Genomic DNA, 68,046 nt, shown 5'->3' with positions numbered 1-68,046 from the left:
GGGTGGGGGCGGGGAAGTCGAGGTGGCACTGGGCTGGGCGGAAGGGTCACCCGACGGCTCCGGCGCGGGGTCCCCGCAGATCCCGCCGCCCAGTGCGCCCCCGCGCCCGGGTTGGGGAAGGGGCAGCTGTCAGAAGATGCACCGGTGACCCCGGGCCGCCGCCGCCGCGGCACCTTTATTTTTAAACTTCCAGCGGTCGGAGGGCGCGGAGGGGGAGGGGTCCCCGCCCAGCGGGCCAGCCTCGTCCTCGGCTTCCCCGAGGCCCCTCCATCGCCCCCCACGTCGCCTCGGCGTGGCCCCCGGCTTACCTGGAGGCGCGCCGGCACCCGGCTCCGCATGGGGGCCGCTCTCCATGGCTGCAGCGTCACTGGGGTGTCTGGCGGGGTCTCAGCGGCGGCGGCGGCGGCGGCCGGCGGCCAGGACGGGGGTCCCGCGGCACATCACGCCCAGCCCGCCCAGGCGGCAACGGTCGGAGTCGGGGGGCGCTCCGGGCCAGGCGGAGGCTGGGTCGGCTGGGACCTGCGAGGCTCAGAGTCGCCGGCCGCCCCGAGTCTGATGGCCCGGCCGCGATCCTGCTCCCTGCCCCGCGCCGGCCCAGTCCCGGCCCCGGCCCAACCCTATTGTACCGCCCGGGCTGGGCCTGGCCTCGCCTCGCCGCTGGCGCGTACCAAGTGCGACGCGGGGAGACTCACCCCCGCAGTGCCCGGGGAGCGGGCCGCCGCGCGCCCATCCCGCCCGCCTCGTCCCCACGCCTGCACCGCCGGGCCTCCAGCTTCCGGACGCCTCTCCTGTGGTCGCGGCTGCCGGGCCACTAGGGCTCCGGGAGGACCCCCATGCGCCGCCTCCCCCTGCGGCCGCGCCTTGGTACGCGCCGCGGCGCGAGAGGACTATGTAGGGAGCGCTCTGTGACTCACCGCCGCTCCGAGTGGGGGGAGCGGGGATGGGAGCCCCCAATCCCTCCTCGGAGCCCGGGAGCTCTGGCTCCGGGGCCCTGGCGGTAGCTTCAAGTCTAAATTCTCTCCCAAACCCACCTCAACTAAAATCCACCCGGGGGACGTCGGGAGACCTGAAGTAAGGGCTCAGGGCGACCCCTAAAAGAGCTAGGCTTTCTCTCCCCGGGTCCTGGCTGGGATGGGGGAGGCCGGGAGCGCCGCCGCCCTTCCTCCAGCATCCTATGTCCTCCCGGCTCCTCTCGGGTAATTACAGGCCTGCACCGCTGCTTACCCAGGTCTCTAATCCGCTGGGTCCCTCCCAGCTCCAAACTGGGTGGTCCTGGCCCAGAACCTCCCCACCCCCATCAGACCCCTGAATCTCCTCGGATTTTTCCCCCTGTGGCCTGTTGAAGGAAGGACTGGACCCCTTCTGACTCCCCTCCACCAAGGAACCCTGCTTCCTAGCCCTCCGAAGTGGGTCCCCCAATTCCTGTTAGTGCCAGCTGAGGTGGGGCCTCCAGCCAAGTCGGGCTGCAGCCTGGGCAGACGGGGAGCTTGCTGGGAAGGTGGATCGATGAGGTGGTGCTGCAGAGATTGACAGAGGAAGGAGGAGGTGCAACGGGGCCTGCCCACCCAGCCCTGCCCTTTGTCCTGACCTCTAGAAGGTCAGTTCTCCAGTTCTCCATTGTCCAGAGATTAGGCCCCGTGAGTTGTTGTCCTCCTGTCCCTCTTTCTCGCCAGTGTCTCCTTCCTTTGAGCATCTCCAGAGAGCAGCCATTTCAAGGGGGAGCGGGAGAACAAAGGGGTCTGGGTCCCGGGCAACCTAAGAGTGGTAGTTGGGGACCTGAACCCTTTGGGGGAGGGGATGGGGAAGGAATAGTCCCCCCTCCAGCCCCAAATCATTAGGAGATGATAGAAGGCCTGCGGATGAAGCTGGTAACCTTAAGCTAGTGTCTTAACGTTTCTGAAACCCCAATGATTTGGGGCTGGAGGGGGAACTATTCCTTCCTCATCCCCTCCCCCAGAGGGTTCAGGTCCCCAACTACCACTCTTAGGTTTCCCCACCCACACCTCTGATCTTGAGCTGACTGCAAGGATAAAGACATATACTAGCTGAAACCGGTTTGGCTCAGTGGATAGAGCGTCGGCCTGCGGACTGAAGGGTCCCGGGTACGATTCCGGTCAAGGGCATGTACCTGGGTTGCCGGCACACCCCCAGTGGGAGATGTGCAGGAGGCAGTTGATCGATGTTTCTCTCCCATCGATATTTCTAACTATCTATCTCTCTCCCTTCCTCTCTGTAAAAAGTCAATAAAATATATTTTTTAAAAAAAAGACATATACTAGTAGGTCCCTCTTTCTCGCCAGTGTCTCCTCATTGAGATATCCATTGGCTATGCTCAAGAATAGTGAAGGGGAAATGGTAGCTAAAAATGAAAAGATAGGCCAGGGATGGATTTGAATGTACAGAAAAAGGCACGAATGAGCTTGAGATTACAATCTACATTATTAAGCATGTCAAACTCGCGTCCCAAAACGAATATTTTTGCAGCCCAGCCAATATAACGGTATGTAAGAAACATTTTAATAAAAATTTTATAACTTAATTTTTACAATATTCTGTTATACATAATACATAATAATTAATAATGAACTACAACGTTTGCTAATGACTGATTATTATAATCGTGTTGCATTCATTTCCTTTACGGGCCTTACACGCAGGCGCACCATTTCTCTCCACTAATACTAGCAGTGAATATTTTAGCAGCCGATTGCCACGTCATTAGTCTTGGACTGACTTGTTTGGTGTGTGCAACAGGAAATATTTCGCTTTCGGAGATCAAGAAAAATAAGTTTACTTGCATTACGCTTATTAATTTGTGCAGTTATTCAGTGTCTGGTAAGTTAATGTTCAAGAAAAAATATTAATTTTTATTAAAATGTTCTATTATTTTATGTTAACGATTACTCATTTATTTCAGCCCTTTATATTCAGCATGTCTCTATCGAAATAAACCTACTTTTCTATGAAAATTGAAGCTTTTGTTTTTTCGGCCCACATAAACTTAAACCTTGTTTATTCGGCCCGTGTTAGCCTTTGAGTTTGACATGCTTGGTCTACATGATGTGGATCATGGAGATTCTTCAGAAGGAGAAGGGTGAGCAGTGCTATAGAGCTGGAAATCCTCTGTTGTGTCTAATGATCTGAGATTGACTTTGCAGAGCTCACTGCAAAGAGACAGTGTATGGTATTAGACTCCATCAGTGAGTCTCAGTCAGAGGCAATTCATCCCCGTAGGGCAGTGGTCGGCAAACTGCGGCTCGAGAGCCACATGCGGCTCTTTGGCCCCTTGAGTGTGGCTCTTCCACAAAATACCACGTGTGGGCTCGCACGTACAGTGCGATTGAAACTTTGTGGCCCATGCGCAGAAGTCGGTATTTTGTGCAAGAGCCACACTCAAGGGCCAAAGAACCGCATGTGGCTCGAGAGCCACAGTTTGCCGATCACTGCCCTAGGGGATACTTGGCAATGTTCAGGGGTTCTCAACCCGTGGGTCGCGACCCCTTTGGGGGTCGAACAACCCCTTCACAGGGGTCACCTAAGACCATTGGAAAACACATATATAATTACATATTGCTTTTGCGATTAATCACTATGCTTTAATCATGTTCAATTTGTAACAGTGAAATTGGGGGTCACCACAACATGAGGAACTGTATTAAAGGGTCTCGGCATTAGGAAGGTTGAGAACTACTGGTTTAGATGCACTTTTGGTTGTCACACGGTGGGGGAGGGGGTGTTACTGAAATCCCTTGCTTAGATGCTAGGGATGCCACTTAACATCATACAATGCATAGGACTTCCCCAGAACAAAGAATCATCAGGCCTTAAAACATCAATGGTGCCAAGGAGAAGGAACCCTTCCCTAGATTGAGGGTGTGGGCACCTGCACCCCCTCACAAGATGCTAGTGGTACAGCTTCCTGCATGCTGAGGGGTCCACAGTGAGTACTGGGAGGATGGAGCCTGGAAAGTACGTGTCCTGAGATTGCTGCCGTCAGAAAACGTAGATGGAGTGGACTTCTCTTCATTCTACCCCTAACTGACCAGGATCCCTGGCAGATCCCAGGTCTTGGCCACTGAGAAGGTTTAGAGTGGGTGTCTCTCTCTGAGTTTGGGGCTGAGTGACAGTGCCTGAGGGCCCCCATTTGCCCCCCAAATATTAAACATCCTGGAGATGGGGGGGGCACTTGCAACATCCAGAGCTAAAGCTCGAACAGGCTGCCCTGACCTCTTAGATGAGGGCAGGGAACTGTGTGGCCTCTCCAGTGCCTGCCCTACCGCCCAGGGCTTGCCCCCTGTATAGAAACAGGCATGAATGAGCTATTAGCCTCACCACAGCCTGGGCTCCGGGACAGGTCCTTGAATGGGGATCAGAAATATGTGCCCTTTCTGATCCTTTTACAGGAGGGCAGGAGTTTATACAACCTCTTAGGTTTGGTGGGGCAGGGTCCAGGATGAGCCTGATGGAGCGGAGCGGGGAAGGAAGTCACTGGGAGATGTGACACCGAGCTATGAATCAGGACCAAGGCCCTGGAGGCTGCCTTCACACCCACGAAGTAGGAAGTGGGAGGGGCCTCATGCTGGGGTGGGGACAGCAGGGAAGAACAGTCACCAGATTCCCCCCCCCCCCCCCCCCCCCCGCCCCACCCCAGGTACTACTGCACGAGGGGGTCTAACCCAGACTGCTTTCCTGGGGAGCCATAGCCTTGAGGGCCCACTCCCTGGCGCTGGGGGTGGAGAATGTCCTCAAGAATGTTGGTGATATCAGCTGCAATAGGCCTCCCTCTCTCCAGCTCTTGGGCTGCAGAAGAACAGAGAGGGATGCGAGGGGCAGGAACTCAAATCCAAGACTAAAAAGGTTCAACCCTTTGGGTTCCTGGGAAGAGGTCTTTGCCTAAAGCCCTTGCTAGTTATGGGAAGTTGTCCTTGCTGTGTTCTGTTCTAGGGAGAAGGAGATGAGGGTGGGGAGGGGTGGCCAGTGTTCCTAAATCCTGGCCCTGAGGGGTGGTGGGGAGGAATTGGGATTCGGGAAAATGATGGAAGCGGCACTGAGAGCCCTTGGAGTGGCTAAGGAGCCTTTATTTATTAAGTTTTAATTTTTAAAATCGATTTTAGAGAGAGAAAGAGGAAGGAGGAGAGAGAAAAACATCAGTTTGTTGTTCCACTCATTTATGCATTCATTGGTTGATTCTTGTATGTGCCCTGACTGTGGTGGGGAGGGTGGGATGGTGGGGGTGGTGTCAAACTGCAACCATAGTGTATGGGGACGATGCTCTAACCAGCTGAGCTACCCGGTCAGAGCTTATAAGGAGCCTTTAAATTCTCATGTAAGCCAGGAGGAGACCATATAGATCAGCCTGAGATGGACCCTGCCCCACCCTTAATTTAAGATTGATGACACTTTTGAAGAGTCCCCCCCCCCAAAAAAAAAGACGGCGAAAGAGGAGGAATCACACACACAATAAATAAAATAAAAGGTTTCACAGGCAGAGAGGAAGAATCTCAGAGGTTGAAAGATAGGCAAGGAGAGAGGCTCCACCTCCAGTCTCTCCAGAACCTCCCTGCTTGACAGCAGGCTGGGTGGGGTGGGGCGGGTGGCTGTCCGTGACTGTGACTCAGGTTTCTGTGGGCAGCCAAAGGCAGCCGGCAGGGAGGAGCCCAGACCAACAGGCAGGCCAGCCAACTGCAGCTTTCACCTCAGCTGTCCTCTCTCCTGGGAATTCGGGATGCTCTTCTCTGGCTGTGCTGGCCTCTGGGGATCGCTGACCCTTGCTTTCCCTACCTCCTACCCCCATGTTCCTTCCCAGAACCCTCAGCCTTTGGCCCTCTCCCCTAGGCACTGACACAGGAGGGAGAGTCGAGGGGCACTGCCTCTCGGGAGGCCCCAGAATGTCTGTGCCACAGGGAGCAGGGTATCATAATAATCTGGCCTGCACCCTGAGGAGAGACAGGGGAGTCCTAGACACTAGCTTTCAGCCTGAGCAGCTGAGCCCACCAGTCTTCCCCAGCCTGGGTGGCTCAAGTCTGGACAGGCTGGTTGTGATGATGAAGGTTAGGGGCTAGAATGCTGCTTCTGCAGCGTCAGGCCGACGTGAGGAGAGGGTGCTCAGCTACTCCAGCCCTGCCCCTCAGAAATGACCAGCCAGGGAGGAATTGTTGGAGCTCAAACCAAAGAGCTCTGGTCAGGGACAGCAGGACTTCCCCTTGGTGATGGATGTGGGTGTGGCCAACACATTCCCCTGGTGTTTCTGGGACCTGTTTCTTGGGCCGTTTATTTATTTTTGATAGTGGCGAGAAGAAAGGGAATACACACTTTGTGTCCCAGTGCTCTGTATACGCCGCTCACCAGTCTTCATAACAACTGAGAGAGATCCAGTAACTTGCCTAAAATGGCAAAACTGGAATCATAACCCAGAGTGGCTTGCCACCAACACTGGTGATCTTTTCTGGAAGCCAGGCAGTTGTTCTAGGGAGGGAGCCAGAAGAATGTGACCTGAACTTTATGGAATACACTGGATAGTCCATCACAGGGTACAGGTGGTAGGATGCAGATGCTGGCTGCGTTTGGAGTTTGGGGACCGATGGCAGTTTGAAGAGAAAGCCACTAGCAGAATGTTTGACACATAGTAGGTGGTCATTAAATATTTTTGTAGTGAAGGAGAGAGATTTGCATGTGAGCCATTGCTAGTTTTTTGGGACATCCTGGGATCTTCTAGCTCTGAATTGCAGCAACAGCCTAAGAAGCTAGTTGAAAAAAGGGACTTTCCGTACCAGAGACCAAACCCGGCGAGAGAGGAATTTGCGGAGCATTTCTAAGTGGGGGCGGGGGTGTGGGGAGGAGGGGGGAAGTATGTGGTTGATACAGAATTACCGTAAGGTGCGGACGCCACCCCGTGGCCTGTATGCAGTCTAGGGGAAGACAGGCTCTGCAAATTAACCGCGCGCGGAGTACTCTGGGAGTTGTAGTCCAGCTGAACTAAGGGGCGGTGCTGCCAGCGGGGCTGTTGGGTGCTGTAGTCCGACGTTTATGGGAGGGAGGGGGCAGTTACCCTCGACGGCCGGACCACGAGTCCCGTGGTGCCTCGCGGCAGGCCGCGCAGGCGCAATGAGTCGGTGCGTTTCAGTCCGGAAGGCTGAGGGGCCGCGGCTGGGTTGAACGTTGTTAGCAGAGGTCGCTGAGTGGGCCTGTGGCGAGGTGGGTTGGGGCTTCCGGCACCATGTCGAGGCAGGCGAACCGTGGCACTGAGAGCAAGAAAATGGTAACTTGGAGCGTGTGACTTCGGCGGGCGGGGCAGAATGGAGGCGTTCTGGGGAAGGGGTCCGGCGTGGAGCGCAGTTGGGAAAGGGTCCTCCTTTGAGCTCCGGGAGGAGGTGGTTCCGCTGGAGGCAGGAGGCGCAGGTTGGTGGGCTGAGAGGGGAGCGTCCCTCCGGGGGCGGCCCGGGCCCGGGGCCGGTTGGAGGGCCGCTGGAGTGGCTCAGAGACTCCTCCCCCCCGCCTGCGAGCAGCAGAGCAACTGTGTGCTTAGAGCAACTGTGCGCTAGGCCAACAGCAGCGACGGTAAGAACAGTCGTGGGCACCTATTACCCCGTGTGTTAGGCCCTGGGCCAGCCACTTTCCGTATATCATCTCACTTAATCCGCGAAGTAATCCTCTCAGATGGAAGCAGTTCTGTTACTTTACTGTTTTTCTTTACTTTGTGTTAAATATTTCGTTATAAATTATATATTTAGTTGTATATTTTCAGTCTCCCCCATGAATATATAACCTCCGTGAGAGTAGGAATTTTTGTTCACTGCTCCATTCTCGGTAACTGAAGGATGCCTGGCACTAGGCCGTCTGCATTTATTGAATGAATGGCAGGAGGGTTTGGTGTGTCCTCTCATTCAGTTCCTACTGGTACCTACTTGGGGCTTGTCACATGATCCTCTTTGTAGCCACCTGGTTTTCACATGCTCCTTTCCTCTCTGCTTGGGGCGTCCCCACCTCCAGCAGAGGTCTTCCCTGTCAGCCCAATCTGCTGCAATCACCAGTCTTCTAATTGCTGTGTTCCCACTTAAACCTTTCAAGACTTCATGGTTTAATTTGCCCAAGTAACTAGAGCTCTGCTTTTCGTTTGTGCAAACAGTAACAGCCATTTGTCCAGCAAACTTTTCTTGAGTCCCAGCTTTATGGAAAGCTCTGTGCTAGGTGTTGGGGGAAATGCAGAGATGCAGTCCTAGTCCTTAATTCGAGAGGCACATAATCTATGAGAGAGTCAGAAAAATACCAACATAGGAGTATAGTACTGTCTAGGATTGAGTCCTGACTTCCCTGCTTACTTGTGTGACCTTGGGCAAGTTTATTCATTGTCCTAAATAACAGTTTCACCGGCTTTAAAATAAATTTTAAAAGGTAATATTAGTATCTATATCATAAGGATGTTCTGAGAATTAATTGAGGTAGATAATGCATGCAAAGCGATGTCCCAGGATGGTTCAATTCCGAGTCAGGGCACATGCCCAGGTTGCAGGCTTGATCCCTGGTGGGGGGCATGCAAGAGGCAGCTGACCCATGTTTCACTCTCACATCAATGTTTCTCTATCTTCCGCTCCCTCCTTTTCTCTCTCTCTCTAAAAAAAAAAAAAAAAAAAAGTATTTTTTTAAAAAGAAGAAAATAGTTGACACTCAGTAAATGTCAGCTAGCATTTTATTAGTAAAGATATTAGCCTTTATGTGTCTGCATAGTGTTTGGTTCTTGAATCTCGTGGACAATCAGGCCTGCCCTTCTTTTGTGTTGTGTTGCTAGTAACCCAACCCCAGCTGCTCAGGTGAATTACTACTTAACAGCAGCACTCAGAACCTCCATGACAGGAGTCTGGAGAGGAAGAGAGGTGGACTCTGTCCTGTTACTGACCTTCCTTCTCCAGCTGCTGGGGGCAGTCACACTAGATTACTTCTCTTGACAAAAATAGTAAGTGTGACCCTTTTAGCATTAGCTCCAAAAATCAGCCCCCTTTAAGGAGATTTGGTGTTTTTTGGGGGGTGCTAAGTAAAAACCTTCTGAAAACTATCAAGTGCACGAGCTCACCTGAGTGTAGGGCTTGACTTAGCTTACTCTGCTCAGGTTTTACCTGAAGTACTTGGAGATCACACTGGCTCTGAAACCACTCCTATGGTTTGTTGGTCTGCAAAGAAAGCATCTTCAAGTCCATTATCTCATTAGATCCTCCTAACAATCCTGTGACTAGCATGACACATTCTCCTGTTACTGTTTCTGTGTGAGAAGATTGAGGTTTCGTGAAGTGACTGACTTAAAGTCTCACATCTAGTAAGTGGCAAGCTCAGACCCAGAAGGAGGTCTTCTGACTACAACCCAGTATTCTTTCTACTCGCCTTATTGATTGCTATAAAGTTCTTTTTTAAAAAAAAAAATTTTATTGATTTTTTTACAGAGAGGAAGGGAGAGGGATAGAGAGTTAGAAGCATCCATGAGAGAGAAACATCGATCAGCTGCCTCCTGCACACCTCCTACTGGGGATGTGCCCGCAACCAAGGCACATGCCCTTGACCGGAATCGAACCCAGGACCCTTCAGTCCGCAGGCTGACACTCTCCACTGAGCCAAACCTGTCAGGGCACTACAAAGTTCTTTATGTGGATCAAGATCTCCTTTTTGAGCCTAATTCAGGGTGCTCTCTGACACCACACCACAGAGAACCAGTTTAAGAATAAAACTATCTACTATCTAAAAATATCTAATATCTACTTGAGTTCATACTATGCCCCGGGCGCTATGCAAGCATTTTATTGGAATCTCACAGTAACCTTGAAGGGCAGACAGTATTGTCATCATTGTACAGATGGGAAAACCTGAAATTCAGAGATATTAAGGAGTGGATTAGGGTCACATAAGTTGTAATGAGACAGTGCTCAACTATAAGAAGACTGCATCTCAGCCCTGGCCAGTGTGGCTCGGTTGGTTGGAGCGTGGTCTTGTGCACCAAAGGGTCGTGGGTTCAATTCCCAGTCAAGGGCACGTACCTGGGTTGCAGGTTCATCCCTGGCCCTGGTCGGGGTACCTGCAGGACATGACTGATCAATGTCTCTTTCTCTCTCCCCCTCTCCCTCCGTCACTTCCACGCTCTGAAATTCTGAGTCCTGCCATTAAAAAATTAATGGGAAAAATATCCTCGGGTGAGGATTAACAAAACAAAACAAAAAAAAGAAGAAGAAAACTGAGTCTTAGTTACTTAACCTGTTACCTGTAAAATGGGGATAAGTAAAGTTTTATAAATGTTAATGACCATTATTATTGAATATAAAGCAATTGTAAAGTAGAAGTGTTGCAGAAGAGATTCATATTTCTGTTGGGAGGGAGAATGTGGTGCTTATGATCAGGGAAGAAATTGAACTGGTTGAATAGCTGACCTTTAAGGTCCTGTGGAATCTTTTGTTACAAGGGTCACAGGACTGAAAACCCAGGTCTTCAGACTCTGCAAACTCCTCTATATTTCTCTTACTTCCTCCACAGTTCTCTTTGTTCACTTTTTTCTTAAAAAAAAAAAAAAAGTACTGGTTTTCAGAGAGAGGAAGGGAGAGGGAGAGAGACATTGATATGGTAGTGCAACATCGATTGGCTGCCTCCTGCATGCCCCCTACTAGAGTCTGCAACCTGGGCATATGCCCTGACTGGGAATCAAACTGGCAACCCTAAAGTGCACAGGACAGCCAGTGCCCAACCAACTGAACCACACCGGCCAGGGCTGTTCACTCTCTCATCACACTAGTCTCCTACCTGTTTCTCAGACATGGCAAGCATGCTCTCACCTGAGGGCCTTTACACTTTCCCAGGACTTTTCACCAGGATATTATCTTTATGGCTTATCCTTACTTCCTCCTGTTCTTTTATGTCATTTTAATGAGGCCTTCTCTGTCTACCCTATTTAAAATTGACATGAACAAAAAATAAATAAAATAAAATTGGCAGGAACATAAATACCCACTAATCTCCTTTTTGCTCGGTTTCCTCCACAGTACTTATCACTATCTGGCAAACCATATATTTTATTTATTCGGTTCATTATCTGTCTCTCTCCAATTACATAGTGCCTGGTACATAGTAAACATTGAATGACTCTTCTATACCACAGTCCCATTCCTATTTTTAAAGTATGAAGACCTTTAAGTTACATATTTATGTTGCAAATAGGCTTGGTTCACAATGGGAGGTGGAGACAGACCTGCAAATCAGAGGGTGCAGAGAGCTTGGGTCAGGGATCCCATTCCCACATCCCAGGAACGTTGATTCTGTGACCGCGCACTGATCTGTCTAGGACCTTGATTTTTCTCATCAGTAAATTGGGGGCTGTTGAATCTGTAAGGAGCTTGATAACATCATGATATGCTTGTTACTTGGCATCCTGGTGGGCTGAGGCTCTTGGAGTTTCTGTCCAAGGGCTCATTAATAATGGAAGGAAAGCTCTCTTGACTTAATGCAGCGATGCCAATTCTGTGGACTGGTTACTGCTGGATTGTCTCCATCCATTCATGCCCAAGTCATTCTAGTGCCAAACCTTAACCTGCCTAAAAAAATCATTCTCCTCAATAGCTTCTCTTGAATTGCCATAGTTGGTAAAAGGTCTCTTGGAGATACCCTGATCTGGCTGTTTTAGTTGAGTTCAAAGAACTTCCTAGTTCTGAAACTGATGCTCTTTGACTTCCTAGTGCAGCTAAATGTTTTGTTTTGTTTTAGGGGGGTTATTAATATTGCAGTTTTGGGGGACAGTGTATAGAATGAACAGTGGTTTAGAAGCTCTTGGTTTTTGTCCTCCAAAATTACTTTTGTCAATAATGAATGTTTGTCCTTAACCATTCTGAGTCTCAGTTTTCTCATCTCTAAAATGAGATTAATTCCTGCCCTCTCTGCTTTACAGAGTTATTGTGGAGTGGAAAATGAGGTGATGAAAAATAGAATACAGTATGTAAGCAAAAGGCGTTCATATATTATTCTTGCCATGGGGACGAGGTGAGGAGCACTGGGTCCTGAGAGCCTGGGTCTTAACTTGAGTTGGACTTTATTCCCCAGAATACTTAAAGACAAAACGATGCTCTGCTCCCAGTTTGACAAGCCTCCCTTCAGAAGGGAGTGGTTGAGTGGCAGTCTTATTTTTTTAGCCTCGTATCTATGTGAATCTATTGGTCCAAATATACTGTTAACATGTATCTCACTTTGTTTAATTCTGATAATGCCTTTCCCCCAACTTGCTGCTTTCATTCTATCTTTTATTAGTCTTTGGTTTTGTACTTCTTTTATTTATTTATTTATTTATTTATTTATTTTTAAATTTATCTTTATTGTTGAAAGTGTTACAGATGTCCCCCTCTCTCCCCCCATTGGCCCCTCCCCTGTTGCACTTCTTTTTACCTTCCACATCTCTCTATTTTTTGGTAGGAAGGTGACAGGATTCTTTATCTGAGAAAGAGTTTCTGTGATTTTTAACTGTGATTATAATAGGATCCAGTCCAGATACACAACAGAATGTGTTCCTTTCAGAATTATCCCCTTTCCTGGAAGCATTCTAGCTGTGTGTGACAGGGGACATTATTTTCCCAAGCCTTAGAAGAGGGCTATCGTCATGCGATGGACTTCATCTTAGACTTCCTTCTTCCCCATGGAGAGGGCTCCTTGGGTCCTCTGCTGTTCCTGGGTGGGGCCTTGGGAGTGGGGAGTCCCTCGGTCACATTTGCCAACCCACAGAGGGTAATTTGTAAATGTCTGCTTGGGTTTGCCTTTCACAGGAGCTAGGGAATGACTACTGCCCGCACACCGGATTCCGGTGACTGGAGCTTAGGCCTGGTAGCTGTAGTGGGGTTCTGGATGTGCAGAAGCCGACCTCGGTGTGTTGGAAAGTGCCTCTTACAGCCTGTTTTATAGTGGGTCTGGCTGCAGCCCTGCCACGTTGACCATGGCCAGCCAGATCCCTTGGCCCCTCCACAGGGGAGGATGTTCCCTCCCACCAGACACAATGACCTTCCTTTGAATCCTGACAGTTGCATTGAGGCCCATCCAGACTCTCACCAAACTTTCTCTTTTGTATGTCCTGACTGTGTTTTGAATCTCTTTTAGAGCTCTGAGCTCTTCACCCTGACCTATGGGGCTCTGGTCACCCAGCTATGCAAGGACTATGAAAATGACGAAGATGTGAATAAGCAGCTGGACAAAATGTGAGTGAGCTCCTCTGTGGGAGCAGCAAGAATGGGGCTCCCTAGAACATGAACCTACGTGGTCCTTTGGCATCCAGAACAGGGTGGTCACTCTTATAACCAACATTTTGGTTTCCACTGAGCTCATTTATTGGGATGTTTTGGAATTACCTCCATTTTCCTTTTACCACCAACAGCCTCATATACAGATATATAGCACTCAGATTCTCTAATATAGTCTGTTCTCTTGTTTCCTTCCCAGGGGCTATAACATTGGAGTTCGACTTATTGAAGATTTCTTGGCACGGTCAAATGTGGGGAAGTGCCACGACTTTCGGGAAACTGCAGATGTCATCGCCAAGGTCATTATCCTGGGTGGAAGGATTGCCTTTGGGAGGCACAGCTGACCACTCTTTGTCTCCCTTAGAGAGACCCTTAGCATTCCAAAAGATTAGTTAGGCAGCTGTTTGGGCCAAAGAAACCCTCCTGGTGGCTTGGGAATAGCACAGATTATGAAAAAGGAAGAGTAGTTGGGATGATCCCTATGTATTAAAGCCCCACTGAAATCAGAGTCAGGTGTGAAGATGTAGCAGAGTAGCATGGCAATTAGAAATACAGACACACCTGGCCTGGCTGGTGCGGCTCAAGGGTTGAACATCAACTTATGAGCCAGGAGGTCAAGGTTCAATTCCCAGTCAGGGCAGATGCCCAGGGGGCATGTAGGAGGCAGCTGATCAGTGATTCTCATCATAGATGTTTCTATCTCTCTCCCTCTCCCTTCCTCTCTGAAATCAATAAAAATATATATATATAAAAAAAAAGAATATACACACACCTGGCTTCATATTTTGGCTCCAATATTCATTAGTTCTTAAGTAACTTACTTTAACCTCTTTAATTACCAGTTACCTCATCTTTAAAATGAAGAAAATAAGAGTTTCCTCACAAGGTTGTTGTAAGGAGTAAATGGAAAAATGAATGCACTTAATGTAGTACGTATAGTAAATGTTTGCTATTAATAATATTAGTATTACATAATATTTCTCTATATAAAAGCCAGGTGACCTGAATGACAGAACAACTGGTCACTATGATAGCCAACTGGCCAGATTGGCCCCTTCCAACCTCCCTTGGCCCCTCCCCGCAGCTGGCCCCATCCCCGATTGCTCCCCCATTGGGGGTGGGGCCGGCTGATCTCCCAAAGCTCCTCCCCGCTGCCGGCCCAGCCCCAATGCTGGCGGGACCCAGGCCTCTAGTAGGATTAATAATAAGCGATAAAACACCTATAGAATTGTAGTGTCAGTTATCTTGCCCAAATCCAAGAGAGGGTCGACAGTGGAGAGTTTCGTGAGGGTTTGGAATTAGGAGGGTAGATAGAGGGAAGGCGCTCTTCAGAGTAATTCTGCCCCAGTGACCTGTATTCCCATTCAAAAAGAAGGGCTCAGACACAGAGGACAGGGCGGTGGGTTGGGGCCTCTGTGCACTCAGATGCTGGTTCAGGGCAGGCACCCTAATCAGAAGGCCAGTGCTTCCTTCCGCTACAAAGTGCAGCTGCACAGCAAGTTGTTGCCTGACTATATGATACCTTGAAAGAGAGGAGTGTGGAATTGTGCACAGATGCCTTTTTTTGCCCTGAATGCCTGAAGCTTCAATGTCTTGCAGAGCCACAGCTTTGTTCCTGAGTCACTTAGTTCCCCTTTGCCAGCCCATCGCCTTCCTATGTGCAGCCCCTACTGCTCTTCCCATGGTACTCTTGTGTGTCCCCTGACAGGTGGCGTTCAAGATGTACTTGGGCATCACTCCAAGCATCACCAATTGGAGCCCAGCTGGTGACGAATTCTCCCTCATTATGGAAAATAACCCCTTGGTGGACTTTGTAGAACTTCCTGATAGCCACTCATCCCTTATTTATTCCAATCTCTTGTGTGGGGTGTTGCGGGGAGCTTTGGAGATGGTGAGTACAGCTCTTTACCTTCTGGGACACCTGAATGTGGTAGGGGCCTGATAAATGCTTGAATGAATAAGAGGGAGAGGGAGAGAAGAAAGGCCTTTGGCTCACCTGGTACTTCGCTGCCTGGGATGGTGATGCTGCTGAGTATAAGGTACACGCTGGACGTCTCTACATGGTGACGATCCTCCCTGCTAGACTGAGACGGGGCTGTCAGCACCCAGAGCCCAGAACGTCCATTCCCAGGTTGGCTTATTTGGTGACAGTCTCACTTGGTGTGTTCTTTGCTAAGTCTCCTTATGGGCCAGGGCCACTGCCTTCTACAGGAGAACATTGGAATTGACAGCCTTGTCCTGTGGAAACCAGCCCCCTATTTTGGCTGCTGTGGATGAGCCAGTAATAGCCCTATCCCCAGAGGCTCCCTGAGGCTGTGGCTAGGCAGTCACCCTTCATTTCCCCACTGTCCCCCAGGTCCAGATGGCTGTGGAGGCCAAGTTTGTCCAGGACGCCCTGAAAGGAGATGGCGTGACAGAAATCCGGATGAGGTTCATCAGGCGGATTGAGGACAATCTCCCAGTTGGAGAGGAATGACCGTCCCCAGGACGTAGAGCTGCCAGCAGGAGCACTGGCTGGGATCTGAAAGCCTCAGTGCTCCCTCTGCCCTCTAGAACTCAGTGACTGTTGAACACGGATGTTATATATTCTATCCTTGTTTCCATTCTCCTGCTAGACTGTGATATAGTTCATTTACCCCACAAGTGTGTACATTCGGGAGGGAAATCCTTTGCTCCCTTTCCCTTCAAAGGGGTGGATGTAGTCACCAGTAGTTGGACTAGAAAGAGCTCAACCATTTTACATTCCTGTTTGAATTTCTGAAGCAAAACCCACTTTGACCCCTTAATAGGCAGGCCTGGCACATCTATCCCTGGGCCTTCAGAAAGCCATTGGAACCTGGCTGTGGGGGACCCAGGGTGGTGGGGCGGGGAGGGTGGGAGGGAGCTGCTAGCGGTGGTGTGACACATCTAGTGCCGCCAGGAGAGGGGAGCCCGTCATGCTGGAAACACTGACTTCTGGGAAGCCACCCAGGTCTCATTCCTCCCTGCTGTTTGGAGGCAACATCTCCTCTTTTTACAGAGGGTTCGTCCTTTTTTCTTACAAATTCTGCAATAAAGACACATTCTTGAGTGAAGTTCCAACCCTGTCCTGTTTTCTTTCTGCTCAGCCCTGGGAATTTTGTTACAATGGGCGAAGAGACCAGCTGAGTTCCTGGGCCCTGCCTTGATTTTATCTGTTCCTGATAGACCAGAGAGCCTGGGAAACCTGGGAGCAAACCAGGCCCCTTCAGAGTCATGTTTGGGTTTACTCTGTAGTAAAATATAGAAGCAGACCGTTCTCCCAGACATACCCTGGGCTCTTGGCCACCAATTCGGGATTTTGGCTTAAAAAGACCATGTAAACCCTGGTGTTGGGTACCATTTGTTGTATGCTTCCCGTGTGTCAGACTGCACTGAACTCTCTATCCATTATCTAGTTCACAGTAATTTCCATTTGTAGAGGGGAGGCCACAAGTTGCTCAAGGTCGGACAGCTAGTAAGTGGAGATGATAGGGTTCAAAGCCCCAGCCAAACTCCAAAACCTACGTTCTTAATGATAGCAGCGTGGGAGGAGGAGAGCAGGCCTGTGGCTTCCTCTCCTAGCCTTACAGAGCCTAGGATAGCTTTCAAAGGGCTTGGGGGATCAGAGTTGTCAGGCCTTGTTTGGTAGCACTTTTCTTGGCAATATCTAAGGCCTCAAGGTTTAGATACTCAGGTTGTTGGGGTCTGGGGAACTGGGCCCTTGGGCCTTCCCCAAGGTTAGTAGACAGGCCTGAGATGAGGCGTGGTAATGATGCATTGTGCTTGAAGAGTGTCTTGGTTGTAGGTTAGGACCAGGGTTCTGGGACACCAGGAAGAGAGGCAGTTTGCACATGACCTGCCTCTTCCAGCTCACTTCAAAAAATAGTATTTTTATTTTTTACTAGTGGCCCGGTGTACGAAATTTGTGCATATTAAAAGGGAATTAATTAGAGGAAATATTTTAATATTGCTATTTGCCCTTTATAATAGAAGTGTCAGAGATGAAAGACAATTAGTAAAATGTATATAAAAATCTTCCTCCTGTCAGTCTGGGGCATGCTGCAGGACCCAGAGTCAAGTCCCCACCCACCCGCCTGCTCCTCAAAATCGTATGAGACCCAGACCTGGCCAGTCCCACCCCCATTGGGCGAGATCCAGACCTGGCCGGCCTCAACCCTGTCAAGCCCTGCCAGGTGGGGGGGGTGCAGCCTCAGGTCCCCCGGCGCACCCTCAGGTTCCCCAGCCCGGGCCGGGTGGGTGGCCTGAGGTTCCTTGTCAAGCCCTGCCAGGTGGGGGGTGTGGCCTGAGGTCCCCTGGACTGGTGCCAGGATGGGGGCGCAGCCTCAGGTTCCCCAGCTTGGCGCCGGGGCGGGGGGCGCGTCCTGAGGTCCCCTCCCTCCCGCCCCCTCCCCCCCCCGGCCTGGCGCTACGCAGCCTCAGGTCCCTGCTGATCGCTCGTTACGGGAACCTTGCCTCCGCTGTGGGTGCAACCATCTTGTGATGGCGTTATGGCATGAGGGTCAATTTGCATATTACCTCTATTATATAGGATTGATTTCAGAGAGGAAGGGAGAGAGAGAAACATCAATGATGAGAGATAATAATTGATTGGCTGCCTCCTACACGCCCCCTACTGGCAATTGAGCCCACAACCTAGGCATGTGCCTTTGACCAGAATCGAATGGGGCCCCTTCAGTCCATAGGCCAACACTCTATCCCAGCCGTGGGCAAACTACGGCCCGCGGGCCGGATCCGGCCCGTTTGAAATGAATAAAACTAAAAAAAAAAAAAGACTGTACCCTTTTATGTAATGATGTTTACTTTGAATTTATATTAGTTCACACAAACACTCCATCCATGCTTTTGTTCCGGCCCTCCGGTCCAGTTTTAGAACCCATTGTGGCCCTCGAGTCAAAAAGTTTGCCCACCCCTGCTCTATCCACTGAGCCAAAACGGCTTTGGCTATTTTATAAATTTTAAAAAGTGCTTTCAAGGGGAAGGGAGAGGGAGGGAGAGAGAGAGAAACATCAGTTAGAATCATTGATTGGCTGCCTCCTGCATGCCCGCTACTGAGGATGGAGCCCACAACCCAGGCATATGCCCTATGAACATCCTGGTTCATAGGTCAACGTTCAACCACTGACCCACACTAACTGGGCTCACTTTTTTTTTTTAAATCTTCTCCTAAGGCAGTGGTCAGCAAACTCATTAGTCAACAGAGCCAAATATCAACAGTACAACAATTGAAATTTATTTTGAGAGCCAGATTTTTTAAACTTAAACTATATAGGTAGGTACATTGTTATTAACTTAATTAGGGTACTCCTAAGCTGGCCTTAGCTAAAAACGTCCTCAATCTGATTGAGGTACGTTCGCTGAGGTCGACCCCTTCCAACCCTCCCATCCACACTCGTCTTGTATACTTGTTTCAGATAGATGAGTGTGGATGGGAGAGCTAGAAGGGGTCGACCTCAGTGAACGTACCTCAAAACAATGTACCTCTCCTGCGCTGCGTATCCCGCGGCCTGCCTGTGCCATGTCTCCTGTCGCCCGACTGACCGACACCCCCCACTTCTTCTAACTCCACTTCTTCAAAATAGACTCGCCCAGGCCGAAAACTGACTTCTGCACATGGGCCACAAAGTTGTTGTTTTTTTTTAAATTTATTCATTTGTTAGGATTTTTTCCCCTTTATTGAATAAGATATTATAAATGTGTCCTTATCCCTCCAATGTCCCCTCATCCCCCCAATCCTGCCCTCACCCTCACCCCCTGTTGTCCACATCCATCACTTATGCTTATATGCATGCATACAAGTCCTTTGGTTGATCTTTCCCCCTCACCCCCACCCTCCCCTGCCTTCCCTCTGAGTTTTGAGCATCTTGATCGATGCTTCTCTGTCTCTACATCTGTTTTTGTTCATTGGCTTATGTTGTTTGGGCCACAAAGTTTCAATCGCACTGTACGTGTGCACCCGCACGTGGTATTTTGTGGAAGAGCCACACTCAAGGGGCCAAAGAGCCACATGTGGCTCGCAAGCCGTGGTTTGCTGACCACTGGCCTAAGGATATGTTTCCATTGATTTTAGAGAGAGGAAGGGAGAGAGAGAAACATCAATTGGCTGCCTCCTGTATGCACCCTGAGCAGGGATCAAACCCACAACCTAGGTATGTGCCTTGATCAGGAATTGAACCCACAACCTTTTGGTGGATGGGGTGATGCTCCAACTGACTGAGCCACCAGGCCAGGAGTAGGAAAGGTCACTTTTGTGTCTCCAAGTATAGGGGGGAGCTCATGTTCTCTCTGGGATCCCACCCTTCTCTAAGTCTGTACTTCCCCTTCCAGGTACAATTTGGGGCCCAGGGCAGGCACCTCATTTTGACCAACTGTATTCTTAGAACGCAGTATAAGGCTGGGTCCAGTTGCACTAGGTTTTGAGTGAATGAAGGAGAGGTGAAGGAAATGAAGGCTGGGACCCAGACATGGAAAGCGTTGTGCGGTGTCCAGACCCTGCCAAGAAAAGTGAGCTGCACCACCCTTTCCCCTCTCCAGGGGGGCCCTCGCCCTTCCTCCTCCTTCCTCCCCTCCCAGTACCACAACTTACTTTCCAGCAGCCGTTTGTATGGCGTGAGGTTTTGGATATTTCCTTTCCCAGAGTTAATCTTGGGCAACCTTACCGGGTCTGCAAGCTGTGGAAACAAAGCCCCTTAGTGCCTTTCCCAGCTCCAGCCCCACAGTGTGATGTGCAGTTGTGTGAGGGAAAGGAAAGAGCTATTCGGAACATCACCTCGTCATCTTTCCCAGATGAGCCAAACATACTGCTGGTCCCCCCACCCCTGAGTTAACTAGCGTAGATTCCATATCCCTGTGCTTTGCTGTGACGTGCGGCTGGGACCCTCCCCTGACCGCAGGCTGGGCGATTCCCATTCCCCTTGATGTCCTGGCATGCAAGATGGGGCAGGTGTGCCTGGCTACATGGGAGGATTGACTACGGAGGGTTCCCAAAGAGCCTGGTCACAGCGGAGTTCTGGGGCTGGAGGGGTCCTGCTGGGCTTGACAATGGCTGGGCAGACCTCTAAGGAAAGGCCTTGTTCTGTAGCCTTTGGCCACCAGGGGTCTCCAGATCACCACTTACTGTTCCAGAAAGTGACCATTGGACCCCTGGTTTTCAGAATTTGCTAGAAGATGCATGCACCTGATGGAGCAAATCTCAGAAGCTGGTCTGAGCCAGGAAGCGCCCCCTTCCTTCAGTCATGCCCACTGGACCTGAATGCAAAGCTCAGAGGGTTGCCAGGCTGAGGGTTTGCCTACTACGCCCAGGGCATTGGAAAGAAGTCTGTGGCCCCCATACACACCCCAGACTCTCAGGCTAACTGCTGAGTTGCACAAGCTAGCTCCGAGCCCTCCCCTAACTAACCCCCTACCTCCTGAGTGGAGACCAGAGCAACAGCCTGGCTCCCACCAGGGATATTTCCATACTCGGGTTATGCCTTTCCCTGGTGGATTGGCCTCCTCACATTTGTACTGGGCATCCAGGTCTGAGAAGGAGGTGCAACAGAGGCCCAGGAGCAGAAATTACATTAAGTAAAATTAAAATAGTCTCCTAACAAGTAGTTCATTGTGGATGGTTTGGGGGGGTAGGGGTGCAGGAAAAGCATCCTCCCTGTTCTCCCAGAGCTTAAGTGCTACCATGTGCTGTTCCCTGGAAGCCAGAGGGCCGGTGGGAGGCGGGGGAGGGTGGCAGCAGGCGAGGAGCCTCGCTGTTATGGATCCCTAGCCTTTGATGTAGGGCCAGGCCTGACCCCAGGACTGCAGCCGGCCACTGCCAGGGGAGCTGTGGGATGCAGTGCATTCCTGGGGGCAATTTACGCTTCTGGCAGGAGGAGAGGAAAGTTTCTACTGTGGGGAAGGGGGTGGAGAGAGGGCGCTGCCTCGGAGGTTGGGGGGTGGGTGTTGTGAGGAACAGTGGAGGGAGCCAAGGCACAGGGCAACACCCTCCTGCCTCAGCCTGGCTCAACCGGCTTGGGTGGAGGCCTCCTCCAGGAAGCCTTCTCTGATAGACCCAGAGCTGGTGAGGAGCATCACATGCCCAGACCCTCCTGCTCCCCCTCCACGCACAGGAGCGGGCCCAGGTAAAGCCCTGGAGGATGAAGGATGCTGGGAGAAGCGGCTGCTCTGCCCTCCCGGCTCTGGGGCCTGGACCGTCAGCCATGAGGGTATCTAGGACCGAGCCAAGCTGGGAGTGGGCTGGGAAGATGGTGTGATGGGCTTGAGAACACGTGTGAGTGCGCCCAAATGCTATTCATGGCAACGGCTAACATTTATGGAAGAGTGACTGCGCCACGGCTAGTATAACACTTCACCTGCATTTCTCATAGTATTCACAACAACCCTGTCACTATTCTCATTCTGCAGATAAGAAAACAGAAACACACCTACTACATAGTAGAGTCAGGACCTGAATCCAAATAGTCCAGAACTGGACACCTCTCATCCAGTATACTCTGTGTACCAGACATATTTTTTGTGTTTCAGTGTGTGTCTCTTTCCTTATGTTTCTTGGGAAGTATGTCTGTATCTGAATTCTTTCCTTTAATAAAAAATGTAGCCCTGTGCTGGGGGCCGGGGACATGGAAATGCTGGCAGCTTCAATCCATTGTGCTGAACGCAATATGTGTGTGGTGGGGGAGGAGAGGAGAAGTTGAAAATGAGAGAGACCAGAGCAGGTCCTCGCTGTGCTGCTGATTGGTTATGTGACCCTGGACAACGGATTTGAACTCAAAACCTCCGTTTTTCCATCTGGAAAATGGGGATCATCATGTCTACCTGGCTGTCTGTTGTGAGGCTGAAACAAGATGAAGTATGTATACTTCCTGGCATGGGCTGAGTATTCCTTAATTGGTTGTTACTATGACTATTATTAGGGGAGCTGTCTTGTAAAACTGTGAATATATGAGTGTCTGAGTGTGTGCAGGTGGCAGTTGGGGGGAATCAGGGCCTTGTCTGTGTTGTTCATCACCGAATCCCCAAGTATCTAGCACTAGTTTTCAGCACAAAGTAGATCCCCACTTAGTTTTTATTGAGTGTGAGAATGGAGTGCGGAGGGCCCAGAGAGGGAGGGGTGTGTGGGCAATGCGGGCCTCCACTGGGGCCAGCTACATAATTTATGGGGCTCCGGGCAAAATGAAAATGCAGAGCCCCTTTGTTCAAAAATTACTATGAAATAAGTTATTACAAATTTCAAGTTGACCCAGCAGAGTATTAAACCAAGCCCTCTGAGTGTGGAGCTTTGTGTGGCTCCACAGGCTACCTGCCCATGCACGGCCTGGCACCTCCTTGCGTGGAGCCTCCCCAGCCCTCAGCCAGCTGAGTAGGAGGGAGGATGAGACGCCACCCTGGCCTGCCATGCTCCCTGGCTGCCTGGGAAAGGTGAGGAAGGGGAAGGGTCGCTCCGCGTGGGCAGGGCAGGAGAAAGCAGAGGGAGGGACCCCGTGACCTGCAGACCTCTTCCCCAGCGAGGCCCCTACTACCCCCCCACACCACCAGCCAGGCTGCTGGGTGGTCTGGGCACATGTGGTCACATTTAGATGCTGATTGAAGCAAAGTTGTTATAAGATTAGACTATTTAAGGTAACTGTAATTTCTACTGCATCACTGGGATTTTTGAGGAGGGGCTGAGAGATCCCCTGGAGTGGATGTGAGGAGGGCGGGGGGCTGCAGGAGGTAGTCTTCATTTCTCTGGTCCTGTACGTGAGGCCTCTGGTGACTGAAAAGAAGGAAGGAGGGCTAGACGGAGGGTGCAGGATCAGCAAGGCCCTGGCGGAGCAGGAATTTATCAGCACCCCTCCCCCCCCAAGGGTTTGCACACCCCTGGCCACACATGTGTGCAAACACCCCACCCTCCCCTCAGCTTGCCAGGCAGGTGAAGGGTGGCAAGAGGAAGGTTCCATCCAGACCCTCCCCAGGCTCCAACCCAGGGTAGGATGGTTGGAGCCCTCAGTTCTCTTATTTCTATAGATCAAGATAGAAGTTGAAAGCCAGCTAGCTCAGTTAGTCAGTGATATCCCAATACACCGAGGTTGTGGGTTCAATCTCCAGTCAGGGCACATAAAAGAATCAACCAATGAATGTGTAAATAAGTGGAACAACAAATCAATCTTTCTCTCTCTCCCCGCCCCTCCTCTCCCTTTCTCAAATCAATAAAACAACAACAACAAAAAGAAACTCCAAAGGTAGAAATTGAGGAGGAATGGGAGGATGGTGGTAACAGTGAAACAATTATTTAGTTGCTCCTGTGCACCAGTCTTGTGTGAAGCCCTTTCTATTCACTGTCTCTCTCTTTTTTGTTGTTAATCCTCATCTGAGGATATTTTCTCCATTTTTTTTTTGTTTGTTGATTTTTTTAGAGAGAGAGTGGAAGGGAGGGGAGAGACAAAAGAGAAAAACATTGATGTGAGAGAGACACATCAATTGGTTGCCTCCTGCATATGCCCTGACCTCGGCCAGGGATCAAGCCTGCAACTGAGGTATATGTCCTTGACTGGAATCAAACCTAGGACCCTTCAGTCCACAGGCTGACGCTCTCCACCAAGCCAACCCGGCTACGGCTGCTGTCTCTTCTAAGAGGCCCTATAGCACCGTGGGAAGGGCTATGACAAGGGAGCCAGCCTGCCTGGTTTCCCAGCTTACCCACTTCCTGGCTATGTGGACATGGGCGAGTCAGTTAACCTGTCTGTGCTCAGTTTTCCCATCTGCAAAGTGAGGACAATAATAATATCAATGTCAAAGGGTTGCTGTGAGTGTTAAATGAATTAATTTATGTAAAGTGCTCAGACTAGTGCCTGAGTGAGAGCCCTGCGCGGTTTAGCCGCTGTCATTAAGGACTATCATTATCCCCCTTTTAAAGAGGAGGAATTTGAGGTTTGGAGAAAGGAAGTCACTTGCCCACAGAGAGACAGAACTCGGATCCAAACCCCGGTCAGCTTGACTCCTCAGTTCATGCTTGGAACCACCGGGCAGGTGCCAGCACCGGCTCGGCCAGGGGCTGCGTGAGCAGGTTACATGCCTCATCTGGTTCAGTTTAACCCCCGCCCCATTGGATACTTCTGCTCAGACCTCGAACCGTCTTGAATCCTTTCTGGCCAGTCTTTGATTCTTGTGGCTGAGGGAACTGATGCCCAGAGAGACCAGAAACTTGTCCAGGACCACACAGCAGGTAACCACAGACAAAGCCGAACCCTTGAAATCCAGGCCCCACCAGAGACGGACCAAAGGTGGAAGCCCCTGGCAGGTGGGATGGGGAGCCTGACTGGGAGTCTGGGCTGGCTGAGCCCAGGGGTAGCCTGGGCGGGAGAGGCTACAGACGACTGGCTCCAGGACACTCATTTCCTGCCTTGAGGTTTGCCACGCAGAGGCAGCTGCGGGGGTGGGGGTGGGGGCGTGGAGGGTGTGTGTGTGTGTCAGGACATGGTCCCTCAGCCTCTGTTGGAGGATGGGTAGCTGAGGCCCACCTGGAGGGTCCAGTGAACCCTGGGCCACAGGACAACAGGTCAGGCCTCCTAGGCTGGTTGAAAGGAGAGGGAGCTGGAGCCCTCGGCCCCTGCAGGGCATTCGGCCAGGAAAGACAGGGGATGGATGGGGAGGGTGTGTACCACCTAGAACCAGGCCAGGGGCCTCAGGACAATTTATGAAGTGAGTCAGGAGAACCAGACTGAGTATGCGGGGGGCTGGCTGAGGATGTTTGAGTGTCCGTGTGTGCGGAGCCCGTGGGAGCCCCTTCCTCAGCACAGTGCACCCCTCGCTTGCCTGCTTGCTTCATCTCCCCTTCACTGAGCTCCCCGCCCCTCCCTGAGAACAGCTCACCTCAGAGCGAATTGCTCTATGTGGATTCATGGGTTTAATCCTCACAACAAGCCTATGAGAGCTTTCCAGATGTGAAACTGAGGCTCCAGCGGTAGGTAACTTGTTCAAGGGCATGCAGTTTGGGCTCTTGGACTTGAGCCCGGGCCGTCTAAGTCGAGTCCACACTATCAACCTTCAGTCTCTGGCCTTAGGTCCCGCCCCTCCCTGAACATTCACCCCCCCCCCCCATCTGACCCCCTTCGGGGCCTGGTTTTCACACCAGCTTTTGGGACGGCCCGGGCTCCCCACCCCAGTCAGTGTCCTCTTAGTACCTGGCAGCCAGGTCCCTCCCCTTCCTCGGGCAGTGCCCCAGCCTGGCTCCCTGTAGTCCCTCTGGGCTGGCTCAGGCCAAGAGACCAGACCCCGAGACCCCTTTCTATCCCCCCATCTGAGCGGGAAGGCAGGAGTGGGCCCAGGCTCTGGAGGTGGGCGAGGGTGAGAGGCCCCGCTGAGGAGTGGTGGGACTGGTGTGTACCTTGGCAGGGGGACAGCAAAGTGGGAGGCCCTCGGAGGGCAATGGAGGTAGGCCCAGACCCAGAGACAACAGCCGTGGGCCTTCCCTGCTCCTTTTCTGGACGTGTCGAACACACACACACACACACACACACACACACCTCCCAGCCCCCTTCTCCTGGCCTCAGTTCCTCTAGACTCCCCCACTGCACTCACGTCCACCCCTGTGGCTGGTCCTCTGGCTCCTGGAGCCTGGCTCCTGCCCCTGCCTCCCACCCGTCCCTACTTGCCGGTCGAAAAGGATGCTCTTCTGTGACACCTGACCCTGGGGGCCTCCCTGACCCTGGCAACATTTGCCTCTGCCTTTTGTCTTTAGTCTCCTGGTTCCTCCCACTTCCCGGCAGCACCTTCTTGGTCGCTCTGCTGACCCTCTTCCTTTGACTGTTGGTCGTGCCCACATCCTGGCCTGGCCTTCCTCTTCTCCCTGCACTCCTTCCCTGGCCTTGCCCCCAGGGCACCAGTCACCCTCTGCACAGCATGAATTCCTATCTCTAGCCCAGAAGTCTCACTTCCTTCGTGGCTACATGCAAGTCCCACAGGCACCTCCAACTCAACGCATCCTAGCACCCTCCTCCTGGTCCACCCTTCCCCACGGCCAACCAGAAGCCTGGGCACTGTCCTCAGACCTCCCTTTTGCCAGGCCCCTCACCCCCACATTCAACTCCTGCCCACTCCACCTCCTTAACTCCTCTCACACTTGACCCCTCCGTCTGGCCCCACCTCCCTGGACCAGTCAGGATTATTCCAGCAGCCCCCATCTTCTCCCACACAGAAGTCAGGGGGCTCTTTCTTTTCTTTTCTTTTTTTAAAAAAAAAATATTTTTATTGATTTCAGAGAGGGGGAGAGAGAGAGAGATAGAAACATCCATGATGAGAATCATGGATTGGCGGCCTCCTGCATACCCCCTGCTGGGGATGGAGCCCACAACCCGGGCATGTACCCCCACTGGGAATCGAAACATGACCTCCTGGTTCATAGGTTGATGCTCAACCACTGAGCCACGCTGGCCAGGCAGGGTCTCTTTCTAAAGCTGAGCTGCTGCGGAGTCTTCTGTGGCTCCCATTTTCCTGGAGGTGAAGCCTAACAGCTTCACATGCCTACACGTTCGGCAGCATCCAGCCCCTGCCTGCCTCCAGCACAGGCTCCCCTCCCGACACCCCCACGTGCGATCAGGACCACCCTCCTCCCGCAGCCCAGGTCACCATTCGCAGGGAGCCTTCTGTGGCTGCCCCTTCCCTGCACCGAAAACCCTGCGCCCTCCTTCTCCGCGCCGCGTCTGTGCCCTCCGAGCTCTAGAGGGCGGGGCCCGTGGGCACGGTGCGTGGGGTGACGGGGGACCAGCTGCCTGCGGGGTGTGGCTGGGGGGTGTCTCAGAACGGGTCCGGGGAGGGAGGCTGACGTCGAGGCCCGGGTGCGCGGGCCAGGCGGGGCGCGGGCCTTGGCCGTGGCTGTGGAAAGAGGAGGGTGGAGGCCCCGCCCCGCCGCGCCCCTCCCGCCGCCCGGGCTCCCCCCCACCCCCCACCGCCCGCCCGCCCGCCCGCCCGCCCACTCCGGCAGCCGCGAGGGCGGCCGGCAGAGCGACGCGGAGCCCCGCCGGCGCGGACCCCGACGACGCCCCCTCCGCGGAGCCCGCGCCCTGGGCTGCCCTCCAGGGTCCGGAGCGGCGCCTGGCGGACCCTGCAGGTAAAGGCGAGGAGGCTGGTGGGGCTGCCAGGTGTGGGGGGCTCCCGGGGGAGGATCCAGCCCGCGCTGCCCCGAGGCTGTCCGGGCTGCTGGGCGGGCGCCTCCGTGGGCACCGGGTGGGGCTGGATCTGGATGCGCACAGGGTGAGGGAGCCCCCCCAGCTCCTTGCGCCCCTTCCCCTCCGGAGTTGCCCAGGCAGAATCCCAGATGCGGCCCCTCCGCCCTCCCTCTCCCAGAAGCGGGGCTCCCCCATCAGACGACCCGGTGGGCTCCCTGACGGTGCGACTTCGAGCTTGTCACCTGGCCTCCAGGCGTCTTCCCACCTGAGAACGGGGACTCCTTGGCCAGGTGGAGGAGAGGTGGCGCGAGGGGCCTCAGAGCGCCCTCCCGTGGGCCAGGGGCGCCCCTCAGCCCTCCCCTGCCCTCGCTCTGCCTTGGCTGGTCTGCTGGCCACCTCTCCGTTTCTTCGTCTTTCCGCTTCTGTCCCCGCGTCCCTCCTATTCTAGGTGTCCTGGCAGCACCTCCCCCAACAGGAGACAGTTTCTGCGGAATGTCCCTGCCGGAGGCTCAGGCCTCCCCCAGCCCCAGGCAGACTTTGCAGGGCTGAGGGGGCTGCTGCCAGCCCAGGGGGACTGGGGGCCCGGTGTGTCTGTCTTGGGGCTGGAGACACAGTGGCCCCAGGAGTCCCTGGACGGAGAAATGCTGTTCAGACCGCGGAGCCCAGGAGTTGCGAGCTGGGGACAGGCAGGCCCCCAGTCTGCTTGTTGTGTGTGTGTGCTGCTGCCTATGAGCCTGTCAGTGTGTGCACTTGTGGGGTGAGGGGGGACAGCGAGTGTCTGCCAGGATGTTCTCAATGAGTGTGTCAGTAAGTGTGCGAGACCCTCAGTGTGTGTGCGAGCATGCGAGGTCCCGACACGGAAGTGCTGCTGACCTCCTTCAGGGGGACCCTGGCAGCCCTCATATCCTTCCTCCCACTGCCCGGGTGCCTGGTGCTAGGCCTGCGCCTCGTTCGGTGGCCACTCAGAGAGCCCTAGACTCCCAGGAGCTGCAGGCACATATGGAAGGTCTGGGGGCCGAGGGGCTGAGGTGGCTGGAGGGGCAGGCAGCCTGGGGTCTCTCTCTGGGAACGGATCCCTCCTGTCCTGAGCCCAGGGGAGGAGGTGGGTCTGAGGAGGCACCCTGGGGAGTCGGCATCTCTGTAAGGGGGGAGATGTCCCCACTGGCCTCCTGCTGGGCTGCTGAACACCACCGGACCCTTGGACGCACAATCTCCCCCCAACGACAGTGAGGACACACCAGACACACAGTCATGCACAGCTACACTCCCTCCCACTGACAGTCACACACAGTCACACACGTGAACGTGCTCTACTGAAACACACTCCACCAAAGACGCTGAAACAACAACAGGGCGCGTGCACGTACCTGCACACACCCAGGCTCCTACAGACACACGGCAGCCCGCACAGCCCAGCCAGACAGACTCAGACAGGACAACACACACACATCCCCACTCACACTCACACTCAGACATGCTCACCGGGGACTCTCTCTCCGGTTTCACATTGTCTACCACAGAGAAAATAAGTGTTTCCGCTCTTTGGCTCAGAGGAAGGGGAAAGAAAAAATGGAAGCGAATGTATCTGCTGGCAAGAGAGAAGGGAAAGATACCAAACAGGGCCATCAGCCCGAGCACCCCCACTACCACCCCTGCCCCGGGCCTGAGCCAGACCAGACATGGGCGGAACCCCAGCTTCCCTGCCCTGCTGCCCCACCACCCCAGACCCCTAGCCTCCAGGGGCAGGTCTGGGGCTTCCCTTGAAGGAAGTGGGGCCTCAGATGAACTGGTCCCATCTATGGCCCGAGGCCCTTGCAAGTTGGGGTGGAAGAACCTGGGGCACAGCGACCTCTCATGTGGGGTGCAGCCGTGTCTCAGGGTGTCCGTCCAGGTACACCATGCAGGACGAAGTGTGTGTGGGAGGGGTGGTCAGGGAGGCAGCAGCTGTCTAGAGCTTTCAAGAACGAGAACTTTGACAGGTGCAGGGGGGGGGACGGGGTGAAGGGAGGGCATTCCAGTCAGAGGGAACAGCATGTGCAAAGGTGTGGAGGTGGGAAGCTGCAGAGTTCTCTCAGGGGCAGTGAGTTGCTGTTGGCTTATACATCGGGGGAGTGAGTGAGAGGGACTGACGACTACTTTGAGGTCAGATTTCCAAAGACCTTGTCCCGAGAAAGGGTGTGAACTGCAGAGGGGTACAGTCTGGCTATCACTCTGGTTTCTTTGGGGGTCAGGGACAAAAGGGGATCTTATAGTCAAGGAGACTATTGTCCTGGGAGGAAGGGGTGGTTGCCATGGGAATGAGAGGAAGAAATAGATGGAGAGTAAGAAGAGAGACTAGACAGGCCTCCGTGACTGGTTGGCGGGATGAACAGAGGACAGGCCAGGAGCTTTGCCTGGGGTGACTGGTCTGTCCCCAGAGGAGGCAGATGAAAGGGAGACATGGGCTTGGACTCAAGAGTCTGTTGAGCTGGGAGGGCAGGGGTCTGGGTGTTGAGTGTGGCCACGAGTTGGGTCGGGGAGTAGCGTCTGGGAGGCCTGGGGTGTGTACAGAAGCCCAGGTGGGAGTGGGAGGTCACGTGTGTACACATGACTGCCCAGACATCAGCTAGGGAGGCCACACTCAAAGAGGCAATGCCAGACTCTGTTCTGTGGGCATTTACAGGGTGGTGTGTGGACAGCGGGCCTTCAGTGAAGGCAGTGCATGCAGTGAGGGGAAGAGATGGCCATGGGAGCCAGACAGGCCAGGGTTACTTCTCCTGTGACCCTGAGTCAGAGACGTTCCAGCGCTGTGCCTCAGTTTCCCCACCTACTGAATGGGAATGTTAATACTTGTACCTAGGGTCATTTTGCCTGCAGAGGGGTAAGGAGGGTCCCAGCTCACGCAGTGATGGGGTGCAGCACTTTCACCCAGACTTCTGATCAGTGTGTTAAACACTCCGATGAGATCCTGGGGAGGGCCTTGGAAAGTTTTTAATTGGGAGGTGACTCGCCCCATGTAACCTGTAAGGGCTGAGTCCTGGCTCTTGGAGGGCAGAAGAAGCGGGTGGCAGAGGGCTGGTGCCTCCTGGGAGAGCTGGGCTCACTTCATGGATGGGCTTATAGCGACTCCGAGAACTTGCCTGAGGTCACTCAGCAGCCAGTGAGAGGACTGAGTCCCGAGGCCAGGACCCGGGGCTCAGGGCTCCCTTCCTCCCAGAGCCTGGCCCCCCTCAACACTTGGGGTGGAGGGAACCTTGTCACCTGAAGTTCCCTAATTTCCATTCTTCTCTCTGTCCCATTGAGGGAGGGGACCAATAAGAGTTTCTTGGGCACCTACTGTGTGCCAGGTCCCTGTCTCATTTAGTCCTTGTAACCGCGCTGCGGGGCTTGGTGACCCATTTAACAGAGAGGGAAGTGGAGGCTCCCAGAGGCTGGTCACTGGCCAAGTGTCACCGTGCTGAGGGCCGGACTGGGATTCACTCCCAGGTCTGTGAGCACGCACAGCTCACGGTCTTCCCACTGAGCCCCCGGTCCCTGCTCCCTGCCTGGTGTGGTGGGAACGGAAAGGAAGCCCAGCTGTGGAGCATGCACAGAGCACCAATCCCTTTCCCAGCACAAGGGCTTTTCTGGGGAGGAGGACGCAGGGGAACAGCAGGCATGAGAAGGTCAGGCCCAGAGAGAGCCCAGAACAGTGAGGGTTGGGCACTGGCCCCGTGGGCCCTGGGAGGGAGGCAGCCTCTGGGAGGAAGGGGCCCTGGTCCCTTCGGTGTGACCTCGGGTGACTCTCTGGGTCTCCATAATCCGCCTGCGAGATGGGCCAGTGATGCCATCCCGGCTCTCCTTAGAGCCTGGGGTGAGGAGCAGCGGAGGTGGTGGGGGGAGGGGCCACTTCTCTCCTGAAAGGTCTCAGGAGGTCTCTCCACATCTAACATCACAGCCCTCAATACCCAGAGGTTTTCTGTCCTTCCTCCTGCTGTGGCTGCTCCTGGCCGCCCAGCAGCTCGGTGTGAGCCCTTCAGGCCACGCGCCCTCTGACAGGGACCACGGCTCAGCTCGTGGCGAACATTCTTCTCATAGTTCCAGGAGCACAGCAAATCCCCCGCTTAGCCAGGAATGCACAGCGCCCCCCTGCAGCGGCAGCAGGGGTGTGGGTGGGGGCGCACCTGGGAGGAGGCAGGAGGGGCTGAGGGCGTGTGGAGGACCCCCACCCTCAGCCCCACCCCCAGGCACACTATGCCTCAGCGCCAGGGAGCTGGGAGGCTGCCTCCATTATCTGTGGGTCATCTGTGGACTCACGGCTTGGGTCCAAACTCTGGGACCATCCTCCCCTGGCTAGCTGGGCGAACTTGGGCGTGACTTCTCTCCGCGCCTCAGTTGCTTCAGCTGGAAAAGAGGGGTTAATAATCTCACCTCACAGGGCTTTGGGAGGTGTCATGGTAATACAATAATATAATACTAGGGAACATTTATTAACCGCTCCTTTACGTCAAGCACTGCTTGAAGTTCACCGTATGAAACCAACTCATTTCATCCTCACAGATGCTCTAAGAAGCTGAGGCACAGATGAGTGAGGTCACGTGCTAGTCAGAGGTGGGGCTGGGAGCAGAACGCATGAAGCTGGGCTCTTAACCGTCGTGTGATTTGTCAGGCAAGACAGCCCAGGGCCTGCTCCAGGTAGAGGCTCAGAAAGCGGGGACTTCTCCCTCTGGGAGAGGTCGACTATGGCCTCGGGGCCATCAGCAACTCAGCTTGGAAAGTTGGGATGAGGAAGCGGGACTGGGGCGCTGGCCGTCCTCCCTGGGAGCCCTGCAGCTCATAGAAGCTGGTGGGGCCGGGGGTGCATACCGTCCCACCCCCATCTGGCCTGGAATTTAGCTGGTGGCAGGCTCTGTGCTAGGAGGAGATATCGCCAGGGGAGAGGCTCACGGAGGAGATTAGGGAAGGCAGCTGGGGGTGGAGGTTAAGAACAGAGTCCCATTGAAGTTGGCTCAGGCACTGCCCTGGCCCACCAACCCACCCCAGCTTCCTATTGTGTAGGACCGAGGAGGGAACCTTGGTCAACTGGAGTGGGCGCCTGAAGCCCCCGATGGGAGCTGCCCACCGTTCCCGGCCTTGAGGGCCATGTTGCCATCTGGGTTGAGGCAGCACAGGTGGGGGCGGAGAAGCAGGGACAAGGACCTGGAGCAGAGGTCTCCAGGAAGCCCGAGTGCACAGGGTTTGGCCATTTTGGAGGCTGGGCAAGCCCCAGTGCTTTCTAGTCCTATAATCTTGGAGAATGGATGCCGCCTGCTCCCCAGGAAAAGAGGACAGTAATCCCTGCCTTACACGGGAATGGGAGAGTGTGACAGAAGAAGGCCTGGAGCATGCCAAGTGCTGTGTCTGGTACATAATATGTACCTGGGATTTAAAGGGCTAACGTGGGTGGAGGGTGTGGGCAGCCAGCTTTTAGCTGGGCGCCGGCTCTCTCATCCTGATATTCAAGGCATTTCTCAGGCCGACCCCAGCCAGCCCTTCTCGTCTCACATCACCTGTATAGTGGAGAAGTTAACAACCCAAGTTTTGGCGTCAACAGCCTAAGTTCAGAGTCAGACTCTACCTCTTATGAGCTGTGTGACCCTGGGCCAGTTACTTAACCTCTCTGTGCCTAGACTTCCACATCTGTATAAAACAGTGGTTCTCAACCTTCTGGCCCTTTAAATACAGTTCCTTATGTTGTGACCCAACCATAAAATTATTTTCGTGGCTACTTCATAACTGTAATGTTGCTACTGTTATGAATCGTAATGTAAATATCTGATATGCAGGATGGTCTTAGGCGGCTCCTGTGAAAGGATCATTCGACCGCCAAAGGGGTCGCGACCCACAGGTTGAGAACTGCTGGTATAAAGGGAAAACAAAGTAGCTACTTCACTGGATTGTTGTAAGGATAAACGAGATAATTCCCTGAGAGCTCTCAGGACAGTGCTTGGCATGTAGTAGATGCACAGTAAATGTTAGCTATGTTTAGTCAGTTCATTTGTTTATTTTTGATTTCCATCCTGAGCTTTCACACCTCCACACCCTCACACATGCTGTTTCCATGCCTGGACTGATTGCCTCTCCTTGTCATCACTCAGTTAAACCCATGTTTATTCTTAAAAAACCCAGACCCAATATGTCACTTTCCCTCCCCATGCCTCATGGTGGGATGGGAGTGGGGGCCAGAGAAGCTGGGGATGAGTTGGGCAGTAGGACCTCCCACCCAGCTCCATCAGCCAGACTGGCCCGCAGACCTACCTGTGCGGTCACGGTGTTCAGAGTGGTAGGGAGGGAGGCAGGCTCAGCTGAGTTGGAGGGAAGGCCTAGGTGCCGCTGGCTTTAGCATCTGGCTGCTTGTATAGTGAGAGACGGGGCCAGGATGTCAGAGTTTCCATGGGGGCAGGCAGAGGCAAGCAAGCAGCTGAGGGAGAGAGTGACGCGGCCAGTAGGTCTTCTGCCAGGTGGGCTGGCTGGGTGTTCCCTCCCCATCCACCCATGAGTTACACCTGGCCCTGGCCTATAGCCTCAGCTCCCCTGTGGACAGCTGTGTGACCTGGACTAGGGCTTGCAATCACCTGGCATCATGGTTGATTGAGGCAGAAATGGGGACCTGGCTATTCAAGGTCCTGACCATATCACCTCCCTGCTCCACAACCTTCCATGGCTCCCCATTGCCTTCCAGAGGAATGCAAGCATGGCATTCAAGGCTCCTCACTAGGTTGCCTCATCTTTCTCGGCTCCTGCTTGTCCTTTCAACCCCACAGCACTTCTGGATCTTCCCTGGATCTGCCAAGCAGCTTCCTACTTCCAAGCAGCCAGAAATGTCTTTTCTTACTTTGTCTGCCTTTCAGGCTCCTACTCACCCTTCAGGATCCAGCTCCAGTGTCCCTTCCACATGAATCCTTTCGGGGAAACCAAGAGGGGAGACAATGTTCCCTGCTCTGTGTTCCCGCAGCCCAGAGATCTTTGCCAATTGCGTGGTGGCCACTTGTCTGATGCTTCCAGCTAAATCAGGGCAGGACAGGGCATGGGGCTGGGCCATTTCTGTGTCCCAAAGCCCAGCCTAGGGTCCCCCACACAGTAGGAGCTCCTCCAGGCAGGAACCCTAGCTTGTGGAGGGGCACCCCAGCCCAGGGCCTGATACATAGTAGGGATTTCTCTAGCATGAACGCTGGCACACAGAAGGGGCTTCTTCAGCCTGGGCCTGGGACAGGAGGCGCTCCATCAAGTCAGGGCCAGGCACCCTGGGGACACGGCTAAGTTTGCATGAAATGAATGAAGGGAGCCACCTCCTGGCTTCCTGAGGAGAGCGACTGAGGTTGGGGCCAATGTTCCAGCAGGGGCTGTTGGTACGAAGCCCAGGGCAGGCACCGGGGTGGCTGTGAGTTAGGGCAGAAGGCTCCCCGGGCTCTGGCACCTTCCTCACTGTTTCTCTCTTTCGTCCTCAGGCCTCGCCTCTGCTGGGACCTTTGCGGCCCCTCAACCCGAAAGGTAAGCTAGATTGGGGGCATCCAGCAGGAACATCCCAGCGGCTGAGGCCATTGCCGGCTGCTGCCTAAGCTTGCTCCCTCCTGCTGCACGGAAGCCCCTGCCAGCCCGGGGTGTCCAGCAGGCGGCCCCGCTTGCAGGTGACCTCAGCTCCCTGCGGCCTGGGCTTTAAAGTCTCGGCCCAACTCGGAAGCAGCTTTTTCTCATTTGTGAACTATTTCTCCCCGGCTCCTTGGCGTGGGCCTGTGTTTGCTTGGCCTGCCCGGGTGCAGCGGCCTGGCTGTGCTCCCGCCGGGCCCCTTCCCTGCCCAGCCGCCACCGCCGCTGCCGCCACCGCGTGGGGAGGCCACGAAGGCCCAGGAATTTTGGCAGGCGTGGGGAGGCAGCGGGCGGCGGGTGGCGCTCCGGAAAAGGCTGCAAATATGAACCAGAAGGCGAGGGATTGGCAGCGAAGAGGCCCTGCCTGGCCTGGCCTGGGGGCTGGGGGTGGCTGGGCCTGGGGGGACCCTTCAATGTCCAGGCCTGGTCAGAAACTCAGGGCCTCTGCTGGGAAGTGAGTGATGGCACGAGCCGAGGCCGGAGCCCGGGCAGGGAAAGGCCAGTGCCCTGGCAACCTCCTGAGGATACATTGTTGTCCTGGTCCTGCCCACTGCTGGGCCTCTTCTGGGTCATCTGCCCTCATCTAGTTCTTCCTAACTCCCTGGCCACTTAGTTGCCCCAAGATGCTCCTCCCCCAGGGGAGTTAGTTGGGTGTCTAGTCTCAGAGATTGGTAGAGGCTGGGGCCCAGGTGGTGGACCTAGTTGCCTGTGGGGAAGGAGGTCCAGCCCTGCCCCCTCCAGCCCAGAGCTGAGAACTCTGGAAGAGCCACAAAGAAAAAGGGGCCCTGTGAGCGGTCACCCTGAAGGCTTGGCTGGAAGTGGGAGGTGGGTAGTCAGAGGTTAAAGCCAGAGCACCTACTGTGCACCTACTGTATTGAACACCTACTATGTGCCAAGTCCAGTCAGGGATGAGGTGGGGGTGTGGGGAGAGATGCCTAGGAGGAGAAGGTTTTCCCTGAGGGAGGCAGGGAAAGCTGCTTGGAGGAGGAGGCATTTGAACTGGGTCTTTTTTTTTTTTTTTTTTTTTAATATATTTTATTGATATTTTACAGAGAGGAAGGGAGAGGGATAGAGAGTTGGAAACATCGATGAGAGAGAAACACTGATCAGCTGCCTCCTGCACACCCCCCACTGGGGATGTGCCTGCAACCAACGTACATGCCCCTGACCGGAATCGAACCTGGGACCCTTGAGTCTGCAGGCCGACGCTCTATCCACTGAGCCAAACCGGTCAGGGTGAACTGGGTCTTAAATGAGGAATAACATGTTTGCCAGGAGGAGAGAGACAGAAAGGGCAATCAGGGGAGCACATGCAGGCGAAGGCAGGCAGGTGGGTACAAGGAAACACTGCGAAGTTTGGAGTGTCTGGCTATCAGAACGCCGGGGCTCGGGTGCAGCGGGTTCCTCTCACCCCCTAAACGTGGATGTTTCCCCCAGGGCGAGTCCATGGCCCTCATCCAGGCTGCAGGAACCCTGTCACTGAAGCCCAGTTTTATCTCCAGCCAAAGTCTCTCTCGAGTCCCTGGCCCATAGGTTCCTGCCTCCTGTATACCCACCCCAGGCTCCTTGCCCTGCTGTTTGCTCTGCTCTCAGTTTCAAACGTTCCACTGTCATCCCCCAGAGCCTGTTGAACTCTGACCTGTCCTTCAAGCCTCCTTCCAATGCTGCTTCCCAAAGTGAGGGCCCCTGGGGTCTGGGAGGCGAGGACATTGGGATTCTTGGTGGAAGTGAAGCCTGATGGTCCTGTCCCACCACCTGCCCGGAGCTGAGAACTCTGGGTGATGAGATGGCCCCAGGCAGCCCTGGCCCAGCCTGCCGCCCCCGCCCCACCAGCTCCCGCATTCCAGGCAGCTCTTAGGCTTTGGAGCAGTCCTCACACCTGCACATTGAGATTTGAGGGGGTCAGAGTCTCCTATTGATCCCGCGGGACTGGACCCACAAACCCCCATGCGGACCTTGTGGGGCTGCCCAGGGGTCGTCAGGCAGGTCAGACACAGACCTGAAGGTGGCACGAGCATCGGGGCTATAGATGCTGTCTTTCCAAGGGCCCCATCAAGTGACCAACAGCTCAGGGTTTACAGAGCCTGGAACTCAGACAGGGATCTCGGTGCAAGCATATAGGAGAGGACAAGAAGGACAAGCAGGGCCACAGAGGCCGGCAGACAAATGGGACAGGACACAGAGGTAGGAGGCAAGACCCACCAAGAGATGTCTGATCACAGGCAGCTGGACCTAGATTTAGGGACAGAGACGGAAGGAAGGGACACAGATGGGCGTGACACCCACTCACAGGGCTCCCTTACACATAACTGTTAGTGTGTCTCCACCCCCCACCCCGTCATGATCTCAGGGCTTTGTGGGGCTCACCATCAGTCTCTCTCCACCCTTTTTACCCGCCTCCCATCTTAATTGATTCACATCCTACAGAGTATAAAGTCTGCCTCCTCCTCCAGGAAGCCCCAGGAGAATAACATGGGATTTCCTCTATTGGTATCAGGCAGCCACTGGAGAATCCAGAGCAGGCGAGGGCCTGGCAGAGCAGAGCCAAGTGAGTCCACAGACAGGCAGCCAGAGCTGTTAGAGACGCAGATGCCGGGCCCTGCCGCACACCTGCTGAGTCAGGATCCCTGAGGGTGGTGGTGCTTAAGAACCTGTGTTTCAAAAAACTGATGCGCCCGGGCCACTGTGCCTCAGTGGTTAGAGCATTGGCCGCACACTGAATGGTCACAGGGTTCAATTCCTGGTCAAGGGCATGTGCCTGGGTTGCAGGTTTGATCCCTGGCCCCGGTCTGGGCGCATGTGGGAAGCAACCAACTGATGTGTCTCTCTCATATCGATGTCTCTCTCTCCCCCTTCCTCCCTCTCCTCCACTCTCTCTAAAAATCAATGGGAAAAATGTCCTTGGGTGAGGATTCACAAAACAAACAGTCACCTGTCCGGTGCACACTGACATTTGAGAAGTGCTGTTGCGGTACCTACAGGATGTGTCAGGGAGAACAGAGACGCTGAGGGCGAGGGGTGGGAGACAGGCTACTGTGACAGTCCAGGGGAGGATGTAGCCATCTCATTGAACGAATCTCTATGGAGTGGCGGGGATGTGCTAGGCTCTGGGCTGCGTGTTGGGAGAGTGCAAGCTCTATATTAAGGCAGAGACTGCGGGGAAGAGGAGAGGGAACAGAAGTGAGAGAAGTAGGGGAGACAGGTTGGCAGTGAGTGGGGCCTGAGTTGGCAGGAGGGAGAGTGGCCTTCTCTGATTTTGCTAAGTAAGGCATTACACCAACTAGAGCAGGGGTCCTCAAACTTTTTAAACAGGGGGCCAGTTCACTGTCCTTCAGACCGTTGGAGGGCCGGACTATAGTTTAAAAAAAAAACTATGAACAAATTCCTATGCACACAGCGGCGGCAAAAACACCCGGCGGGCCGGATAAATGTTTTCGGCGGGCCACATGTGGCCCGCGGGCCGTCGTTTGAGGACCCCTGGACTAGAGGGACTCCTGACTGCCGTGTAAGGAAGGAAGGTCAGAAGTCCGCCCCCGCCCCTCCCCGGATTCTGGCCTGGGCACCTGGGAGTAGGGGAGAAGCAAGTAGTGATAGCAGTTTGGGTGCAGGTCTCTGAGGGCCGGTCAGGAGAGCCTGCTCCGCTCATCACTGAGCACAGAGTCTGGGCTCAGGGCAGTGGTGGCCGCCCAGACAGATGGGGAGTCCCTGATGGTGGGATGGGTGTGAGCTGCAAAGTGCAGGAGGAACATGGAGATAGGAGAGATGAGGCCGGAGCCAGAGTGGCAGACGGGAAATCCAGGAGGAACCTTCCCAGGAAGGAGGGGAGCAGGGTCCCAGGGTGAATTCAGTGCTGGAGGGAAGGAAGCACCAGGGTCAGAGGGTGGGAGTGAGCCCGAGTGGGACTGAGGGGTAAAGACATGCTTTCGAGAAGCTTGGCTGAGAAGGCTGGAAAGAGATGAGGGTGGCTGGGGGCCGGCGGGGGAGTTAGGCCTGTGCGGACATGGGCTGGAGGGGCTGGAGACTGGGGAGGGGAGGGAGGCACCCATGGACAGCGAGAGGCCCCGAGGAAGAGGTGTGGAGGGGCCTGGGCCTTGAGCGGGAGACGGAACCTCCTTCAGCTGAGACTCGGTAAAGGAGGGCGGGGAAAGGCTCTCCAATTTCCCAAGCTGGGAGAGAGGTGGGGGGTGGGGGCTCAGGAACCCTGGAGAAGTCTGGAGCTGCCCAGTTAGGCATTTGTGGGTGGGCATCCTGCCCAGTGGGCAAGGAGGGCAGTGTCTCTGTTTCTCTCCAAGATCCATAATTCCATCCTGGTCCTGAGCAGGCCATGTGACTCTGGTCAGTTTCATCTCAGAAGTAGTCTGAGAAAAGGCCTAGAAGGCCAGGAAATTGATGTTAGGGAACTTCCACAAGGTCCTGGCCTTTGGCAGCAAGTCACCTGAGTTTTGTAAGAGTTGGAGGAGATGTTGCTTTACAGCAGGAGGTACTGAGGTTAGACTGAAGATAGAACTTCCTGGCCACCAGGGTAGCAGGACAGGGCAGCACACCTGGGGGTGCTGTCGCTCAGATCATCTCAGTTAATCCTTTCACAGATGAGGACACTGAGGTTCAGAGAGGTTAATTCACTTGCCCAAGATCACCAGCTGGTAAGTAGCCGTGCTTGAAGGGGCGTCCAGGGGCTGCCAGGGCCTTAGGGACTCCCAGGATGGACCCCGGAGAGGGGGAGACTGAGCAAGAAATGCTGTTCACCTGCTGAGGTGGCAGAGACAGGGCTGGAGAGAGACAGACAGAACACACAGAGAGAAATTGGTCAGGGGCAGAGACCCAGGGAGAGAGCAGAGAGAAGGCTGGGAGAGCAGGGAGACAGGAGGCACGGGGAGCAAGCGGGGCAGCCGATCCTGATCCCGCAGAAATGTCTCCACAACAGGAAGCGTCTCATAACATACCTGTGGCTTGGCCAGGCCCTGGGGCTGCCTGAGCGCTCCCCACTGCTCCCTCGGCTGCAGCCGCCTGCCCGTCTGGGGTCCCGGGCTTGGAGCTGAAGGACCTGCGCAGGACGGTGGTCCGTCCACCCGCCCAGGAGGGGGTTACCAGGGCCACACCAGCCACACCTCTGCACCGTCCACTGGGAGCCCCCTCCCTCCCACCCCGTTTATCATCTGGGCCTCTGAGAGCTCATCTGTGAAATGGGGTAGGGAATACGCGGGCCTTGAAATTCCGTAGGGTCACCTGGGCCCCCTCTGCTAGTCACCCCTGGGACAGGACCCTCTGAGGAGATTGGAGGAGAGGAGTCACAGTTAGCTGGTGCCTGGTCCACTCCTGCAGCCGCAAGTCGTGTGTATGTGTGTGTGTGTGTGTGTGTGTGTGTGTGTGTGTGTAGTTGGGGGGGGGGCGGGTATTGCATTCATACCACTTATTCCTGCCCGGGACCTATTCCTCCCCCACCGTGGTCTGAAAGACCCCCAGAGCACTACCCGCTCCCAGCCAGGCTCCTTGGCCGGCCCAGGAGGAGGCCCAGGCTGCCACAAAACGCTGACTTGGACAAAATGCTGTTTTACGGGGATTTGTTGAAAAGGGGGGAAATCCCCGTTAAGGACTTGCAGCTGTCCAAACACCGCGTCCACCCTGCCGCCGCCACTGCTCAATCCCCTGAATCAGCGTCTCCTTGTGCGCCCCACCTCGTGCCCCTGCCGGCCCAGCCCCTTCCCAGCTGCCCTGACCCCTGCCTTTCTTCTGACGAGGTTACCAGAGAGGGTGATGGCTTGCCCAAGGTCACCCAGCAGAAGCAGGCTGGAGCCTCCAGGCCCTCCCACCATTCCTCTCTGGAAGCGCCAGGAGCTAGGGAATGAACCCGTCTTCCTTCGCGCCGCTGTTCCCTGGGCAGGCTGTTCGCAGCTGAAGTTCTTTGAGGCCGTGGGAATGTCCTGGCCTCGTCCCCTCTGGCCTGGGGCGGGGAAAGGGTGTGTGTGACAGGTATCTGTGCAGCCTGAAGAAAGGACTAAGAGTTATTGGCCTGATCTTTAAAGTTGATGGTGAATTAAGCTCATCAAACATTTATTGAGCATCACTGTTTGCCAGCCAAGTCCTGTGTTGGCCACAGAGTCGGGGGTATGTGGAGGGTAGAGAAAGTAGAGGAGTCAGAAGAGAAATAAGAACTGAGATGGGGACCCGCAGGCATCAGCGGAGTCCAGGAGGGAGCCAGGAGGTTTCCGACATCCAGGAATAAGTAGGAGGTAGGCCTGGAGCCACAGAGGCCAGAACTGCACACCGAGGCCAGAGAGCCTGGGGGAGCCTGTGTGTTGGGGGGGGCAGGGGTGGCCGTGAGAAGGCGGGGGTGGGGAGCTCAGAGGTGCCCAGGCACCTTGGCTCTGATGGTGGCTGGTGGCAGTGGGGGTAGTCTGTCCCACCCGGCTGCTGCGGGGGGTGTACCATTCCAGTGCATCATGTTTGTGCAGCCCCTGAAACAGGCTCGGCACCCCGTCTTCGGCCATGTACTCGCTCCCATCCCCCAACCCACACCCAGACTGGCACGTGCCAGCCTTGCCTCTTAGAGCCGGAATGCTCTCCTCCTCAAACCCACAAGCGACTCTTTCTCTCCGTGTGCTTCTCTTTCGGTCTGGCTTTTGCGCCCTGGCTGTTCCCTCCTCCCCGCCCTCCCCCGCGGATGTCGCAGTGTGGTTAAGAGCTCAGGTTCCTGACGGCCTCTGTTCAAATCTGGCTCCCGCTCTAGACATCACCACTTCTCCGAGCCTCGGGCTCCTCATGAGCAGGAAGAGGAGTAACAGCTCCCCTCGCCCAGGGCCCTGGTGGGGGGGAAATCTCGGGAACATGAAGTGCCTAGGCCGGTGCTGGCAGGAGGTCTCTGTGCTCAGTGGGAGCTGCCTTTTCCCCACAGACACTTCTCCAGAGGAAGCACCTGCTGGGGTCCTGCCCCGCCTGGTGCAGGTTCAGGAGATGCTGCGGGAGGGTGTGGGGTTGGGGCGCGAGTTCAGGGAGCCACGGGGGGTGGGGGGCAGGGACACTGCCTGGAGAGCCCCATTGCCAAGGAGGAATGAAAGGTAGGGAGCTCGTAGGGGGCCCTGTCACGACTCAACTAGGTTTGGCTCTTCCTTTGGCAAATGTCTGCCTGTGTCCCCCCTTGTCCTCCCCGCTGAGCCTGAGGTGGCCTGTCCTTTCCATCACGCCCCACTCCCAGCGAGGCCTTGGCTCCTGTCCCTAGAGCCAGGGCTGTCCTGAGTCCTCCTATGACCACTCAGGCCCGAGGGCTCCCTCCCCTCCCCCTGCTTCCTGCTGCATCCCCTGCCCCTGCTACCTGCTCCTCCAGCCCCGGCCCCGCACCACGCAGACCATTCTGGTCCTGTGAGTGTGAGCACTGCTCCCCCCTCGCCTCGGGGCCCCCAGCTCGGGTGCCCGTGCAGGAGGCCCCTTTTCCTGCTCAGGAGAGCTGGGATGGTAAGGTGGTTAGGGGCTGGGGCTCAAGGCTCAGACTGCCTGGTTTAGGTCCTGACTGCACCGTCTCCCTCATCTCTAAAGCGGTGCCAGCATGCTTCCCAGGCTGGATGCAGGGATGTAAAACGTTAGGCTGTTAGGCTGTGCCTGGCCAGCGCCTCCATCAGCAGGACCCGGAGGCCGGGCCTGCACGGTCAGCCTCATGAGTGCTGGCGTCCGTCACGTGGCAGTTAGAGCAGGGCCCGTGCTGAGGGCGGGCTCTGGATGAGGCCTCAGCTCTCACACCTTCCCAGTCATGGGCCCTGCAACCTAAGCTTCTGCTTCAGGGTCTGTGAAGCGAGGACATGAATGCATGGGCCCCGGGGGTGGGGGTCACTGAGGGGGTCCCATTGAATGAAGCCTGCTTGGGTCTGGTGCCCTGGCAGTGGTGGTATCACTATCGGGCTGAGGCTCAGGGAGGTTGTGTGACCTGCCCAAAGTTACAGAATAGGTTGATGGCAGAGCTGGGATTTGAACCCAGAGCTGTGTTGGCAGATCCCCCAACCTTCTCCAGAGCCCTGCACTCATGCCTGCAAAGCTCTGTATGAGACTAGGTTTAGGGGGACATGGGACTGCAGGCCCAGATGCACCCAGTTACTAGGGAGGTTCTGCTCCCCACAGGTAACCCCAGTGTGCACAAGCTTCCCCTGCGCCCCCTGGAGGCCAGGCATTGGTGCCCACAGGCCCCTGAGTGGGGTGAGAGGAGCACCAAGCAGACATTTGAGGGGAAATGGGACTTTCTTTGGGTGCAAAATGCCATATTGCCCCCCATTCAAATATTGTGCAATATCTCTATCAGCACAGCAGCCTAGAAGCAGGTTGTTAGCCTGTTTAAAGACATCTTTATTGGGATATGATTCATGTATTACATAACGGACCCACTTAATGTATATGATTTAATGACTTTTATAAATATATTCATGCCCTAGCCAGTTTGGCTCAGTGGATAGAGCATCGGCCTGTGGACTGAAGGGTCCCAGGTTTGATTCCAGTCAAGGGCACATGCCTGGATTGCAAGCTCGATCCTCAGTGTGGGGCGTGCAGGAGGCAGCCAATCGATGATTCTTTCTCATCATTGATGTTTCTATCTCTCTCTCCCTCTACATTCCTCTCTGAAATCAATAAAAATATGTTAAACTATATATATATATATACTAGAGGCCTGGTGCATGACATCTGCGCACTGGGGGGAGGGGTCCCTCAGCCTGGCCTGCGCCCTCTTGCAGTCCAGGACCCGTCAGGGGATGTCTGACTGCCAGCCTAGGCCCGTTCCCTGCACTTCCCCCAGGGTCCTTAGTGCTGCCATGGAGGCAGGAGAGGCTCCCGCCACGGCCGCTGTGCTCGCCAGCCGTGAGCCCAGCTTCTGGCTGAGTGGCGCTCCCCCTTGTGGGAGTGCACTGACCACCAGGGGGAAGCTCCTGCATTGAGCATCTGCCCCTTGGTGGTCAGTGCTTGTCATAGCGACTGGTCATGCCACTGTTTGGTCGATTTGCATATTAGGGTTTTACTGTATAGGATATTCACAGAGTTGTACAACCATCATTACAATCGATTCTAGAACATGTATCCATTAGTAGTCTCTCCTCATAACTCCCTACCCCTGCCCTAGGCAACCACTAATCTACTTTCTAGCTCTATAGATTTACCTATTTTGGACACTTCATATAAATGAAATTATATAATATGATTTTGTGACTGATATTAGCATATTTTCAAGATTCATCTGTATTGTAGCATGTTATCAGTACTTCATTTCTTTTCATTGCTGCATAATATTCCATCATATGGATGTACCACACTTTGTCTATTCATCAGTTAAGACACATCAGTGTTATTTCTACCTTATGGCTGTTATGAATAATGTTGCTATGAACATTCACATACAGCATTTTGTGTGGACACATTATCCCTTTTTACAGATAAGGAAACAGGTTTACAGAGTGGACCGCTCTAGCCAGGCTCCCTCAGCTGGTGAGAGGAGGACCAGGCTGGCTGCCCCAATCTAGAGTCCTTGTTTCTCCCCACCCAGGAGCTGAGCTAAATGCTGTGACAGAGCTAGGTTGGGACATAAAGGAATGAGGGGTTGACTTTGTGGAAGAAGGGTTGACAGCTTCCCCCAGCCTTGAAGGAGGAGTAGGAGAGGGAAGAACATTGCAGGCGGAGAAACAGCAAGTGCAAAGGCCTAGAGGTGTGAGGCTGCCTGGTGACTGGGAGCCACAAGGAGTTCTGTGTTATTAGAGCAGGGGGCTGGGGGAGGGAAAAGCAGAGAAAGGCACAGTGGGTGACAGGGTTGGAGACACAGGCACAGGTTAGATTTATGAGGCCTTTATATCCTACTTTCTTGAGGAAACTAAGCCATAAGTACACATTTTTAATTAAGCATATATCAGTGAGAGTAGATTTATTTCAAAATTATTTCTAGCCAGTGAGTTATATTTTCATCTGCCTCATCGAAAGACAGTGCCACATTACATGGTTCCAAAAATATGGCCATTTTCATTTCAATTATTGTAACACAGGAAAACTAGATGGCTTCTGAGTTTCTCCCTTAAAGGACTTGTACATTGGTTTGTGTGTGCCTCTATAGTAGGGATGATATTGATATACTATGGGCCCAGTGCACACATTCATGCACCTTGAAAGGAACTATGGGCTGCAAGGCTGTGGCGGACACAGGGGCGGGTCTCGGCCCATCCTCGGTGCCCCTGCCCGGTCCCTCCCACTGTGGCCCTGCCCCCCACCCCCCCCCCTTAAGCAGCCCCCCTCCCGCCGCTCCTGCCACCACCACTCCCGTGCGCTGACAGCACTGGCCCTGCTCGCACCTGCTGATGGCTCGAAGCCATTGGGGCCGGCACCAGCAGCAGGTGCAAGCACCTGGTGGGACCACGGCACATGGGAGCAAAGAATTTTCAGTAACCATCAGAGGCTCGCCCCATGACAGTGACCGGCACCCGGCCTTGGTCTGGTGCCCCTGCTCACCTGCTCCATCATCCCGCCATGGCTAACACCCGCAATGTTCCGTGCATGCCCCCTGGTGGTCAGCACAAGTCATAGCAACTGGTTGTTCGGCCGTTCAGTCTATTTGCATATTAGGGTTTTATATATACAGACTAGAGGCCCGATGCATGAAGATTCGTGCAAGAATAGGCCTTCCTTCCTCTGGCTGCCAGCACCGGTTTCCCTCCAGCACCCAGGACCCGGGCCTTCACTCTGGCCACCGCCTCTTGCCTTCGCTCCGGGGCTGGAGCCGCCTCCTGCCTTCGCTCTGGTGCCAGGAGCCGCCATCTTTGTCACGTTAATTTGCATATACCCTTCTTATTGGCTGTGGGCGCTGCCATCTTTGTTGCTAAGTGATGGTCAATTTGCATATTCCACCTTTATTAGATAGGATATGTTACTACCTATTAAAGAATAAATCTGCCTGGCCAATGTGGCTCAGTGGTTGAGCATCAACATATGAACCAGGAGGTCACAGGTTCAATTCCCAGTCAGGGCACATGCCCAGGATTGTGGACTCCATGCTCAGTTTGGGGTGTGCAGGAGGTAGCTGATCAGTGATTCTCTCTCATCATTGAGGTTTCTAGCTCCCTCTCCCACTCTCTTCCTCTCTGAAATTATATATAAATAAATCCACTTCATGTTGACACTAGGCCACCATTATCGTCCTTCTGCCCAGTGCAGTCAGTCAGTGATAGGGGGTTCATGTCCATGTAGATCTTTGGTAATTAAGTAGGATGTGGTTCTATCAGGTCCTTTTAAGGTTTGGGTTTTTAGTAGGTGCAGCTGATGTGGTGTCCATTTAACACAGGAAGCTTTAGGAAATGTAAGTCATAAACCCCCTCTTTTGAGAAACTGTTTTGCCTATGAGAAGAATGCTGTTGAAATAAAACATGATTTTCCCAGAAACAAAAGCTTCGTACATGGATCAGGGTGATTCTGAAAGTTAAAAGTGTAAATGTTAGAATGTTATGTTATTATTAATTGTATTATATTACATATTCAATAGGAAACCATGACTTATCAATAAAAATTCCCATCTTGGGGAGGGGGAAAGCCTTGAATGCCATACTAAGCACATGGACTTGATCCTGAAGGAGGGGGGAGCCCAGATGGACCCCAACGTCCTGTGAAGTCAGACAGATCTAAGGCAAATCCCAGTTCTGCTTACAGGAGGCCTTAGCTTTAGTTTTGCGATCTGGAAAATGCAGATGACAAGAGTAATACCTTGTTTAAAGTGGGGGATTGAGTTCCCACCTCTGGAGAGCTCATCTCAGCACGTGGCTCTGGAAGGGGTCTGGCTGCAGAGTGACTGGTGGGGGCAGGCTGTTGTCCAGGGGAGGGGGCCCGAGACGCCAGTGGGGATGGAGAACCATGGCTGGCTTAAGGAGGTTTAGGAGATGCCTCGTGCAGACTCTGAGACTTTGAGAATTGCTTGTGAATAATATCTAACTTCTGAGCTTTTTGTGAGTCCCTGGGCCTGGTGCCAAACCACCCAGGGGCTGGCTTGATGGTCCCCCTCCTGTTCCTCCCTGCAGCTCGCTCGCGGGACGCCATGCGGTGGGCTCTGACGCCCCTGTCGGTGCCGCCGTCTCTGCTGCTCCTGCTGGTGCTGGGGTGCAGGCCCCCGGCGGCCACCGGCGGCGGGGCCGGAGGGGCAGCGGGATACGCGCCGGTGCAGTACGTGCAGCCCATGCACAAGGGACCCGTGGGGCCACCCTTCCGCGAGGGCAAGGGCCAGTACCTGGGTGAGTACCTCCCGACCCGCTGCACAAGGCCTCGGACAGCGGCGATCCCCCAGCTCCCTGCCTCCCGACCTCCATCTCAGGCTCCTCTCAGGCCCCTACGCCCGCCCCGCTCCCGCCCCAGGTCACAGCCCGTCAATCACCACCTAAGAGCCCACATCCATTCTTTTTCTGATGCTGGCCCAGGGCCTCCCACCCCAGAGGGCCTGGAGATGCTGGCGGGCAGCGGGGGTCTGTAGTGGAGTAGGGGAGGGGCGGGTTTGGTGGGCTGGGATGCTGGGCAGACCGGCTCTACAGAGGGCTGCTGGCGCCACCTGGCGGCCATTCCACTCCCGGGCATGCAAAAATGAGGCTCCCAACCGGGATAGGTTGGATGCTAGGAGCTCTGGGTGAGGAAACCCTGACGCCCCCAAGATTGCCAATGGACCCCCCGAAACTCCATCTTCTGTCAGAGCAGGGAAGGGCAGAGCAGAGCGTGGTCGTCACGAGCGGATGCAGATCCTTGTCTTCTCCCAGCGCACCCCGTGCTGGTGTGGGGGAGTGGGTAAAAGGGTCCTCGGTCCCCACTGACCAGGCCCCTGACTGCGCCTCCTCTCTCTCTCTCTCTCTCAGAAATGCCTCTACCGCTGCTGCCGATGGATCTGAAAGGAGAGCCTGGCCCCCCTGGGAAACCCGGGCCTCGGGGGCCCCCTGGTCCTCCTGGCTTCCCAGGCAAACCAGGCACTGGGAAGCCGGGGCTCCATGGGCAGCCTGGCCCTGCCGGCCCCCCAGGCTTCTCCCGCATGGGCAAGGCTGGTCCCCCAGGGCTCCCGGGCAAGGCTGGGCCACCAGGGCAGCCAGGGCTTCGGGGGGAGCCAGGGATACGAGGGGACCAGGGCCTCCGAGGCCCTCCAGGGCCCCCTGGCCTCCCTGGACCCTCAGGCATTGCTGTTCCTGGGAAACCAGGCCCTCAGGGGGCCCCAGGGCCCCCAGGATTTGGGGGGGAGCCAGGGCCCCAGGGGGAGCCTGGGCCCCCAGGTGATCGAGGTCTCAAGGGGGATAATGGGGTGGGCCAGCCAGGGTTACCTGGGGCCCCAGGGCAGGGGGGTGCCCCTGGACCCCCTGGCCTCCCTGGCCCAGCTGGCTTGGGCAAACCAGGTTTGGATGGGCTTCCTGGGGCCCCTGGAGATAAGGGTGCGTCTGGCCCTCCCGGGGTGCCAGGACCCAGGGGGGAACCAGGGGCCTTGGGCCCAAAAGGGCCCCCTGGGATGGATGGTATGGGGATTCCAGGGTCAGCAGGGGTGCCAGGGCCACAGGGCCCAGCAGGGGCCAAAGGGGAACCAGGGACCCGGGGCCCCCCTGGTCTGATAGGCCCCACTGGCTATGGGATGCCAGGATTGCCAGGCCCCAAGGGGGACAAGGGCCAAGCTGGGGTCCCAGGGCTCTTGGGGGACAGGGGTGAGCCAGGTGAGGATGGGGAACCAGGGGAACAGGGCCCACAAGGCCTTGGGGGGCCCCCTGGACTTCCAGGGTCTGCAGGGCTCCCTGGAAGACGTGGGCTCCCTGGGCCTAAGGGGGAGGCAGGGCCTGGAGGACCCCCAGGATTGCCTGGCATTCGGGGTGACCAGGGGCCCAATGGCCTGGCTGGGAAACCTGGGCTCCCAGGAGAGAGGGGGCTTCCAGGGGCTCATGGACCCCCTGGACCGACTGGGCCCAAGGGCGAACAGGGTTTCACAGGTCGCCCTGGGGGACCAGGGGTGGCAGGAGCCCTGGGACAGAAGGGTGACTTGGGGCTCCCTGGGCAGCCAGGCCTGAGAGGCCCCTCAGGAATACCAGGACTCCAGGGCCCAGCTGGCCCTATCGGGCCACAGGGTCTGCCAGGCCTAAAGGGTGAACCAGGCCTACCAGGACCCCCCGGAGAGGGGAAAGTGGGGGAGCCTGGTGTGGCTGGGCCAACAGGCCCCCCTGGGGTCCCAGGTTCCCCAGGACTCACAGGCCCTCCTGGGCCTCCGGGGCCTCCTGGCCCCCCTGGCGCCCCGGGGGCCTTCGATGAGACTGGCATCGCGGGCCTGCACCTGCCCAATGGTGGCGTGGAGGGCGCCGTGCTGGGCAAGGGCGGCAAGCCGCAGTTTGGGCTGGGAGAGCTGTCGGCCCACGCCACGCCTGCCTTCACTGCGGTGCTCACCTCACCCTTTCCTGCCTCCGGCATGCCTGTTAAGTTTGACCGGACTCTCTACAACGGCCACAGTGGCTACAACCCGGCTACCGGCATCTTCACCTGCCCTGTGGGTGGGGTCTACTACTTTGCTTACCATGTGCATGTCAAGGGCACCAATGTGTGGGTGGCCCTGTACAAGAACAACGTGCCCGCCACCTACACCTACGACGAGTACAAGAAAGGCTACCTGGACCAGGCCTCTGGCGGCGCTGTGCTCCAGCTGCGGCCCAACGACCAGGTGTGGGTGCAGATGCCCTCGGACCAGGCCAATGGCCTCTACTCCACCGAGTACATCCACTCCTCCTTTTCAGGGTTCTTGCTCTGCCCCACATAACCCACGGGGCGCTGCTGCCCTGGCCTCCTCCTCTTTAGCGGTAGAGAGAACTTCTCAGTTACAAAGAACCTGCATTTAAAGAAAAAACCAAAGGCTGAACAGAGGTGGGCACAGAGGCGGCCACGCCTTGGCCTTGGCCTCGGCCCGAGGAGACTGACTTGGTTTCTCCCTCCATGCAGGCTGAGGTGGTTTCTGGAAGAGGCTGGCCTGAGTTCCTCCTCTCCCCACAGTGTCTGTGCAGTGTCGGGGTTGGGACCCCATTCCTGCCCTGCCTGGCCTGCAGGCAGGGCCCCAGGACACTTGGTCCAGCGGTGGGAGACCCTGCCCCCTGAGTCCTGGGCTCTCCTGGGTGGTGAAACGCTGCTTCTCTGTGCATCAGAGCTGAGGGGACTGAGCTCCCCATCCATCCCCTCGGGGGGACATATTCCCAAGCCCTGCCCTTCCTGCTGGCCCCCAGATGGTACCTGCTCAAGGAAAGGGGCACAGCCTCTCTGTTATTGGCTGGGGCTCTTCCAGCTCCCTGGGATCTCCAGCATATGACGGTGGGTCCCCTGAAGAGTCTGTTTCCCTCCAGGGGTAAGGGAAGGAGGGGGCCATTGGACCCCCTGCCAGGACTGCAATCCCAGGGGTGATGCTGTGGCATCAGGCATGTAGAGATGTGGCCCCTTCTGCAGGCTCTTGGGAAGGGCCATCCCCCTCTCACGGTGCCAGCCGCAGCCATGGCAATGGTGGTTTGTGAGGGGTGGGGCATGGGTGGGGACAGGATGGCAAGCCTTCACATGCCTTTCCATCTCCTGGGCTGCCCCCACCAGCTCTGGCTCTGTTCAGCGAGAGGGCCGCTGCCCAGGCCCGTAGGGAGGGGAGGGGCACAGGCAGTCCTTTCACCTCCTGGGGGGAGGGCTGATTTTCTCACAAAATTGTAAGGGATCCTTGCCATCCCCCCAACCCAAGTGACCCCGAAGCATAGCCTCTCATTTAGCCCTCAGAACAAGGTGCACACAAGCTCAGGCATGAAGACTCCGCCTGCTTTTCCTTAATAAAAACCACATGTATGTGTGTGTCCACTAAAGGGGTTAATCTGCGGGGGCTTCCTCTCCTCCCACCTCTGGTTCCAATTTCCTGTTCTAAGCAGGATTAGGGCCCAGGAGGCTGAGGCTCTGGGAAAAGGGGTGCCAACAGGCCCCTTTGGAATGAGTTGGCTCTGGATGTTTCTGCCGTTTTCCCCAATCAGAGCTCCCCTGCAGGAAACAGGCAGGATCCCCGCCCCTCCCCGCAGCGCCTAGTTCGAATTGAGTGGATAAAGCTGGGATTCGTGCTGGGGGCAGGGAAGGTGGACACTTGCCCATGCAGGGATAGCCACTCTCCCAGTGTCCCAGTGGCTTGGGGCCTCTCCATCAGCCCTCCCCAAGCCAGCTGCCCCCCCACCCCCCCGGCCCAACCAAGTGTGAGCCTAGGTCAGTCACTGGGTCAGTCATGGTGACCTGGTTGCACTGCTGGGCCTGGCGGGGCCAGAATGTTCGTGTTGAGAATGGAGGGTGACGGCTGACTTTTGATGCTGAGCTGTGGCTCCCACAGGCCCCTCACCAGTCCTCTTCCCACCAACTTCTCCCAACAAAGCCGACCATGTGACTGCTCATGCTAACTTTCAAAAGGAAAAAGGAAAACCAAATCTGCCCAAGTGACACGTTAAGAACAGGTTTTGGCAGGGGCTCACAGCCGGGTTCTCACTCCCCAACACCCAGGAGGGCCGTCTCAAACCGGACCTGGTGGGCCTCCTGCTCAGCCCCTTCCTGGGTCACAGCCACCATCTGACCCGTTGGGGAGGGCTTCCCATGGGCAGAAATTCCACAGCTCCCAGTGAGAACCCAGGGCTCGAAGGAGGATACGGGGGAGCCAAAAAGGCTGTTTCACAAAAGAGTTTCTGCTAAAAAAGTCACTCCTGAAGCCTTTGAAAGGGGTGGCCGGTGTTTCGAAGTGTTATGTTCCAGGTGCTGTCGATTTAACTGGCTAGCTTTGATAAATGATGTCAGATTTTAACAATGAAAACTGCATTACCTTGTGCATTTTTATATTCTGATTCCTCACTTTTTTTAAGGTTAAGGTTTAAGTATTTTCCATTAGTAATTTCATTTCTAACCTGGTAGAAGCAGCTTAGTTCTCTACATACCTATTAAGTGCCCTGTGTCACAGAAGATTCAGAAAAAATGCACTTGGGAATCCAAGAAAATGGGACTTCTTTTTGAAAAGAAAAACAACGGTACTGACTGTGTCGACACAGCCTCAATAAAACCTGTTGTGTAAAAACAGCACGCGCTGAGCCTGGCGTTGGCGCAGAGGGTCTCAGACTGGATTCACCGGGCACCCAGGGAGCTGCCGGCATGGTTTCTGTCACCACATCAGAGACGCTCCACACTCTTAAGCTGCCGAGGTTGTGCAACAAGTAAACGCCAAGAAGCATTTTAAGAAACCAAAGTAAGCAGTGGCTGGGGCTGGGGGAGACGGATCGAGCTTCCCTGGAACATTCCTGCAAGCTCTCAGGGGTAGTGGAGCATGACAGCTGGCTCAGAACCCCAAGGGCCAAGTTTCAACATCTGATACAAATTATGAATGAAATAATGAAACTTTGCTCTGTGGGCGGAGCTAGTGCCAGGCCCCGTGCTTATAGCAGGGCCGGTGGAGCTGTCCTGGGCAGAGTACCTGTCCCACAGCTTGCCATGCTTGGCAGCGAGGGATCTGTCCCCAGCTGTGGGGATTGGGATGGCATGTCTAAGACCAATGCCTGCCCTGTGAAGCCCTGGGGTTTGCCCAGCCTGGCAGAGCACTCTCTGGGCTGAGAGCAGACCCGCCCAGCAGTCCTGAAACCTCAGGCTAGCTGCAGAGGGCATGCACCTCCCCCGGGGCTGGCAGGATGCTCAGAGAACATCCCTGATGTTTGATGGAGGTGTCTCCTCCCTCTCAATTCTCCTTTCTTTGAAATGGCGAGTGTGCAGAACTTCCTAACAGGCAAGGCCTGTGCCTGGGGCCCAGGAGGCAGATGAGGCACAGCTTCCAGTCCACCCAGAGCACCTGGGACGATGCACTTCCCCACCACAGGCTGGCAGTCCGGTGATAGGAGGTACCCTCCGCCCCCCCCTCCAGGGCTCTAGTTTTTGGCCTGGCTGGGCCGGGGCCTACCTGGGAGCAAACTATGAAGCCAGGCTTTGAGAGCAAGAAAATCTGGCTTGTTTCTGCCCCCCCCCCCCCCCCCCCCCGGGTCACTCTGAGCAACCTCCAACAGGAAATGGCACCAAACCATGACTGCTCTGCCCGTCCTGGGTGAACAACACTGCAGGAATTTGCTTTGACAACCCAGCCGCCCATCACCTTGGGGTCCTAGCTCTTAGGAGAGCACAGCCCAGAGAGGCCCTAGACACTAAAGGTCAAGGCGGGGGGGGGGGGGGGATGCATTCAGGGCAGAGGAGAAACAGAGGAAACTGGTGGGATTTACCGAAAACTGTTTATTGCTCTGTGGCTTCCGCTGGAAGCTGTTAACAAGCCTGAGACAGCCCAGGGCCAGGTGTGTATGGAGATCAGATAGATTCAACTACATCTCCTGGATCCATGGAAACCTGCTGCTCTCAGTCCTGCCCAGTCAACGACAGGCTTTCTGGCACATTGACTAAATCCCAACGAGGAGAACGGATGCTACTGCAGACCATCTCCTCCCCATCCCATGTCCTAGATAATAAGGAAAATGCCACGCGTACCCGCCAATAAACCTGCCCTGCTTCCTCGTGTGTGAGGAGCCAGGGGTGCCCAAGGCTCTGCAGCAAGCCAGAAACCAGCACGGGGAGGCCCCAGTCCCTCACTCCGTTCCAGTCACCTCCCCCGTGACCCCGGCCCCAACAGTGCCTGTGCCCAGGCTTCAGGAAGACCGAGGCAGGGGGCAAAGCCCAAAGAAGCACAGGGTTTCCAGCCTGAGCTGTCGCTGGCCCCACTGGACACGGCGGAGCCCCAGCAGCTGGGGCCCTCACAGACTCTTCTGGAAGACCTGGTGCAGGCTTTGGGCCAGGATGTCGGTCTCCTCATAGCCCTCACAGCTCTGCTGCCAGCTTTCTGTCACCTGTTCCATGCCATAGTAGGCGCCAGCAATGGCCCCAGCCATGGTGGCAATGGTGTCTGTGTCCCCACCCAGTGAGATGGAATAGATGAGAGTCCTTTGGAGGCTATTGAAAGTAGAGGGGATCTCGGGGTCGGGCTCCATGCAGCGCAGGAAGCAGTAGATGGCGGTGGGCACAGATTCAAAGGCGGCAATGCCATTCCCTGTGGGGACACCAGATGATGGGGATTTGACACTCCCGCTCCCCACATGTCCCTAGGTTTCCTGCCACTTGCCACAAGTCAACACTCTCAGCTACAAGTTGGGCTGTGACTAAGGTCACAGGCTCTAAGGTAGACTACCTGGGCTCAAATCCTCCTCCCCACCCCCTGGCTGGGTGACTGGGAAAGTTCCCTAACGGACCAAGGTTACTGCGCCTCGGGTTTGACTCCTACAGAGTGAATCAGGTTAGGAACTCTCACAGGGCTCGCATGAGGGTGAAAGGAGACCAAACAGAGCACTCTGCACAGTGCCCAGAACACAGTGGACGTGCTCCTAACTCACCAATGGCTGTGAGCGCGGCTGTGAGAACTGCGGCCAGCTACCACTGCTGGGGATCTTTATCTGTGAGGACGGAGGAGCTGCAGCCCCAGAGCAAGAAGGCACTAAACTCACTCAAAACCTGCCAAGGACCCTGCAGAGTTGGCTCTGCTGTCACAGCAGCCCCGGGCAAAAATGTGATGGCAGGTCTGACTCCTTGCTCCCCTCCCATCCTGGGCCCAAGCCTGTCCCTAAGGATGACATGTGGGTGTGGGGACTACCCACCCAGCTCAGACACCACCTCCTCTCTGGTCACCGCGTCCTGCTCTAGAAGCTCTCCGATCTTCTTCAGTCGGCTGGAGTACGGATGCTCCTCCATGCCCAACCTGTGGGTCCGGGGGGCAGCGGGGAGATTGCAGGGAGGTTGGAGCAAGGCATGGGGAAGGTTGTGAGGGAGGGGGAGGGTTATGAAGGAAGGGGAGGGTTGTGAGGGAAAGGGAGGGTTGTGGGGGAAGGGGAAGGTTGTGAGGGAGGGGGAGGCAGAATGTGGTCAGGCTGACACCCAGGCCCAGGTGTCCTGACAAGTGGGAGGGGGCTGGGTGTGAGCTGCTCATTTCGTTCTCTGGGATCCTGAGCCTTGCTTGAAGCCCAGCCCCGGCCAAGGTACTCTCCCACCCCTCCCTAGAGTCTGCATTTACAGAAGGAAGGGCTCAGCTGTGGCAACACCAGAGGAACCCACCCCATAGGCATGCACACTCGCAAACACCTCCAGCCGCCTCCATGCCACATACTCACTCCCTGGCATCCGAGACGGACTGGGCATCACTCTCCAGCTCTTCCATGTGGCCCAGGAGTTGCTTGAGAAAGTGCTCACTGGACGACTCCCCCTGCAAAGCCAGGTGCACAGCCAGGGCCTGCAGGATGGCACCGTTGTAGCCCAGGGAGGAGGCGTGTGTCAGCTGGGCCGAGAGCCGGGCGAACTAGGGCAAGGGCAGTGGAGGCTAAGACCTGCTGTCACAGAACCCAGAGAAGTGGGGGGTGGGGGAGAGAGGGGACAGGCCACAAGCCCGCTGCCCAGACTACCTTCTGCACATCCTGGACGCTGCTATAGGCCAGGGAGATGCCAGCCACCCGCATGGCGCCCCCGTTGCCGTAGGAGCCCTTCCCGTTGAACTGGGCCCGAGCAGGCTCATAGACGTCACGGCACTTGGGATTCAGGAGCTTCTTGAAGACGGTGATCACTCCGGCTCCGTAACCTCGGTCAGGGTCTTTTTTGTACTCCTGAGCAAATCTAGGAATGGAAGGGACACGGGATGAGGCTTCACAGGTGCCTGTCAGGGTTGGGAGAGAAATCTGGCTGGTTTGGGAGCAGCGGAAGCCCTGGGGACCTCGGGAGCCTGTAGCAGCAGTGAGGACATTTCTGGCTCCCGAAGCTGCAGTGGCCCTGCTGAGGGTGGGGGTCCCAGCATGTGTGGCATCACTGCTCTGGTTCAGGGGTGCAGTAACTTGGCCCCCGGTTTGCCTCACCCCAGGACCATTCCACTCACCTGTGAGCCATGTCTACCTCGTCGAAAGCCTCCTTGGACAGCAGGGACTGCACGAGGGCCCTGGCCATGGCGGTGTCATCTGTGTAGTACAAAGCTTCTGCGGGGACAGGTTGGGGGAGGGAGGGCTGCAGAGCTCAAGGGCGGCAGCTTTGGCCTCTGCTCGTTCCCTTCATGCACCACTTCCAGATGCTCAAGTCAGCCGCTCCCTCCACCCAGCTTCCTCGGCTCCAGGTCGTGGGGTTTTCAGCAATTCTTTGTCCTGAGACAGTGACCATGTCCTGCTCTTTTCTGAAGGAAATCCTTCCACCCCCTTCTGGCTGCCATCACTGCAGCCTACTCTTTTTTTAAAAAAATTATTTAATATATTTTTATTGATTTCAGAGAGGGAGAGGGAGAGAAACATCAATGATGACAGAGAATCATTGAATGGCTGCCTCCTTCCCGCCCCTCACTGGGGATTGAGCCCGCAACCTGGGCATGTGCCCTTGACCAGAATTGAACCTGGACCTTTCAGTCCACAGGCGGACGCTCTAGCCACTGAGTCAAACTGGCTAGGGCAGTGCTACTCTTTCCCCCGCCCTATTAATGTATTTTATTTCTATTTTATTTTTTATTGATTTGAGAGAGAGTGATTTGTTGTTTCACTTATTGATGCATCCATTGGTTGATTCTTGTATGTGCCCTGACCTGGGATCGAACTGCAACCTTGGTGTGTCAGACTGACACTGGGCTACCTGGCCAGGGCCTGCAGCTCTAGTCTTAATATGACCTGCTTGGGCCTCTCACATTTCCTGCACATTTCCAACCCTGCAACCCATCTTACATGTGCAGCCAGATGATTCTTCTTAATACTAGACTGTCACTTTCCTTATCTCACTCTCCTACTCAAAATGGCTATTGGTTGCCTTCAGGATGAGGCCCAAATTCACAGCTGTGGCATTCAAAGCCCTCCCCTCCTCACTCATCTCATGTCCTCCCATTCCCCTACATGTTCCCAGGATCAGTCTTGGAGCCTGGGTCAAATCCATCCCAGCTGGGACTGCTCCCCTCCCTTCTCCCACCCTCACTCCCTCCTCTGGGTGCCCAGGAGTCCCGCTCTGGCATTTTCAACACAGCACCATTGTTTATGTGGTGACTTAGCAAACAGGCCAAAAAGGGGCTAGGGACTTGGTTTCATTTGAAGAATTGGTTACAGCCCGGCCGGCGTGGCTCAATGGTTGAGCATCAACCTAAGAACCAGGAGGTCGAGGTTCGATTCCCAGTCAGGGCACATGCCGGGGGTTGAGGGCTCCATCCCCAGGATGGGGCGTGCAGGAGGCAGCCGATCAATGATTCTCTCTCATCATTGATGTTTCTCTCTCTCCCTCTTCCCTTCCTCTCTGAAATCAATAAAAAAATATAAAAACAAAACAAAAAAAGGTCCCTACATCTTGTCTTCACCTCATCTCTCTCCTTCCCTTTGTAGCAAATCATACTCTATTTTCTCATTTTCCATTTCCTCCTAAACCCACTGGAATCTAACTTCCAGGCTTCAACCTTCTACTGAAAATGCTTTTCTAAATCCGGACTTCCCTCGCCTTACCGTCTCTGTAGCAGACCAGTGACCAGCATCTTCACCTTGAAATGTTCTCAGGTTTTGTGGATACCCATGCCCCCTACTTCTCCTCCCATCAAACTGCTTCTCTAGCCCCTTTCCTTGCTGTACTGCATGTTCTCCAGGAAGAATCACCCACTGCTTGACCTCAGCTGAGATCCGGGTGAGGAGCTGACTGCACAGGGGGCAGGAGGCTGGGTTGTGGGGGCGCCTGGACTAGTAGGAGCGAGGGGCGCCGCCGGCACAGACCGGGCTAAAGGGGGCCGATGTGCGAGGGGCGCCGCCGGCACAGACCGGGCTAAAGGGGGCAGATGTGCGAGGGGCGCCGCCGGCACAGACCGGGCTAAAGGGGACAGATGTGCGAGGGGCGCCGCCGGCACAGACACGGGCTAAAGGGGGCAGATGTGCGAGGGGCGCCGCCGGCACAGACCGGGCTAAAGGGGACAGATGTGCGAGGGGCGCCGCCGGCACAGACCGGGCTAAAGGGGACAGATGTGCGAGGGGCGCCGCCGGCACAGACCGGGCTAAAGGGGGCAGATGTGCGAGGGGCGCAGCACAGAAGGCAGGTGCGGCGGTGTCAGATGAAACGAGACGGACACGCTGAGGATTGAGCTCTAGCCTACGGGCAGCGGAAAACCACTGCAGAGCTTCCTGCGAGGAGGCCGCCATAAGGTCTCCGTGTTGGGAAGAGCACTCGCCGCGGTGTGGAGAGAGGACTGGGGCGCACTGGTTTGAGACAGCTGGGTTGAGGCAGGAAACATCGAGAGGGTGTCTGTGCCGGACCAGCGCGACTTAGGGTTCCGGCGGGCGCGCCTCGGAGGACGGTGTTGCCACGCCCGAGTCGGGAGAGGTTCGGGCGAGAGGCGTGCGGACGGAGCTCGGCTTTAGCCAGGCTGAGCCCGAGGTGCCCGCGCGGGCCGTGCCGGTCCCAGGTCCGCCCTGCGGGGCCGCATCTCCCCACACGCCCTCTCCCGGCCGCGCTCCCACCGCCCCGCGTCCCTCCCGGGAGCCCCGCCGCCCGAGTCCCTGGAGCGCTCGGCCCCGCCCACCTGTCCGCGCGCTGCCCGCCGAGCCGGGGTCGGGCTCCAGGCTCTGGACGTGACGCAGCACTGACGTCAGGCTGACGGTGTCCTGCGCCTCGTAGATGGCGCCCACGCAGTCCCCGAGCAGCGCGCCCGCCAGGCAACCTCGGAAGCGGGAGAGGGAGCGGGCCGCCCCAGCCGCTCCGCAGCTCGCTGCAGCCATCGCCGCCGCCGCCGCCATTCGCACGGGCCCGCCACCACTTCCGGTGCGGCCCGCGCGCGCCTCCCCGCGCTTCCCCCCACCCCCGGCCGCTTCGCGCCCCAGCCCCACAGCGCCCCCTCGTAGCTCTGAGTCGCGGCGCCGCTTGCGACCCACAGCGCCACCCAGCGGCCCGGAGGTGCAGCTCCGCGTGCGTGGGATCAGGTTAGGTCCTGTAACGCTGGTTGGAGCCCACCAGGCCTCTGCTTTTAGGCCTCGTTCTCCCCATCTGTAACCGGTGTCACGCCGGGCGGGACGGCCACTATAGACTCCAGGAGGGGACTATCGGACCGCGGTAGCCCTGCCCTTCAGGCCACTGCCACCCGGGTCCTGCCTTTATGAAGCCTCTTTCTTTGCCCCGTCACCCCAGCTCTCCAACGATGGCAGCCCCAGTTCTTGGTCCCCGACTCCCACTGGGATCATAGCCTTCTCTGGGCCTTCCCTAGGCAACAAGAGGGCAGCTAAGGGTCCTGCTGGGGCTGGGCTATTTCGAAATCATGCCTTTGGAGCTCAGGGGGCGCTGGCCTACCCCTGAGAGGGGTCCCTCAAGAGGGAGAAGGAATCGGATTTGGAACATGGAGCTTGGGGGATGATGGTTCCCGTTTATGCCTCTCCATTCACAGGAGGGCCAAGAGCCTTCTCACTCTCCGCTGGCTGCATGCAGGGGTAGCAGAAAACCTTCTAGAAGACTGAGAAACCCGACATTTATTAGATTCATTCTCTCCACCCCCTTCCTCTTCCATTTCCCTCCTAACCACCCCCTCCCTCCAAGGCTAGGCTAGCTGCAGCTGGCAGCTTTTGAGTGGACTCAGGGTACGGTTTGTGGTGCGGTTGAAGGTGTCCACCTCAGGCACAAACTTCTCCGCTGGCACCGTCAGCTTCCGGCGAGTGTCCATGCACTTGGTGTCCAACAGCATGGAGTTGGCCTTGCAGGCGATGTCAGCCTGTAGCCGGGCCAGGTGCTTGTACAGGGCATCCAGAGCATCCCTGGGGAGGAGGCATTAACAACCCACCACCCCTGCACGAGGCAGAAGGTGAAGGGAGCCAGCGGGGAAGCCAGCAGGCAGCAAGAAGCCCCATGGGTGAGAGGTGTCTCCCTGCCCCTCCGGTCCACTCCCCAAACCTACTGTGCTTGTGCCAACTTCTGCTTCAGGGCAGCAATGGTTGCCTCTAACTGGTGAACCTCGTCGGTGAGGCCATACTGTGCCTGGAAGCAGAGGTGAGGGTTGGGAGTCAGCCATACTAGCCTTTAGCCCACAGGCCTGGGCACCCCTGCTCCACCAGGAATATGTGCTGGGGAGTGAGTGATCCTGAGGAGACTTTAGCGGGAGGGGAGGGGGCAGTGCCCCACTGGGGTACCCTCCCACCTGGTCCCGGCAGAGTTCCACATTGGGCCGGTAGGTTCTGGACTCGAGCCGAGTATGGCATAGCTTCAGGTTCAGGATCTTCCTGCGCAGATCTTCCTCCAGGTGCCGGATGTCCTCCTGCAGGTCAGCGATCTCCTGCAAGGTCTACAGGGGACAGAGTGAGTGGTCTCCAGTGGCTGAACCCACCACGGTGCACCCAGGGCTTGCTGGACCGACATTGGACTCCTCCTCCCACAGCAGGAAGTCCAAGCCCAGGAGACTAATGAGAAGGCTCACATTCTTCTCTTGCCACTTGAGCTCACTGTATAATTTCTCCATCTCCCGCAGCCGCTTTCTGAAGGCAAATTCCGTTGCCACCCTCTGGGCTTCCAGTTCATTGTTGGTCTGAAGGACAAGATGTGGGCCGGGCAAGACAGGGTATAAGTTCATGACCATCTTAAGGATGTTCCTCAAGTGAAGGGTTGGGATGCCAATGGCCAACAGGGAACAAAAGCTAAAGGCTTGCCCCAGCCAGTTTGGCTCAGTGGATAGAGCATCGGCCTGCGGACTAACGGGTCCCAAGTTCAATTCTGGTCAAGGGCACATGCCCGGGTTGTGGGCTCGATCCCCAGTAGGGGGCGTGCAGGAGGCAGCCAATCAATGATTCTCTCTCATCATTAATGTTTCTATCTCTCTCTCCCTCTCCCTTCCTCTCTGAAATTAATAATATATATATATATATATATATATATATATATATATATATTTAAAGCTAAAGGCTTAAGTGCCTACTTGGGCCATCCATTAGCCATGGAAAAGCAGGGTCAGGGGAGTGGTCAGTTACCTCAGCAATAGTGAGGGCGATGGCCTCCCTCAGGTCTGTGGCTTCTTTCATCTCAGCCTCCGCCCGGTTCTTGTTGAAGCGACTAAATTCATCCCACTCTTGAAGTGATGAGGAGCTGCAGGTGGCAGGAGATACAGGGGTCATAAGAGTATGGCCACTGTGGGGTGAGGGGAGGAGAGACTGAAACGCTTCTTACCCATCGGGGACGCGCGCGGGATTAATCTTCAGAGAGATGTTTGGGGACTTGAGGTTGAGAGAGAGGCAACCCCTGTCAATGTCCAATGTCTCCATTTTGCCCCGATGGTCAGAGTTGAGCTGCTGTCGGATTTCCTGCAGGAGGCTGGGGCAGGAACAGACTAGCTCAAGCTCCATCCCTCCACGGCCCCCGAGGACTTAGCCCCCATTGTGCTCCAGGGCCCCGGAGGGATGGGGAGGCTGGAGTGACAATAGAGCTGCTGCCACTGCAGCTGAGACAAAGACCAGCATAGTTGAATAAGCTCCTCACAGACAAAATTATGACCCTCACGTGCTCACACACAACCACAAAGGCACACGTATTAGTTACACGCACAAAGGCTCACACATACACACAATAGGGTACTCAGTCAGGGGTGGTGGCAAACGGGCTTCATCTCTCATGCTTCCCATCAATCGACAATGGCTCCCCAGAGCAGTCTTCTGAGACCGCGTTGAGGCAGAGGAAAAAGTGGTGTCATCCGTTAGTGGTGTCTGCCATGGGCACAGCAGGGACCGAAGGCAGCCAGAGAGCCAGCTGCCGGTCATCCACAGTACAAATATTCTACTCAGGACACACAGCCCTCAAGTGCAGGTGAGCTTGAGAATGACGCCTCTCCCTTACCAGAGCTTCTCAAACGTCTGGCTGATCTTCTGTTGCAAGGCCTTCTTGGTGGCATCAATGACTTCCACCTCCTTGTGCAGCTCTTCCTCCACAGGGTCCCTCACCACATCAACGTCCCGCCGACTGTCCCGCAGGGTCAGGCACTGGATTGCCACATCCAGGGGCAGGTTCTTGGCCTGCAGGTTTTTCTCTGCTGACTCTTTCATCTGGAACAGAGAAGGCACAGGAGGCTGCTGGGCCATTCCCTGAGAAGCAGCGCTCACTCCACGTTAATAGAGGGGCCAGTGAGTGACTCAGGTGGACATGTCACTAAATACCCCATGAAGGGTTCCCTGACCTCCAAGTGGGGAGGGAGGGGAGGTCCTTGCGGCTGGGTCTCCTGGCACCCTGCCCTAGCTCCCTGCCTGTGTCAGGGCGTCGATCTCTGCATCTAAATCCGTCAGGCACTTGTCCAGCATCTCCTTCCATCGGTTGACTGTATCAACTCTCTCTTCCAGTCGAGTCCTATTGTCATGTTCATCCCAAATGGTCTGGAAGAGACAGAGCCAGATAAAGAGGGTGTTTGGGGACAGGGGCTATCCCTTTGCCCACCTGAGCTCCAGCTCCCAACCTGGTTGTTGGTCTCATTGCGGAGGATCCGGGCCTCCTGGCGGATCTGGTGTGACGCATCTCGCTGCCGCTCAGCGTTGGTGGACAACAGGTAGCTATTGGTATGCCAGTCCTGCAACTGGAAGCGTTGGCTGGGCTTGACGCTCAGTGTGGCCATGGTGCTGAGCCCCTAGGCCTGTTCCAAGACACCCACCTCTGCTGGAGAGGACAAGCAAGGCTGCGGGAGACGGTTCAGTCAGTCCTCTCCTAGATCAAAAGCTCCCTCCAGGGACGCTTCCCGCCTCCCCATGTGGGAGTCTGTACTTGTTCTTCAATAAATTTCCACCTTTGCTATAAAATAAAAAAACTCCCCCCAAAGGACCTGCTCCTGTCCATTTTGCTCCCAAACCCTTGCTGCAGGAAGCCTGCTTGGGAACAGCTCTCGATTTGCTCAACGTTGAGGCATTAGCTAAGTTTCCTCCCACCCATCCATCCACAGACACACACTCCTGGACCCTGCAGGTCCTGGAGGGTGTGTGTGCTGCCAAGTGCTTAGTGGGGCTGGTGGGTGGGTGGGGTTTAGCAGGAATAATAGTCCTTAATCCAGTTTCCACCCCTACTTCCAGCAATCAAGTCCCCTGGCGCTTTCTTTTCTTTCTCCGCCCCAGCTGTGCTCAGGACCTGCACGGGTTCTAAGAAAACGAGCCCTGTTCTCCATCCAGAGAGGGCGGGCTGGTTTTGCAAGGGATGTGGGCTGGCACAGGGGAGTTGTTGTTTTTTTTTGGAGGGGGTATGCGCTGGTCCCCTCCCTCCCCACCTGGTCATCATACTCCCTCCTGCAGACCCTGTTGGAGGAGGAGCAGCCGGGCTCTGTCTAGTTCCCAGGCGCACCCCACCACTCCCTTCCCCAGGATAATCCTTTTTGATTTAAATTAATACCCCAGCGGCGGCGCAGAGAAAGAAGGAGGAGGGAGGAAGGGAGGGAGCTTGAGCCTGGGTGTGAGTCCTCACAGCGCCCCAGCTCCCCTAGCCTCTCACCTCCTTCCCAGCTCAGACTTCCGCCAGCTCCTCTGTTGCGCACCCCGGTTGCTAGGCACCCGCCTGTCAGCGCGCTGGTAACCGCCACCCTCATGTTTACCTTGGCAACCGCTGGGCTGGGGAGAAAGGGCCCAAGGCGGCTGGCGGGCTGCGACTGCAGGAGCGGGCGAGAGGAGGAGGGCAGCAGGATATGGCGTTCATTTCCTTTACAAGTTGAACGTTTTAATTTTGGTCAAAGTAATGCATCGACATGATAAGACATACGTACATCTCCCGCTCAGGGGCATTCCCCAGTAGCCATCATTCCAGAAATGTAAATATATTTGACGTTATTTACACGCATTCCTTTGGTCCTGTCTTGTCCAACATTTTCATTCATCTGCCTGATGGCATGCAGCGGTTCTCAACCTGTGGGTCGCGACCCCTGAAAAATACATCCTGCATATCAGATATTTACATTACGATTCATAACAGTAGCAAAATTACAGTTATGAAGTAGCAACGAAAATAATTTTATGGTTGGGGGTCACCACAACATGAGGAACTGTATTAAAGGGTCGCGGAATTAGGAAGGTTGAGAACCACTGGTAGAGGGAGTGGTAATCGTATTTGGAGAGGGCACACGCCTGGAATATTAGAAGCAATGTTCAAAATCCGACCGTTTAAAAAAGAGAAGGAAAATAATTCAGCCGTGCCAGTATTGTTCTAGGCTTTGGGAAATGTTAACGTTTAATGTTCATAACTATTACATGAGGTAAGCGCTATCTCCATTTCCACCGGTGTCTGAAAAGACTGGCCCTGCTAAAAGACAGGGATGTCAGCGCCGGTGAGTCGGGTCCCCAGGTCCACGTCCTCTGCGTTACGACTCCACACTGCCTCTAGTGGTAGCGCGGGAAATCGAGAGGAAGGCAGGGATGAGATTTCTATCCTCGGTCCTCCTGTGTGCAGAACAGCCTTAGGAATGGCGTGCTGTTACCATGTCCGTCTTACAGGCAGGAAAATTGAGGCATAGAGAAGTGAGGAACGTTCCCAAGGTCACAGAGCTAAGTGGAGAGTCTGTCTCAGAGGCCAAGTTCAGGTTTGATGGATGAGGGAAAGAGAGGAGTCCAAGAAGAGGCCTCAGTTTTAAGACCTCGGTGATTGGTGGGATTGTGTTAGCCTTCCGCAAAAGGAGGAGGGCTTGGTCGCCAAGGGGAGGCGAAAGCTGGCTTTTGGGAAGTTTGAGATGCTTGTGGTAAATCCAGGTGCTGTCCAGAAATGCGAGTCTGCAGAAAGACTGAGGCTAGAACATTTTCCAAACCTCTTTGACCACAGAATATTTTCTCCCCCATAGGATATTTCCTAAATTCTAATATATGGCTCATAAACCAGACATACATGGGAATTTGTGATATAGCTCTTTTACTAGGATTAAAGACAAGAAAAACAACAACCTACCATCTTGGAGATTATTTGCTGGAAGAAATGATCAAATTTTGGCTTATATGGTTTGAAACATAACAGAAAGAAGGAAACAACTATGGCAGAATGGTGATGGCTTTGGTGTATGTCTCTGACTGTGGTGATGCCCTTGGTGTTCATGACTCACGAGGTTCCACACATCCTGGCCAAGGGAAGAAGATATTAGCAGAAAAGGTCAGGCGGCTGATGAACTGGAGCAAGAGAAACAGAGTGATAAAAATGAGCAAAGCTGTGTTCTATTATTTTGCAAGAAACTATTATTGTAATGTTTGCTGCTATCCAGAAGGTTAGATCATGTATAATATGCAAACACGCTGCTGAAGAAGTTTAGATCTCGGCATATACCTGGCCGCACTCCAGTGCATTCACTAGGAAGGTATATTTTGCTATGGTGGATTAGGATGAAAACCCCGAGGTCCTTCAAATGCTCCAGTTGATATCAGTTTCAAGTTTCCACTATTTTTTTGCTAAAAGGAAATTTAGATAAGATGACATCTACCATTTGGAAGAAAGGGGTCTCATAGCTGGGCAAATGGCCAAATTGGTAGCTGAGAACAGAGGGAAGGAAGGTCAACATCAGAATTAGACAACCTACAAATTATCCCAATCCCTTCCAGTTGGGGATTTTTTGGTTCTTATTGGTGGACATGAGTATTTATTGAACTGGAATGGGAAATTTATTTTTAACAATTTGTGGGCAGTTTTAGCTCAGTGTTTTGTGATCATAATGACATCTGATCAAATGTGGACTCATAAAAGGAGCCCCATAGCCCAGCCATTGTGGCTCAGTGGTTGAGCGTCAACCCAGGAAGCAAGAGATCATGGTTTGATTCCCAGTCAGGCCACATGCCTAGGCTGTGGGCTCAATTCCCAGTAGGGGGTGTGCAGGAGGCAGCCAATCAATGATTCTCTCTCATCATTGATGTTTCTATCTTTCTCTCTCTCTCTCCCTTCCTCTCTGAAATCAATAAAAACATATTAAAACTTTTTTAAAAAAAGAAATCATTAAAAAAATAAAAATCAATAAACTATTTTAAAAAGCACATTACTTAAAACTTGGTCAGCTGATTTTATTCTAATATGAAAAATAATATCTTGTTAAGGTACTTACTGAAGAGAACCTGTCCTGGAGGTGTATATGTGCACAGCCTATTTTGTGTGTTTTCTTCTGAAGTTTAAGTATCTTTCTTTAGGTTGCACTTCCAATGCCTAGAGGCAAATACAGTACTTAGTACTCCATCTCCCAAGTCTTTCCTACTGAAATGTGCTACTGTGCTTCTTGATCATTACAGATATTATAAACTAACTGACTACTGGATTATGATTTCTACATGATTGTTAACTACCTTCTATCTGGATTCATTTCAGATAAGTTATCTTTTTTTCTTTCAAGTGGCCAATCTCTAACAAATAGTTCCTATTTTGATGTTGCATTGAGGTCATTTTCTGTTTTATTTATTTACTTTTATTTATTATTATTTTATTAAATATATTGGGGTGACATTGGTCAACACAATTTTCTATTTAATTTAAATCTAAGAGAAAAATAGATATAAAGACAATTCAGAGGATGAATAATCATTTTATTCACCCTTTTCTGTTTAGAAGCATGTTAAAATATCATTATTTCCAATATGCAGAAATGCAACACTGATCATCTTAAAAGCTGTTCTTTTCAGCCCTTCTTCCCTCTTAGGTGGAAAAATAATACTGGGAGACGACTGGGATGGGGAATACATAACAGCAAGCATTATGCTAAGTGAAATAAGCCAGTCAATGAAGGAAAAATACATGATCTCACTCATTCATGGATAATAAAGACCATTATAAACTTATGAACAATAATAGATACAGAGGCAGAGCTGCCTCAAACTGATTGTCAAACTGCAGCGGGAAGGCCAGGGAGGGTTGGGGGGCAGGAAGGAGGGGGGTAAGAGATCAACTGAAGGACTTGTATGCATGCATATAAGCATAACCAATGGATATAAGACACTGGGGGGTAGGGGAGGCCAGGGGATTGTCAAGGGCGGGGGAATAAAAAGGACACATATGTAACACCCTTTGTAATACTTTAAGCAATAAAACAATAAAAAAAATTAAAAAAAAAGAAGGGATGAGACTGAATTCTCTGATGTTCTGGAGAACATGAATAGGGTAAATAAGAAATTATGAAAGAGCAAGTTTTTAAAAAATTTTTAACCTCACCCGAGGATATGTTTACTGATGTTAGAGAAAGAGGAAGAGAGAAACATTGATGTGAGAAACATCGATCAGTTGCCTCCCTTACCAGGGATCGAACCTGCAACCTATGTATGTATCCTAACTGGAAATGAAAGTCTCAACATTTTGGTGTAAGGGACGACACTCCAACAACTGAGCCACCTGGCCAGGGCGGGAATAAGTTTTTTTTAAATATATTTTATTGATTTTTTACAGAGAGGAAGGGAGAGAGGTAGAGAGTTAGAAACATCGATGAGAGAGAAACATCAATCAGCTGCCTCCTGTACATCTCCTACTGGGGATGTGCCCGCAACCCAAGTACATGCCCTTGACCGGAATCGAACCCGGGACCTTTCAGTCCGCAGGCCGACGCTCTATCCACCGAGCCAAACCGGTTTTGGCGGGAATAAGTTTTTAATATTTAGGCTGGACTCCTTCAAAGTAGTTAGTTACCCCTGGGTAAGGAGCACATCCTCAGAGGCATTCTTGCATTGGTTGGAGGCCTTACCTCACACTTTGAGCCCAGTTATAGCAAAGGAAAAATGACAGTGCAGGCTGGGCAAAGAGTGGTGGGGGCTGTGGAGCCAGTCTGCCCCATTCAAAGGGGGCAACTATTACTGAGCTTCCCCTGATGGCAGTCATGAAGGAAGGAATAACGTGAAGTTGCTGAGTCTCCTCACTTTTCGAGGGAAGACATCTGGATTTTTATGAGGTCTTCTGATTCTTAAAATGTTAGCAACTAGTAAAAATATTTTAAACACCAAAAATTTTTCACAGGCCAAAATTGGCCTGCCAACTTGACCTCTGATTTTAGTCCAATAACTTCAATTGTACAATGAGATGATACACCTAAAATTATACAGTTATGGCAGTTGAGAGCTGGTTCCCAAAATCTTAGTCCAGTGTTT

The 68,046-nt window shown here is 54.5% G+C and overlaps 5 protein-coding genes across 8 annotated transcripts in view; 2 read left to right on the top strand and 3 right to left on the bottom strand.

Annotated features, from left to right (window-relative positions):
- MAP7D1 (MAP7 domain containing 1) overlaps positions 1-618 on the bottom strand; it is a 22,954-nt gene extending 22,336 nt beyond the window's left edge. For all 3 annotated transcript variants that reach the window (XM_070404730.1, XM_070404731.1, XM_070404732.1), the window contains exon 1: positions 309-618. In XM_070404730.1, coding sequence (XP_070260831.1) covers positions 309-354 — 46 coding nt within the window. In that variant the 5' untranslated portion in view covers positions 355-618. The remainder of the gene's footprint in view (positions 1-308) is intronic.
- A 6,491-nt stretch (positions 619-7,109) lies between these two features.
- Positions 7,110-16,318, top strand: TRAPPC3 (trafficking protein particle complex subunit 3). 2 transcript variants are annotated; one of them, XM_070404728.1, is made up of 5 exons: positions 7,110-7,258; positions 13,105-13,202; positions 13,444-13,543; positions 14,953-15,135; positions 15,601-16,318. In XM_070404728.1, the coding sequence occupies exons 1-5, from the start codon at positions 7,217-7,219 to the stop codon at positions 15,718-15,720; spliced, it is 543 nt and encodes a 180-aa protein (XP_070260829.1). In that variant the 5' UTR covers positions 7,110-7,216; the 3' UTR covers positions 15,721-16,318. The 2 variants fall into 2 exon arrangements, with proteins under 2 accessions (XP_070260829.1, XP_070260830.1); XM_070404729.1 differs by having other exon boundaries at positions 7,119-7,194.
- Positions 16,319-47,128: 30,810 nt separating this feature from the next.
- On the top strand, positions 47,129-51,966 carry COL8A2 (collagen type VIII alpha 2 chain). Its single transcript, XM_070403241.1, has 2 exons — positions 47,129-47,214; positions 47,824-51,966. Exons 1-2 carry the CDS (start codon positions 47,160-47,162, stop codon positions 49,740-49,742), a joined length of 1,974 nt encoding a protein of 657 aa, XP_070259342.1. The 5' UTR covers positions 47,129-47,159; the 3' UTR covers positions 49,743-51,966.
- Positions 51,967-53,224: 1,258 nt separating this feature from the next.
- ADPRS (ADP-ribosylserine hydrolase) lies at positions 53,225-58,771 on the bottom strand. Its single transcript, XM_070404727.1, has 6 exons — positions 58,551-58,771; positions 55,908-56,004; positions 55,444-55,651; positions 55,156-55,340; positions 54,646-54,746; positions 53,225-54,044 (listed from the first exon to the last, which is right to left on the bottom strand). Exons 1-6 carry the CDS (start codon positions 58,762-58,764, stop codon positions 53,752-53,754), a joined length of 1,098 nt encoding a protein of 365 aa, XP_070260828.1. The 5' UTR covers positions 58,765-58,771; the 3' UTR covers positions 53,225-53,751.
- Positions 58,772-59,509: 738 nt separating this feature from the next.
- Positions 59,510-63,442, bottom strand: TEKT2 (tektin 2). Its single transcript, XM_070403240.1, has 10 exons — positions 63,359-63,442; positions 62,442-62,657; positions 62,236-62,361; positions 61,832-62,037; positions 61,169-61,312; positions 60,973-61,087; positions 60,426-60,533; positions 60,150-60,293; positions 59,910-59,989; positions 59,510-59,769 (listed from the first exon to the last, which is right to left on the bottom strand). Exons 2-10 carry the CDS (start codon positions 62,595-62,597, stop codon positions 59,556-59,558), a joined length of 1,293 nt encoding a protein of 430 aa, XP_070259341.1. The 5' UTR covers positions 62,598-62,657; positions 63,359-63,442; the 3' UTR covers positions 59,510-59,555.
- Positions 63,443-68,046: the final 4,604 nt, after the last annotated feature.

This window comes from Myotis yumanensis, unplaced genomic scaffold (genome assembly GCF_028538775.1).
Source record: "Myotis yumanensis isolate MYYU_CA2020_CCGP unplaced genomic scaffold, mMyoYum1.0.hap1 SCAF_2, whole genome shotgun sequence".
Taxonomy (NCBI): Eukaryota; Metazoa; Chordata; class Mammalia; order Chiroptera; family Vespertilionidae; genus Myotis; species Myotis yumanensis.
The sequence above is the reverse complement of the archived record's forward strand: the minus strand, read 5'-3'. Positions and strand labels throughout refer to the sequence as shown.

Excerpts from the sequence above, each read along its gene's own strand:
- TRAPPC3 (XM_070404728.1), top strand. The coding sequence starts at position 7,217 with ATGTCGAGGCAGGCGAACCGTGGCACTGAGAGCAAGAAAATG. Across the intron at positions 13,203-13,443 it reads AATAAGCAGCTGGACAAAAT|GGGCTATAACATTGGAGTTC; the intron begins GTGAGTGAGCTC and ends TTTCCTTCCCAG. Across the intron at positions 13,544-14,952 it reads CTGCAGATGTCATCGCCAAG|GTGGCGTTCAAGATGTACTT; the intron begins GTCATTATCCTG and ends GTCCCCTGACAG.
- TEKT2 (XM_070403240.1), bottom strand. The coding sequence starts at position 62,597 with ATGGCCACACTGAGCGTCAAGCCCAGCCAACGCTTCCAGTTGCAGGAC. Across the intron at positions 60,534-60,972 it reads TCGCCCTCACTATTGCTGAG|ACCAACAATGAACTGGAAGC; the intron begins GTAACTGACCAC and ends CTTGTCCTTCAG. Across the intron at positions 60,294-60,425 it reads TCAAGTGGCAAGAGAAGAAT|ACCTTGCAGGAGATCGCTGA; the intron begins GTGAGCCTTCTC and ends TGTCCCCTGTAG.
- COL8A2 (XM_070403241.1), top strand. The coding sequence starts at position 47,160 with ATGCACAAGGGACCCGTGGGGCCACCCTTCCGCGAGGGCAAGGGCCAG. Across the intron at positions 47,215-47,823 it reads GGGCAAGGGCCAGTACCTGG|AAATGCCTCTACCGCTGCTG; the intron begins GTGAGTACCTCC and ends TCTCTCTCTCAG.
- ADPRS (XM_070404727.1), bottom strand. The coding sequence starts at position 58,764 with ATGGCGGCGGCGGCGGCGATGGCTGCAGCGAGCTGCGGAGCGGCTGGG. Across the intron at positions 56,005-58,550 it reads GGCGGGCAGCGCGCGGACAG|AAGCTTTGTACTACACAGAT; the intron begins GTGGGCGGGGCC and ends CTGTCCCCGCAG. Across the intron at positions 54,045-54,645 it reads GGAGGTGGTGTCTGAGCTGG|GGAATGGCATTGCCGCCTTT; the intron begins GTGGGTAGTCCC and ends GTGTCCCCACAG.